This window comes from Camellia sinensis, chromosome 6 (genome assembly GCF_055761805.1).
Source record: "Camellia sinensis isolate YWXY chromosome 6, ASM5576180v1, whole genome shotgun sequence".
NCBI classification, from domain to species: Eukaryota; Viridiplantae; Streptophyta; class Magnoliopsida; order Ericales; family Theaceae; genus Camellia; species Camellia sinensis.
This window is the reverse complement of record NC_138966.1, coordinates 115,983,656-116,055,744: the sequence shown is the minus strand read 5'-3', so window position 1 is coordinate 116,055,744 and position 72,089 is coordinate 115,983,656. Positions and strand designations below refer to the sequence as shown.

At 36.7% G+C, this 72,089-nt stretch overlaps 2 long non-coding RNA genes across 3 annotated transcripts; one reads left to right on the top strand and one right to left on the bottom strand.

Annotated features, from left to right (window-relative positions):
- Positions 1-52,828: 52,828 nt before the first annotated feature.
- Positions 52,829-57,873, top strand: LOC114310259 (uncharacterized). 2 transcript variants are annotated; one of them, XR_003646079.2, is made up of 5 exons: positions 52,829-53,692; positions 55,206-55,328; positions 55,945-56,013; positions 57,156-57,282; positions 57,650-57,873. It is a non-coding gene; the product is annotated as an uncharacterized LOC114310259 (long non-coding RNA). The 2 variants fall into 2 exon arrangements; XR_014332870.1 differs by lacking the exons at positions 57,156-57,282; positions 57,650-57,873 and having other exon boundaries at positions 55,945-57,145.
- A 9,599-nt stretch (positions 57,874-67,472) lies between these two features.
- On the bottom strand, positions 67,473-71,437 carry LOC145792843 (uncharacterized). Its single transcript, XR_014332869.1, has 2 exons — positions 70,885-71,437; positions 67,473-69,067 (listed from the first exon to the last, which is right to left on the bottom strand). It is a non-coding gene; the product is annotated as an uncharacterized LOC145792843 (long non-coding RNA).
- Between the last annotated feature and the right edge of the window lie 652 nt (positions 71,438-72,089).

Genomic DNA, 72,089 nt, shown 5'->3' with positions numbered 1-72,089 from the left:
GATACACTAGTTGGTACATTAATTAATACATATAACACCGCCATTTCTACATATGTCTTTTTAATGAAAACCCATTCTACACCTTTTTTCTCACCTCCGCAAGAAACGTATTTAAGCAACACAAAACACAACACAACACATCAACAAACCCTGAAAATCCTCAACAAACCAACTTTGACTACTCCCATCCAACTCTCTAGCTTCTCCATCTCCATTATTTACCACCTCCTCTATTTTTTTGCACTTATTGTGAAATCCTAACTAGTTCTCTAAAGACTACCTATCTTGTTATATGTATGTATATATATATATATATATTCTCAATTAATGCGTTTTGTTAGATGGTAGTTGATCATGATATTGGTCTCATTAAATTTTGTATGATGCTATCTTAACAATTAGAGGAATGCAATTTTCTTGGGACTTGAATTATTAACCATTAGAGTAGACACTTCTATATAAGTGGTTAAATACTTGCAAATATTTTAATTATGGGTTTGTTAACAAGTACTTTAAGACACTTGTTAAGGATCTATTAAATATGGTTAGCTAGAAAAGACAATAAATATGTTTTTTTTGGAGACTAAATTTTAAATTATATATCTTTTGTAATAAAGTTTTTTTTAAACATTTTTTTTAATCATAAAAGTAAATGTATTTATTTTTAAATAACATTTCGTGTGTTTTTTTTTTAAATTTTAAATACCTTTTATTTTCAATCATAATTAAATTATATGGTGTAAGAAAAATAAAGGGCATACATTTTTCGCATTTTTAAAAAAAAATTATATGCCCTTTATTTTTATAACAAATATAAAAAATTATATGACCTTTATTTTATTTTATTTTTAATTTTTAGATTCATTTTTCTTACACCAAATGATTGAAAATAGAGGGCATTAAATTTTATTTTTTAAAATCCACAAAATGTTATTTAAAAATAAATGCATTTACTTTTATGATTAAAAAATATTTTAAAAAAACTCTATTACAAAAAGTATATAATTTTAAAATAGAAGTAATTAGAAAAAATGATAGTTTAATTTTTAACAAAAACATATTTATTGTCTTTCCTCTTTTCTATGATAGTGGAGGTGGCTAACTATATTTAATGCATCCTTAACAAGTGCCTAACAAAATTAAGTAGAGGGTGACATTCAAATTCATAGGGTTCGTTTGACATGAAACGGGTTGAGTTTATTTTAGTCACAAAAAGATAAAATAGGCTAAAAAGTTAATAAGCCAAAATATCACATCAAAATCAAAATCATTTCATTTTTTCTCTCACAAAAGTCAAAAAAACTAAAAAATTCATCTCAAATGAGACTTTTTAGCCTCAAGCTAAAATAGTCAAAAATTCAACAAATCAAAGAATCAATCCATATACCAAACAAAGGCATCATATTATTGGGGATGTTGGTTAAAATTCAATGGTGATAGTTTATTTTAATTTGAGAGTTTGTGTCAAATAATTTGGAGCAGCTTCTACTTACAATTTATTAGGTAAAAATAATTTAAATAAGGTAATTATCTAAAAATTGGCAGAGAAAAACTTTTAACTTATATTTTCTAATTATGAACTTTTAACTTAAAATAAGATATAATAAACAGAGCCAGCCATATTAAATTATTAACCATTAATTCTTCTAAAAACTTAAATTATTACAGAGAACGGTAACTTTATTATCAATTGGTTCATTGGTTTTTTATATTCGTCGTCATCAATCTGTTTTCTCTTTTTCATAAAAAAAAATTAAAAATCTTACTAACAAGGGTCACAAAAACAAATGAATAAATAAATAAATAAAATTAAAGAATATGATATACTATTTATTAATTTTAAAAAAAAATTCCTTTACATATTTTCTTTTCATATTAATCGCAATATTAATTAGTGACAAGGGCAATTATTACTATTTCACCTATAATATATATATATATTCCTACAAAATTTTATACATAATTTATGACAAAAATAATGTAACATTAATATTTTTAAAAATCTAAAAAATAAACATCTTAATGAGTTTTTTTTTTTTTTTTTTTTTTTTTTTTTTTTTTGCTTTAAAGTAAAAAAATGCAAATTTGTCACATTATTCTTTATTATTAGTTTTAATAATTTTTTTTACAATATTACTCAAAAATAAATGCAAGAACAAATCACTAGGATTTACGAATCTAATGTTGTTTGATGTAACTTATTTTGAATTAAAACTGATAATCTAAAAATAAAAGTCAAAAATATCCCTCAACTAGCTTTTGAAAATCAATTTTTTTCAATTTATTTAATTTTTTTAACTTAATAAACTAACATAAATCATACCAAATAGTCTAATATAAATTTCTAAAACAAAAAACTACAATCGAATCACATAAACTGGACCAAACAGCCCCTCTAGTACATATCACAGCAGTAGTAGTCTAAAACTAAAATGGTAATAATCAATGTTTTAGGCAACCAATAAAACGATGACGTGTTATCCTTCACAATGCATCATGTATGAAGTGAAGTAACCCTTAAGAATGTATGTGTGACTTGGACTTTTCTTGCTTTGTTTCATTCTTAATAAAAACTAAACCTATTTAATCCCACTATTAAAATATAAATACATATATATCATGTTTCTATAATAGGTCAAGCATAGTTAGTTGGATATTTTGTTTTTTGTTTATAGAACTTTCATTTTCACCATACAAGGACTTTTCATTCTCCATTGGACCTATCAATCTCAAAAAAATAAGTGCCACAAGACAACGACAGTTTAGCTAACTTGATGGGTTTACTCAAAAAAAAGGCACATTATCATTCTTTGACTATCTCCTAATTAGCACTATCAAAAATCATCTAGATACCATGTAATGATTTGATCAAACAAAACTATAGCTAGATTAAACTGCTTAGATGAAAATTTATTTTTAGTGATTCCGACACAAGTTAAGGTGGTGCTTTAACTTCTTTTTTTTTTTATTCAAAAAATAGATGTGTAAATAAGTTACTTTACACATCTCCAAAGGAGCATTGCTTCTTAATACTCACAAACATTTGTCCAAACTAACAAGGCACCTATGTTGAGACCGAAACTAAGGTTCTAAAGTACTTTAGACATTAAAAAGTATGTTTAATCTCAATAATCTGCTATGGGAGAGACTTAAACTTAGGCATTGAACGAGGTAGACAAGCTTCTTATCATTGAGTTTTTTTTGATTGAAATAGTAAAATTTATCATCTTTTTTGTCTTTTTTTTAGAAGAAAATTGGACAAGTGTCCTTGGATAAATACTGTAGAACAATGTTTCAAGATTATGAATAATTTATCCCTCTTGGTCACTTGAGCCCAACTATCTTTATAGAGATCTGGGTTTTGTTCTTAACCTAGCTAGCTAGAAGTCTTAACACTACCTAGTTGTTTTTGCTTTACATTGGGTTGGTTTGGAAAGTGAGTTTATTTTTTGATTTTTTAATTTTTTAGTTATTTTATTTTGGGGTTAAAAAGTCTTGTTTGATAAGGTTTTTTTTTAAAATTTTTTTTGACTTTTTGTGAAAGAAAGAATATAATGATTATAGATTAGATACGATGTTTTGTCTTATTGAGCTTAAAAATTTATTTTGTTTTTTTTTTATTATTTTAATCAAAAAGTCCAAACAACAACTTTCCAAACGAGCTCGTTATCTCTCCAAAAATCAATTGATGTTAAAAACAATTTGATTTTGATTTCAAAATTTTGTGCGATCAGTTAGTTAATATTTCTTGATTTCTTGATGCCACACAAGATATGGATTATTTAGTCTCATACTCCAAATTTTTTTGGGGAATCACTTTTTTGGGCACATCAACCTTCTTCTGATACCACTTATTAAAATTATTCTATCACTTGCTTCTGTAATTTCTCTTAAAATCAATTGATATTACGAAATCTTTTTAAGCTTAGGCAGTCAAGTGGTCAATCTCTTAATTACTTTTTCTATTGACGAGAAACCTCCTTATACCATTTATATAGAGTAAATTCTGAATTTGCATAATACTTGCAAATTACTTTAGGACGTTCAGGTGATAAATTCATTTTTGAATTTTCATTATCCAAAGGTTTCAAGTGCTAAAATATTATGCCCTTTTTTGGTGTAACTATTAAAATAAATTATAAATTATAACTTAACAGATTATAAATTATGACTTTAAGAAACGGTTAATTTGTTTAGTGTAGTCGTTGGATTATAGATTTAGTTGCCGAGTAATATTTGTTAAATAAGCTGTGGAGTAACTTTTTCAATTAATTTTTATTTTTTTTATTCACCACTTGTTTACGTTTTTCATAAATAATAATAATAATATATAGTCCATTTGAGTTTTTTTTTTCTATTTTTAAAAAAATTAAAAATTAAAAAATTAAAGAGTATAATCTTAAATTAACATGTTCACAGCAGAAATTGATAATCAGAAGTAAGAGTGAGCAACTTCTCAGAATCAACTTTTTTAAGTTAAAATAAGTTGTTAGAATCAGAAGTTGTTTGAAATAAGTTTAACTAAACAATCCAAAATAACTTTTCCAAAACTAGAAGGTATGGTATGGGTGTGTTTGATTGGATGGACTGGATATGAGAATTAGAATCCATCAGATTTGAATCCTGAGACTGTGAATCCCCCAGATTATTTGATTGGATTGAATATGTATCTCGTGTTTATTTTCTCATGGGATTACATGTCTGGAAATAACTATTTTTAGTAAATCTAATGTTTGATTGGACGGATTGGATAGGATAAAAGAACAAAACACTATTTTATCATTTTTTAATTGTTTACTAAGTAATAGTAATATTAAACATCTCTTTAATATTTTAATTATTTTTAGCTAGATTAAATAAAAAAATTATTTATTTTATTTTTTACACAATTAAATAAATTTATTTTTAAAAATTAATAAAATAAAATAAATAAAATATCGATAAAAATATATATTATTTTTAATTAAAATTTTAAATAAATTTATTTTAAAATAAAACATCAATAAAAACATCTATAAAAAATTATTTTAAAAAATTAAATAAATAAAACTTCAATAAAAAGTTAAATAAAATTATTTTATTTTTAAATTGAGACATTTAAATTTTATTGAATTTTACTGAATACAATACATAATTAAATAATAGAGGATCAAAATGATTATTTTACCATCTAATCTCAACAGTAAATAATCCCATAAAAATAATCTCACACCCCCAAGAATACAATAGTCGCTTGTAGGAGGGATATAGAATCCGGCCAAACTTTACATCCGACAAACCAAAAAAAAAACAAACACAAAATTAGAGCATCTCCAATGGTAGTAGGCATTTTACCTATCTAAATATTACTATAAAGTATACATTTTATTTTACCAGTCAACTATTTCATGTTTCTACTTCAACCATACTCTTTATTTTAGCTATTCATCCAAATACTATTAACTTTATAGAATGCCACGTCAGCAACAAAGATGGAGGGAAATAATCTTATTGATTAAATACATTTTGCCTAGCCTTGAAGGCTAGCTACATGTAGCTAGTGAATGTGAGCTAAGCCAAAATGCCTAATCATATGCCTAGTGCATTGGAGTTAAAAAAAAGTAAGTCACACTAAGCATTTTAACTAACAAACATCATATACCTAGTGAGTTGGAGATACTCTCATATAGTTTCAATAAATTACAATCTGCGCCATAAATAATCACTCCCTCGCCTCTCTAATCAAACACACCCTACAAATTGACTCAAAAATTCCAAACAAACACCCCTACGTCTATAAGGATAAACTCCTGCAAATGACCAAAACACCCTGTACATATATATTGTGTTTCTGAAACAAACCCAAACAAAACCGTCGGTCTCTCTTTCTCTCTCTCCATCTCTCTCTCTCTCTCGCTCTCTCATTGTTCTCCTTCCCTCCTCCGCCGGTGATCTTCCTTCACCGTCTCTGCATCTGCCTCCGCCGATCTCCTCCATTCCTCGCCGTCACCACTGTACTCTACACTATCTCCGCCGCTTCATCGCCGAATCTGGTGGGGAATTCAGATGGCTTAACAGAGAGAGACTTCTTTGTCTATCGACGAATCTGCATCGTTCGGTGGCCGTAGCGGTGGTTTCGGTGGCGGTACTGGAGTATGACCCATCGGCTGGAGGAGATCGAATTCAGCACCCGACCCGCCGCCAAAATCGACGAACCTAAAATCATTGTTGAAACACACATCTTTCTAAATTTTGAAACACACATCTTCACATCTCCCTTCATTCTCTCACTATAAAACTCTCTCTCTCTCTCTACGTATATATTTCTATATTGGTGTGTATCTATCTATGACTGCATGTGTGTTGCTTGGTCCAAGGCTATTGGTTTCTGTGTTCAAAAAGAGATGAGATCTGCCCTGGTTAGTATGTCGCTTTTAGAACGTTTGAAGGAGATCTAAGAGTAGGGAAATCTTCTCTCTCTAAGAAGATCAGATCGAGCTCGAGCTCAAAAATGAGAAGCAAATGGAGCTTCTTCTTTTTTTTTTTTTTTCTTTTTTTATTTATAAATTACATTCACTTTTGATCTTGGATTATTATTATTATTTCTAGTTGTTGTTGTCAATGATCATTATTATTGTTGTTGTTGTTGTGATAGATCTGTGGAGAAGTTCTCTATTTTTTTTTAGTTGTTGGATTATTATTATTACTATTGTTGTTGTTGTGGTAGAAAATTTTAAACTGATAGAAAATTTACACACAACAAATTTGGACTGGTAGAAAAAATTTAACAGATAAATATAAATTTAAATATATAATCAAAAAATTTGAACAGATAGATAAAAAATTTGAATAGATAGATATAAATTTGAACAGATAGTCAATGAAAAGTCAAACAGATAAAAAAAGGTCAAGGGATAAAATTGAAAATAAAATATCTTTTAAGATTTCTTACCAAATTATTTCACAAAACGTGAACCTCTCACTGATAAAAAAATATCTATTGAATCTAATACGTTATACACCATTTTGATTACATTTATCATCAATTTTTTCATTACTTTAATCAATTAAAATTAAATATCTTCCGTATTCATCCCAATACTAGGCTATCTATGTCGGTTGCCTTGGAACCCACATGTAGAGACCCACACAACTATTAAATTATTTAGTCTTGTAACAATGAGATTACAAGTATAATTGTCTTGATTATTATGCAATTTCAAACAAAATTCAAACTAGATAAAAAAAATTCCCAATCCATAGCCACCTTGTTACTCTAATGTGACATCAACAACATAACACTATAGCATTCAAATCAAAATGAATTGTGCTTTATGCCGCCTTTCAGTTAAGCAATTCTAGAGGCTTATCTTTCATTTTTTTGACTAATATTTTGATTAGTCTTCATTAGTTGCTTGCTTCATTTCAAGCCTATACTTTACATTTTTCAATAGTAGGGAGTTGGGAACGGTTGTCATATTGTTATACAATAGTAATATTTTATCGAAAAACGTTTGGAAGTTTTAATTGAGCATCCTAACATCTTTCCTCTCTCTATTCTCTCTCTTTCACCTAATTCATAGACACAATTAATCTAGTATTTATTATACGTGATAATTAATTAATTTAAATCACTTGTAAACCAGATTATCCTCAAAGCAATTGTACTTCAACAAAATGTAACTCAAAGCTCATTTGAATGCAAAAATGGTTTTGCAACTTCTCCCACTTTCCTTAAATAATTAGCCTCTTAAAAACATGAAATAAATTAAAAAAATGTATTTATCCACACTTCTATGTTACGATCGTACATAGATTATAAGTGGACTTAGGGTTAGTTTGGCATGTACTAAATAAGCCAAAAAGTCAAAAAGTCACTATCTTATTTAAGTCACATCATCTTATTTAAATCACATCACCTCTCTAACACATCACATCAAACCCAACCCAACCCCAACACAAACCCACCAATAAGTCAAAAAGTGTACTTTTTTAGGATATCCCAAACCAACCCTTAGTCATGTGAATATAAGTCTCTTAAATAATATTTCCTTGCAAGCCAGTTTTAAAAAATAAATTCTACACAGAATTTGGATTATATAATATCAAAGCTGATTACCACGTTTAGTATTAAAAATGCGAAGGGTCTCTTAGGGCTAGTTTGGCATGTACTAAATAAGTCAAAAAGTCAAAAAGTCACTATCTTATTTAAGTCACATCATCTTATTTAAATCACATCACCTCTCTAACACATCACATCAAACCCAACCCAAACCCAACCCAAACCCACCAATAAGTCAAAAAGTGCACTTTTTTAGGACATCCCAAACCAACCCTACTCTCTACTTACAAGTACTATTAAAAACAGTATTGATTGGTACCATTAATTTGGTACCACTAAACCACCACTAATGAGATTAAAAAAAAAAAATTATGGCAACAACAATGATAGAGACCACTAATTTTGGAGCTCTAAAAAGACCACTAATGACATGGCATTCAATAAAAAAAGAAAAAAAATACAACACCAAGACCAAAACATCAAATCATTCATGGCGGGGCCTACTGCCACATCATTAGTGGTAGCACTAATTAGTGCTCCAACTCATTTTCCTTATGGCAATGAGTGGGGCCCACTGTCACATCATTAGTGGCACCACTAATGCTTTGTTTGGCAAGTGACTTTTTAGCCAAAAAGTCAAAATATTATTAAAAAAATCAAAAAGTCAACAACTCATACTAAAAAGTCAAAGATTCCTTTTTTTCTACTTTTTGCACATCTTTTCGTAAAAAGTCAAAAAATTATCCCAAAATACTAATTTTTTAACATCATATTTTAGCCAAAAAATTAAAAAATTATTACAAAAACATATTTTCAAACGAGACTTAATTAGTGGTCTCCAACATTTTTATATTAAAAATGCGAAGGGGTCTCTTAGATTATCTCTACTTACAAGTCCTCACAGTAGCGTTTACCGGTGTATGAGAGGATCAAATATATCAAATTGATATACCCGTTACATATGGTGATTTCTCTAAAACTCACCATGACACACCCAAAAGACTTTTGTACTGTACAATTTTTTTTAACAAGGGCTTCACTTAAACATTATTAGTGCAGAGTGGTGAAGGTAATAATTATTCACCAATTATTTTCCAACCCAAACTTATGTGTGTAAATTTGGCCCGGTCCGGTCTAGTTCGGCCCATTCAGGTCCGGACTCGGGCCAGCTTATGTCGAGTCTCGTGGGTTTTTCCAAATTCAGGTCAGGCCAGAAAATTAAGCCCAGTCTCAGGAGGTATTCGGACTTTGGGCGGGCCAAACCAGTGGGTCTTGGCCTAGGCTCAGAACATTTTTTTTATATTTTTTTCTATATTTTTATCAAAATTTTATTTTTTTCCACCAAAAATGACACTGAGCCTTGGGCAGGGCCGGACCTCAGGCCGGGCTTTGGTTGGGCTTTGAGCTAGCCGATGGACCGGGTCACGAGCCCGACCGAACTTCAAAATGCTGGCCCAGAATCCCGCACTGGGCTCGAGTCAGGCCCATCCAAGTTGCGAACTATTTTTACACTCCTTGTAACTCCACCATTCATGGCCAATGAGATTAAATATATATATATTTATCAATAATCACAGAAAATTTGTGCATTGTAACAAGTGATAACTATATGTGGAATGAGATTCTCTTTAATTCACTGTGCAAAATGGGAGGGGTATTAATAAAAAAATTTAAATTGATTCAATCATTATAGTCATATGATTTTATTATATTTATATTTTTTTTTAAAAAAAAATTGACAATAAATCTAATTTTAAAAATAAATCGTTGTCTCACTAGGATTTGTGTTTTTGAAGTGAAAATAAGGAAATTAACAACTTTTTTTTTTCTTTTCAGGAAAAAATATATATATAATAAAATCATATAATTATAATTACCAAATCAATTTAAAATATTTTTATAAATTAAAAATCTATACATATTCATCACCTATGTTGTCAAAATCTTATAATATGTGATTCGATCTACCATTTGATTTGCAAGTTTTGTAAAATCGATACGAATTTATGGGTGAATCTATTTTAGAAATGAATCTCTAGTGAATCGCATGATTCACGATTCAATTAACTTTTTCAAAAATATTTAAGACTCCCTTTCTCCCCACCCCCTTTGACCCCCTTGTAAACATAAATTTCAGAACATGAAATTTCATGTTTCGGATCATCTACCATGTATATCATCAAGAAATCAAGACAAAATGACATACCTGAATCCATTGATGAACGGTTAAACGGAAGCGTCTGATTGTCAATAAAACCTTTGATATTGACTTTGTTAGAGCCTTCTAATCCTTTCCCTTTGATGCTTTATGTTTCTCCTTGAGAGGATTTAGAAAAACAAAACAGTGTTCTTATTTTTCACCTTAGGAAGGAATATGGACCATAACCTTTTAATGGTTGTAATTGGCTTTCATAACTGAAAGATAATGAAAACCAATAAATTAACCATTATTGGTTTTAAAACTGAAAGGTAATGAAAACCAATAAATTAACCATTATTGGTTTTAAAACTGAAAGGTAATGAAAACCAACTTTAACCAATATGTTTTAATTTCTATTTATGCCCCTCATAGAAATAGAAATTATACAACTAGTATCTACACATTAGGTCTATAACACATATACCCTTAAGCCTATTAACTAAATTGAATCACTTAAATTGTAGGCTTTTTATAAATGATAACACCACATTTAATTATATGGTCCCATTGAGACATTATCTAACAATCTCCCACTGGACCACATATGTATCTTGAAAAATGTGCTTAACTTTAGTGAGCTCAGAAATTTGTTATCATAACTTGAGGGTATCCAAACAATCTTGTCCATTAATTATATTATATAGGATCAAAACGGTCTTCGTTACATCAATCGTAACTCGACCCACCAATGGTCACGTATACAAATATAGCTAAATGACATAGATCAATCATGGATGCGTAGCATGGAAATTACATGTGATGTGATCCATACATGCCTATGTCCAACTGGTCCTACTTAACTTTATTGAGATCAATACTTCACAATACGTAACAGAGCGTAATAAACTGAATACTTCATTTCTACAGAAATTAATCTAATTACATAAATAAAACTCAAGGCTGACATAAAACAGTAATATAAATACAAACTCCCACTAAACCAGAATGTTCTCAAATAGAACAACACCCATATGAGCAGTGTGCTCATGAAAGACCTTGGGTGTTAGTTTCTTCGTAAGTGGATCCGCTATCATGGAGTTTGTCCCAATGTGCTCTATGGAAATCTGTCCACTCTGCACTCTTTCTTTTACAACTAGGAACTTGATATCAATATGCTTTGATTTTGTCGAGCTCCTGTTGTTATTGGAATATAAAACTGCAGACTTATTGTCACAATATATCTTAAGTGGTCTTTCAGTACCTTCCAAAATACGCAACCCAGTGACAAAATTCCGCAGCCATATCCCTTGGTTTGATGCCTCATAACATGCTACAAACTCTGCAGCCATGGTGGATGAAGCTATGAGCGTCTGCTTTGCAGACCTCCAAGAAATTGCTCCGCTAGCTAACAGATAAATATAGCCTGATGTGGATTTCTTACTATCTTGGCATCCAGCAAAATCGGAGTCGGAATATCCAATGACCTCTAACTTATCCGATCTCCTATATGTGAGCATATATTCCTTTGTTCTCTGTAAATATCGCATAACACGCTTGACTGCTTTCCAATGATCCATGCCAGGATTACTTAAATATCTGCCTAACATGCCAACTATAAACGCAATATCCGGACGCGTACATACTTGAGCATACATTAGACTCCCTACAACTGAGGCATAAGGAATCTTCTGCATTTCTTGAATTTCAAGACTGTTCTTCGGGCATTGGCTGAGACTAAACTTGTCTCCCTTAGCAACCGGGGTTTTACCTGATTTACAATTTTGCATGCCAAATCTAATGAGTATTTTTTCGATATAGCTCCTTTGTGATAATCCCAGAATACCCCGAGAACGATCTCGGAGTATTTCGATTCCTAATACAAAGGAAGCATCACCAAGATCTTTCATTTCAAAATTCTTAGATAGAAATCTCTTGGTGTCATGCAATAAGTTTATATCGTTTGTGGCAAGCAATATGCCGTCAACATATAAAACCAAAAATATGTGTTTACTCCCACTGAACTTGTGATACACACATTCATCAACAACATTAGTTTCAAAACCATACGAAGTGAGAACTTGATGAAATTTGAAGTGCCACTGACGAGAAGCTTGTTTGAGTCCATAGATAGATCTAGTCAATTTGCAAACCATATTCTTTGGGTCTCCTGACACAAAGTTTTCTGGCTGCACCATATAAATTGTTTCTTTAATGTCACCATTAAGAAAAGCTGTTTTGACATCCATCTGATGCAACTCAAGATCAAAATATGCAACAAGCGCCATAATTGTCCTAAAAGAATCTTTCAAAGAAACTGGAGAGAAAGTTTCTTTAAAGTCAATTCCTTCTTTTTGAGTAAAGCCTTTGGCTACAAGACGTGCCTTATACCTCTCCACATTACCATTTGAATCCCTTTTGGTTTTAAATATCCATTTACAACCTACGGGCTTCGCACCAACTGGTAATGAGACAAGTTCCCAAACTTTATTGTCTTGCATAGACTTATATTCTTCATTCATGGCTTCTATCCACTTATGAGAGTTGGAACTTTCCATGGCTTGACGAAAGTTGATTGGATCATCTTTCGACATTCCATTTTCTACCTCATGTTCCTGGAGATATACAATATAATCATCTGAAAATGCAAATCTCCTTTCTCTGGTGGATCGCCTTAATGGCACAGATTCTTGAGGTTAAGGTTGTAGAGTTTGTTCCTCAGGAACAATTACCTCATCTTAAATGGGGGTTTGAACTATATTATCTTGAACAACATTGTCTGGTTAAGGATTTGAAAGTGGGATTACTCCTGCTTCCTCCTCAAAGACAATGTCTCTAACTGGATTTCTCCCCCCAAACTCAACATCCTCAAAAAATGTTGCAATTCCCGTCTCAAATATTGACCTATTTGTGGAATTATAAAACTTGTAACCCCGTGATCGTTCGGCATAACCAATAAAGTAGATGCTAATGGTTTTAGAGTCCAATTTTCATTCATGAGGTTTATAAGGCCTCGCCTCAGCAGGACACCCCCACACATGCAAATGTTTTAGACTAGGCTTTCGCCCAACCCAAAGCTCATAAGGTGTTTTTGCAGCTGCTTTAGTTGGCACCCGATTTAAGATATAAGTTGCTGTCTTTAGAGCCTCACCCCAGAGGGACTCTGGTAAAGTAGAATGACTGATCATACTTCTTACCATATCCTTAAGAGTCCGGTTTCGTCTCTCAGATACACCATTCATGCTAGGTGATCCTGGCATGGTGTATTGTGGGACGATTCCACATTCCTCCAGGTATTTTGCAAACGGTCCTAGACGTTGTTCACCTGATCCATCATATCTGCCATAGTATTCACCACCACGGTCAGACCTGACACTTTTAATCCGTTTGTTGAGTTGTAACTCAACTTCGGCCTTAAATCTTTTGAAGACGTCCAAAGACTGTGTTTTCTCATGGATAAGAAATAGATACCCATATCTGGAATAATCATCTATGAATGTGATAAAATATTGTTGACCATTCCAAGATGCCATAGGGAATAGGCCACAAATGTCCGTATGAATTAGTTCTAAGACATCTGTAGTCCTATGGGCACCATATTTCTTTATTTTGGTCTTTTTTCCCTTGATACACTCAACACAGACATCAAAATCTGAAAAATCAAGAGAGTCCAAAATTCCATCAGACACAAGGCGCTCAACTCTAGATTTAGAGATGTGACCTAGGCGTTTGTGCCATAATGAGGTTGAATTTTCCTTAGTTAATTTACGCTTTGTACCTCGTGATTCCACGTGCAAGGTTGCATTATAAGATACAATAGTTTCGAGCAAATATAGATTATCAAACACATTAAGTAAACCAGTACCAATAACATTGGAATTAATAGACATACTAAACTTTATATTTCCAAAAGAACAATAATATCCCAATTTGTCCAATACAGAAACAGAAATTAAATTCCGTCTAAAGGACGGTACAACAAAAGTGTCTAATAAATCCAAATAATAACCAGTTTTCAGTAATAATCTAAAGTGCGCTATTGCCTGCACTTCTATTGACTTGCCATCACCCACAAAGATGTATCTTTCAGCATCAGTTGGCTTTCGGTAGTTCAGGCAACCCTGCATAGAAACACATATGTGAGTAGTAGCACCAGAATCTACCCACCAAGTGTTTCCTGGTACTGAAGCTAAATTTATTTCAGAACAGACCAAAACATGAAATGGACCTTTCTTTATACGCCAGGCGACGTATTTGGCACAATCCTTCTTTCTGTGTCCGGGCTTGCCACAAAAGAAACAACCATCCTGCGTTTTCTGTTTCTTTGGTTCCGGACCCTGAGGAATAGCAACTTCCTTTCCCTTATGCGTTCTTTTGCCCATATGCTTGGAGGTGCTTGCTAGATGAGCACTTTCAGCCCTTTCTTGCTTCAATCTCTCTTCCTCTTGCACACAAAATGAAATGAGCTCATTGAGAGTCCATTTCTCCTTCTGGCAGTTATAACTGACCTTAAATTGGTTAAATTGTGCAGGAAGAGAGATGAGAACTAAATGCACGAGCAAATCATCAGATAGGTCGAGCTTTAGTGCCTTAAGTTTTGAAGCAAGATGAGACATTTCCATGATGTACTCGCGAACATTACCCTTGCCTTTATACTTTATTGAAATCAAGCTTGCTAAAAGCGTGCTTGTTTCAGCCTTATCGTTTTTAGCAAAACGCTTTTGAATTTCTAAAAGAAATTCACCGGCAACGGTAACATCCTCTGTTATTGCACCTCGAAAAACTTCTGGAATCCCACGCTTCATGATCATAAGACTTAGCCTGTTAGAACGATCCCACTTTTCAAAGTACACAGTTTCCTCAGGAGTACTTTATGTAGTGAGAGTATTCGGTTTTGGCATCCTTAATGCCAAGTCTATGTCCATGCAGCCGAGAACAATCAATATGTTCTCTTTCCAGTCCTTAAAGTTTGTTCCATTTAACATTGGAACATTGTTCATGTTGGCAGAGATTGAAGTAGTCGACATTAAAGCTGAATCGAAAAGAAAATAAAAGGAATAAACAATTATACTCACATTAAGTTACCAAACAGATAATCTCTAAATAAATTAATTTAATGACAATATCTCAAGATACCTAGCACAACATTAATACCAAGCCTTTGAGTAGTGATATTAACTGTAAGTGGTATTTTTGTTGTAATGATCAAACATTGACAATAAGTTATGTCAAATAACAAATCTATCTTTTGATGGATTTATTATTCACATTAGGTTTCCTTGACAATTGGCACATGTTTATCACCACAAAATGTGTGTGTAATTCTGCCAAGTCTTAATCATGTCTTTAAATCGATAAATACCCGCATGAGATACACAGACATGAATTTCAAAACATTTCATATAAAACAATCTAGACAAGAGAGATCACTTTTGTGACATCTTGTTTGAATTGACTTATATTTAGAACATTAGAAAATTAAATTTCCGTAGACGTTGTATGAAATTACATTAAATTTAAAGATTTCTAAATTTGTTACCCCGTATATGTTATATAATCTGCAGCAATCCCAATTATATACATATATATATAAATACATGATGTTCACCATTTGAAAAATGAACCGCCCATCCGAATTATGTTCCATTTCCAGAAAACAAAACAGAATTTGCAGCAGAGGGAAAAACAGAAATACAAAAAACAGAATCTGATTCCAAGAAACTAAATAGGATGAATAAAAGCATATCTATTCTGATAATACACATGATATAACCGCTCTGATACCACTTGTAAACATAAATTTCAGAACATAAACCTTACACTTTGGATCATCTGCCATGTATATCATCAAGAAATCAAGACAAAATGACATACCTGAATCCATTGATGAACGGTTAAACGGAAGCGTCTGATTGTCAATAAAACCTTTGATATTGACTTTGTTAGAGCCTTCTAATCCTTTCCCTTTGATGCCTTATGTTTCTCCTTGAGAGGATTTAGAAAAACAAAACAGTGTTCTTATTTTTCACCTTAGGAAGGAATAGGGACCATAACCTTTTAAAGGTTGTAATTGGTTTTCATAATTGAAAGATAATGAAAACCAATAAATTAACCATTATTGGTTTTAAAACTGAAAGGTAATGAAAACCAATAAATTAACCATTATTGGTTTTAAAACTGAAAGGTAATGAAAACCAACTTTAACCAATATGTTTTAATTTCTATTTCTGCCCCTCATAGAAATAGAAATTATACAACTAGTATCTACACATTAGGTCCATAACACATATACCCTTAAGCCTATTAACTAAATTGAATCACTTAAATTGTAGGCTTTTTATAAATGATAACACCACATTTAATTATGTGGTCCCATTGAGACATTATCTAACACCCCTCTCTTTTTTGATTGGCTACTTTTTCTTTTGCTTTTTTTCCCCTCTCCTCCAATCACCACCTGCCACGTGTGTGGGGGTGGTGGTGGGGGTGGTGATTGGAGGGGGTCTCTATCAATGCTCTAACTTTTTACGATTAACGCAATTTTTGAAATTATTATGTCCGACATATTTTCGACTCTTTTTTTCTCTATCTTTTTAGTGAAAATAACATTATACAACTTCTAATAGCGTTTAATACCACAATAACCAACATATATACATGATTTGTTATTATTTTAGTAATTATGAAGTTTTTAATAGGATCCAATCAAATTCAGTCAGACCTAACATATTTTTAACCTTTCTTCTCATTTTTTTTCCTTTAAAAAATCATAATATATCTTCTAAAGATGTTTAAAATTAAAGTTACACTATGAATTATCTATTGCTATTTTATTAAAATGAATATAATTGAATATTACATGTGTGAGGTCAATTATACATTTTAAAATGTTTTAGTCTTTAAATAAAGGGATATTTATCAATATATCTCATCACACAAATAAGTATTCCAATTAGTCTCAAGTTTTTTCTATTGATCTGTTAAGTCCTATTAGTGAAGAATTTCTTTCCGTGTGGTCCTATTTTTTATTTTGATAGTGTTTTGGTAAACAACTAAACTTTTTTTTATTAATATGACAGGTATGATGTGATATGTCAATGTGACACTTCAACAATATGACACTCCAAAAAAAATTAAAAACTCCTTAGTGTACTTTTCTTAAATGTGACAATGTAGCGGGTATAATGTGACACTTCAAATTTTTACTCCAAAAAAATAAAAACTCCTTAGTGTACTTTTCCTAAATGTGACAACGTGGTTGATATAATGTGACACTTCAAAAAAAAATAAAAACTCCTTAATGTACTTTTATCAAATGTGACAACGTGACAGATATAATGCGACACTCTAAAAAAAATTAAAAATTTCTTAGTGTATTTTTTCTAAACGTGACATGTGATACTCCAACGTGACAGATATGATGTGACACTCTAAAAAAATTAAAAACTCTTTAGTATACTTTTTTCAAATGTGACACTTTAATATGAAGGGTATGATGTGACACTAAAAAACTCTTTAATGTATTTTTTTCAAATGTGACACTCCAATATGGCGGACAAATAAGTCGTTACACATCCAAAAGAACTAAATGGATAACAAGAAAAAATATGGAACTATATGGATTATAAGTCTAAAATATGGGAATTATTGGTCAATCTCCCTAAAATAAAAGATTCTAAATAATTCTTTCTTATTATTTGCTCACTGTTATTTAGAAAAATATGTATGGTTATTGTCCAAATATCATTATCGTTGTTAATTATTGCTACTTTAGAATTAATGGTTGTTAAGAAATATCTAAAAAAGAAAAAAGGTAAGATGGTGATCTTATGAATCTTTGTTAACTTCTTACATATTAAAGTACGTGATTATTGTTCAAAATAACATTTTCATTTATATAAGTCTAAATATTTCATATTCATCAAATATATTTAACATCTAAATATGTAGACAAATGTTTTTAAGTAATTAAAAAAAGTGGCCGAATCTTTACGATTCATAATTCAATTTAATTCGTGATTTACAAGACTATTTTAATTCACGATATGAATTTCGATTTGGCAATTATATTCATCACCAGAATAAAATCCGTCATAGGCTGACATGCCTAAATTAAATGAACTTTTGCTTTTATATTTAAGTGGATTTTGAGAACTCCATGATCACGATCCATTTTTGGGCTGGGCTTCATGAAGTTTGTCATTTGTCCTTCATTGTTTCTTTTAGACCAAGGCTCGTAAAGTTCGCTAAGCCCAATCCTGACAATTCCAAACACAATGGGCCGTTTGGACCTATTGAGTGCCAAGCACCTGAGCCCATTTATTGTTGGGCTCATGGGTAACTTTTTCGTTTTTCTTTTTATGAGAATTCAAAAGTTGTGTTGTTGTCTGTCCTCAGCCTTTGAACGTCCATGTTAGGCTTTCATTTAGTTCTCTCTTTATTATGTGAACAAGCCCAACCCACACATAGATACACAGCACAAATGGGACTCAAATTTATGCACCAAGAAGCTCAATGGTCTGAACCAAATGCGACTAGTTGATTGGTCAAAACTCTTATGTTTAGTTAAGAAAGATATAAGAGAGTGAATATGTAGTCAAGAAAAATATAAGAGTGTGAATATTTTCACTTGCATACAAGTCTAATTAATCAGATGTTTGTTTAGAATTTCTCTCTATCGGTTTTAGAGTTTCTTTTGCCTTACTACTTGTATTTGATATTCATTGTGAAATTGGGCTTTATTAGGATACAATACATTGAAAAATAAAAACAAAAGGGTAAATTATACTTTTTGTAACCTTACATTTTTGTACCAAATCTCACTTTGACCCCTATATATGAAATCATGATAGTCAACCTCATGCATTTCTAGTCAAATCCCACTTTGGTCTCTGCATATGAAATTGTGACAATCAACCTCCTATATTTTTGGTAAAATCTCATTTTGGTCCATACTCAAGTGTCAATGTCCTTTTTCTGTTACTCAGTTGTTTCAATTTTTAACAGAATCTAATCATATGATAAGAATGTGACTACAACATGAGAGTAAGAAAGAAAAATCATCTACACTTTCCACCAATACACACTTTATCCCAAAATTTACATCAAATAATGATTGTATTAGGTTAAAACAAAACAAAGATTGTGAACAATTAAAAAGATGAACTAGAATTTGCATAAATTGGAATCACATACGAAACTCTATTTTTCACAGTAAGACAGTCTTCTATCTATTCATCTTTCTTTCTCTTTGATTTCTTTGTTGCGTTTTTTTTTTTTTTTTTATTTCAAAAGCTCTACTTTCTTACATTTTCATCTTAATTTTTACCATACAAACATATATATATAGATATATATTATATTATATAACTTTCATGTGCTTATCACGTAGGACAAAGTGTATTGCTGGGAAAAATGGATGATCGTTCTCTCTTACCATCATTTCATAGTCACATTTTTGTTACATGATTAGATTTTGTTAAAGATTTAAAAATGAAATAATAGAAGAGGGACATTGACACTTGTGTAAGAATCAGAATGGGATTTGAGTAAAAATGTCAGGGGTTAATTGTCACGATTTCAAATGTAAAGACCAAAGTGGGATTTAACCAAAAATACGTAGGATTGACTGTTATAATTTTATATGTACAAGTCAAAACGAGATTTGATATAAAATGTAGGGATGTAAAGTATAATTTATCCAAAACAAAAATAAAAAATAATCTAGTCTATACTAGCCAAATTGGGCTAGACTAGTTGTTCAGAACTTTTACATCTCATTGGAAGCTGAAGAATTCATTTCTAATCACATGTAATACTCCTTCCCTGAGTTATGACCTTCAATGTGCCAGAAGAAAATTTGATCCCTCCGTCTTCCCTGTTATATCATTGGATGATATTATACAAACAAAAAATCTATACATACAAATTTTATACATAATGATGTATGTTATTAATATATATTTTTATTTGTCAATCAATTATTTACATATAAAGATAATTATATTTAGATAATCATAATCTAACGACTATAGAAGTCCAATATCCAGCCCAACAAAGAACCTCATAATTAGAAAGAAATAAATAATACAACAAAAAATCTTATAATAAGAGAGAAATATTATAATTTTATAATTTATAAGAATTAATGCTTTGAACTTTTAAATTGAAGTGTATAAGAATGATCAACTGAACTAATCCAGTTGGATCATTTATATTCACTGATCACAAGTCCAAAAACGTATCACTATAAGGAGACATGCATAATTGCAAAAGAAAAATATTATGCAAACAAACAAATAAATTTTAAAAATATTTCTTATTAATTGATATGTCATGCAATAATGAAATTTTAAAAATTAAAACATGATCCATTTCAATGGTATGATAGGTGCTATATTAGTAAGTAAAAAAAATTTACAAAATTTATTAATTTATAAAACATTACCGTTAAATTGAGCCCCAACATTAGAGATTGTAATTAAAGGCCAAAATAGGAGACAAATTACTTACAAAAATATTGCATAAAATTAAAAGACACAAAGTAGTTGGGAATTTATTAAATTGTAGTCCACACAGTACCTATCGGACAATCTTCAAAGTATTCAAAGAATTAAAGGAAAGAGAGAGACTGTTTGATTACAAAAATCAAACTAGTATAAGAATAAATAAATAAAAACAGATTTTTATTTTGTTACAAAAACAAAATCAAAATCTAGAATAAGAAAAATAATTAAATAGAAAAGTAATCAAGGCACTTATCTTACTATTTTCTCGAATAATTTTTTGATCAAATCAAGTGTTTAACACTGTGTCCTTAAGACAGATTCGTCCTCTCCACGATACTTTCAGATTGTGGACGTCTATCTCTCAAGATAAAATGATCAACAGTGAATAGTAATAGCACTACAAACTATTCACATAACGAATACAATTTGTGTTTACACTCTTTATCACAAAAAAAAAAAAAAGAATGCATCAAAATACAGAGAGCAATAACAGATTTTTGGACGAAATTTTTTTTTTTGAAAAACCAAACGATGGACTTGTCTATTTATAGGTGCAAAGGTGGTTATTCGGTTTGAATCCAACAAGTAGCAGATCTGTTTGAATAGGTACAATACATGTTCGGCACTGTTTGAATTTTGAACAGATAACTGAATCACTGAATCTGTTCGGTTTAGAGAGAGACTGTTTGATTACAAAAATCAAGCTAGTATAAAAATAAATAAATAAAAACAGGTTTTTATTTTGTTACAAAAACAAAATCAAAATCTAGAATAAGAAAAATAATTAAATAGAAAAGTAATCAAGGCACTTACCTTATTATTTTCTCGAATAATTTTTTGATTAAGTCCAGTGTTTAACACTGTATCCTTAAGACAGATTCGCCCTCATCACGGTGCTTTCAGATTGTGGACGTCTATCTCCCAGGATAAAATGATCAACAATGAATAGTAATAGCACTACAAACTTTTCACATAACGAATACACTTTGTGTTTACATTCTTAATCACAGAAAAAAATAATAATAATGTAACAAAACACAGAGAGCAATAGTAGATTTTTGGACGAATTTTTTTTTCAGCAATGATTCATCCCACTAAAAACATCACCACTAATAGCACTAATGCATTAAAAAAGTAAAAAAAAAAAAAAATACAACTCCAAGACCAAAACATCACATCATTAATGGCGGGACCCACTGCCACCTAATTAGTGGGAGCACTAATTATTGCTCTCAAGCATTTTTCTTTTTTTTTTTTTGAAAAACCAAATGGTGGACTTGTCTATTTATAGGTGCAAAGGTGGCTGTTCAGTTTGAATCCAACAAGCAGCAAATCTGTTTGAATAGGTACAATAGCTATTCAGCACTGTTTGAATTTTGAACAGATAACCGAATCACTGAATCTGTTCGGTTTATATTGGACAAATATGGACCTGTTTGGGTGTAGAAATAATCTGGACACCATTTTGGAATTATTTTCAAAATTTAATTCAAAAAAGTTAAGAATTTAATTTTAGAAAAATAAAAATCCAAAATGTTTTTTGCCCAAAAAGATAAGCATTGGACTGGACAAGCCCAACCCAATCTCACACCACGTACGCGCGCCCAAGCCCAGCCCAACCAGCCCGCCTGACCCACCAGATGGCGGCGTGTACGTGTGTGTTTATTTTGGGTCCAATGGGTCTAACCCACTTTTCCTATAACCTCACTCTTCCACAAAACTTGGATACACCTTGGGGCCCTCCCAAAGTTGCAAACCCATGCCTTATAAATCCACAACAGTTTGCCCACCAAACCAATGTGGGACAAACCTCTAATTCAAACCTCTAAGGAAACTTCACCAATATACCATTTCCATAGAGCTCACTTTGGCTTCCATTTCCCATTAACAATAATAGTTTTGAGCAACCAAATATATTACGTGAATCACAACGTGACATAAAACGCATTACCACTTAGACTCTCCAATTTTGGCGCATGGGTCCCACCAAAAAATTAGACCAAAGTTGAGGAAAAATCTAATTTTTCCAAAACTATTTCTAATAATCCCCCACATGAATGGAATTTGATGACAACGGAAATGTAACAATATGCAGAATTTATCAAAAGAATATAAATCAAAAATATCTTACATCAAGTTAGGTAGCTTTCGGCCTTGAACCTTCTTTAGTGATAACCTATCGGACTTACTAATTAACCAATGGACGTGATGTCTTGAATTGTTTAGTCGTTTGTATAAGCTAAGACAATAGATTTCACACAAAATATCTTCTGACACATCGTGGTTCTTACGGTTGTGTTCATTTTGGCCTTAAACACTACTGGTTGTTCATGAGTGCTTCTAGAGAATTTAGCCTCTTCATTCTCATAGAACCGGCCCCAGTTCAACACTCATATAGGTGATTCTTACTGTGAGTATCTCTTATACTCGTTTGATTTTTATGTCTAAATCAAGATATAAGTAATCATTAAAAAGAAAGCTTATCCTTAAACCCCTACATACAACACATGTTGCAGATATCACTCTCACCATAGGAATGGGTAGGGACTTTTAATCCCTTGGTGATTTCTGGCAAGCCACACATAACGTAGTTATCCATTTGAACTTAGTTCTTAGGATCTCCAGTTATCTAAGTAGGGTTACCATTATGATGACTCTTATGTAATAGGCTTTAATCTCATCCCCTTCGATGAACTATACACTTGTTGTTTAGTCAAACGTTTTGTTAACGGATCCGCAATATTCTCTTTAGATTTTATATAATCTATTGAGATTATTCCAATTTGAGAGCAATTGCCTTACGGTATTATATCGACGATGAATATGTCGTGACTTACCATTACACATATGAGTCTGTGCCCTGCCTATTGTAGAGTGACTATCACAATGAATGCAGATAGCTGGCACAGGTTTTGGCCACATTGGAATGTTTTCTAAGAAGTGGCGAAAACATTCTACTTCTTCTCCTACTTTGTCTAAAGCAATGAACTCAGATTCCATTGTGGATTGTGCGATGCATGTTTGTTTCGTGGATTTCCAAAAAACAATAACGTCTCCCAGAGTAAAGACATATTCACTAGTGGATTTTGAATATTTAGTATCTGATAGCCAATTGGCATCACAATAACCTTCTAGTACTGCTGGATATCGAGTAAAGTTCAAACCATGATCATGGGTAACCCTTAGATATCTAAGCACCCGAATGATCGCTTTCCAATGGTCTTCTCCGGGGTTACTAGTGTACCTACTCAATTTACTAACATCATAAACTATATCATGACGAGTGCAATTCATTAGGTACATTAGGCTTCCAATGATTTAGGAGTATTTTAGCTGAGACATCGCATCGCCTTTATTTTTTGATAAATAAAGACTGATGTCTACAAGTGTTCTTGTTACATTCATATCATCCTTGATATATTTATCAAGAATTTTTTCAATATAATTAAATTTAGATAATGCATATCTATAAGATGTTTTAGTAATTTTCATTCCTAATATTACATCTGCGACCCCCATATTTTTCATATCAATCTTTTATTCAGCATTTGCTTAATTGATTTGATCATGTTTTAACTGCTTCCAATAATAAGCATGTCATCCACATAAAGACAAACAATGACATAACCTTTGTCAGTGTTTTTAACATAGACGCACTTGTCACATTCGTTTATCTTAAACTCATTAGTATGCATGGCATGATCAAATTTTTCATGCCATTGCTTAGGTGCTTGTTTTAATCCATAAAGAGATTTTACAGGCCGACAAACTTTCTTTTCTTGCCCTGGCACCACAACTCCTTCGGGTTGCTCCATATAAATTTTTTTATTTAGATCACCGTTTAAGAAAGTTATCGTGACATCCATTTGATGTATCTCTAGATTATACAACGCTGCTATAGCAATAAGCATTCAGATGGATGTTATTCTTGTCACAGGGGAATATATGTCAAAATAGTCCAGATCTTCCTTTTGTCTGTAACCTTTTACCACAAGTCTTGTTTTATACTTGTCTATTGAACCATCTGTTTTCATTTTTCTCTTGAATATCAATTTATATCCAAGAGGTTTAGAACCGGGTGGAAGATCCACCAATTCCCAAGTATGATTTTCCATAATGGATTCAACTTCATTATTAACAGCCTCTTTCCACAAAGGTGCTTCAGGGCCTGTCATTGCTTCCTTAAAGCTTTGAGGTTCATTTTCTAATAGATATGTCAGAAAATCTAGACCAAAGTGAAAAATCTAGAAATCCCCTAGATGTTGATTTGTGATTATGTATCAATTTTAAGCAGTATATAACAATCCCAATCAAACAATCAAGACAAATCGACACAACGATTTAACGTGAAAAAATCACAATTGGACACCTCCAATTGTGATAAAAAAAAAACCACAGGCAACAGCCACAAAACAATCCGCTAAAAAGATATAAAGGAATTACACAGGTATACTCTCAATTACCTAGCGAATCCACGCCCGAATTGAACCAACCTCTATGTGCCTCTTCCAACCCCGTCTTCACCTCGGAATTGTCTTGACGATGAGCCACTCCGGAATCCACCAAAGCTTCAAGCTCGAATTCTTCAGAATCCACCGAAGAATAACTTTCTCTTTTATGTAGAACAAACAAATAATCCTTTGATGTATACTCTTTAAACCATGAGTTGAATACTCAATCAAAACATCAAAGAAAACTAGCAAAATATCCCAAGATATAAACCCTAGAACCCAAGAAGAAGATCTGGAGGAGTAATCCTAGATTTGGACTGAAATACGTATTTATAGAAAACTGTCCCGCGATCTCCGCTCGAGCGTCGGATTGGCCGCTCGGGAGGACCTACGCTCGAGGGCGTAAAGTTCCGCTCGAGCGGAAAAAAACAACATCCAGTATTTTTGCAGGCGAATAAACTTCTGGAACTCAGCATTCTTCACTCGAGCGGGGGAATGTCCACTCGAGCGGACAGGTAATTTGGAATGCATTTTTGCATTTTGCTTCGGGGGTGCTACCCCTCGACCCCGCCATGGCGCTGCCCCGGACCCGTCAAGGGGCGCTGCCCCCTGAACCTCCGCAAGCTGACCGGGTAGCTCGATCCCCGTCATAATCAGCGAAGTGGTGTAGACGTCCCCGAACGCCCCGGGAGGATGAGTCCCGTTCTGTTCATTTGGGCTCACTACAGTTCGGACTCTCAAATTGTCACGGTTCTAAATCTGAACCAAAGAGTCCAAATCCGGCAAATCGTTTTGAGAAAACAGATTTTGAAAGAAGTGCCAAACATGGACTGCTTTGCCAGATATAGAGTCGCCACCTAAATATTTTATTTTGGAAAAATTTAGGAAACCCTGACTCGTTTGCCTAAGGCCACGTGTCCGTCATCACCAAAGTTGCCTCGGCTCGGGAACTTGGGTACGATTGGGGAAGGTCACTTCGTGAGCACCCCCGCTCGCTCGATCAAAGATCGGCCTCTACTAACCATGATATCTATTTTTGGAAACATTATGCGTTCTTATTCTGGTTATTAGCCTAGATTTACTATGTGATGCGCACAGCATACAAGTATAGACTGGGTCGCCTGAATTGGAACAAAACATTTCATGCTTGTTTATTTTGAAAATGGTTTGATGGTGCTACCCGCAAGTAGGCTAAGACATGGATTTGTCACCCTCGGGTGGGCTTAGAAAACATGATTTTGCCACTATCTAGTGGGCTTAAAACTCACAGTCAACGAATTGTTCCAATTCAAATAACCCAACCTTCACCCACAGGCATTCAAGCAGTTATATCATATAAGCACTTAGCCTCATGGTAAGCATGCTATCATGGCAGTCACTCACACGCATGCAAGGATGCTAAAGCATAAACACTTACCAAGTACTCCAAACCAAAACAAAAGCTATGTTAGAAATCCATGCATGATCCTAAATATACAGAAATGCCTAATGCAATACATGCAAAATGCAACTAAGATAGGCTCGGCTATTCTGAAGATGGCATATGAAATGCTACAGCTAACATGTATTTAACTTGAAATTAAAAATATAATGCAGTTAATATGATGCGCCGAGCCCGGTGCATGCAATACAGATGAATGAATGTAAACATGCTATCATACTGTATGCTAATTGAAACATACCCTAATCTAACCATCATAAGCTGGTAAATAAAAGGGAGAAAGACGCGGGGTTGGAAGACATACATCACACACATGCACACTTATTACAATATTGCCCTCGCGCAGAGGGTCCGAATAAATAATATACAGTCCGAATAAATAGTACAGTCCGAATGAATAATTACAGTCCAAATAAGTTCAAAATCCTAATTAATTAACAAATTAACTAGGAAAGCGGAAAAATTAGCATGCAAGCTACGGACCGCCTCGGCTCTGTTCCGAATGATGAATGATGCATGCTCGGGTTGCCTTCGTTAGGAAATTCCTTGCGATGCCCCGGTTTGCCTCTGTTTGCAATTGTTCTCGGGATGCGTGCCAAGCTCCGGAAGGCTGCTGATTTCTGATTTGCTGCAATGGAGAGCAACAAAGGGGCATGGCAAAGCATTTTCACATATGTATGCATGACTACTCTTCAAGGAGTGTAGTCCTCGATCCTCGTGGCACCAATCACGCATCTCGATGCATGATGGCCGAGAAGTCGAATTGTATGACTCAATATGAAATGAATGCACATATGGACACAACAAGGCTTAGACTCAATCATGGATAATCCGGAGTGTCGGTGACCGGGAATTCAGACACGTTCCGTCACTCGGAGTACGAAACGTCCCTCGTTTCCCGTGCTTGGGCTACCTCCTATCCCAAGCACAATGCAACATGCATGACATACATAAATGCAATCCTAACATGCAACCTAACATATGCAATGCTATGAAATGGCACACACAATGCACGACGTAACGAAGCATACACAATGCTCTAACATACAACCTTGCATACGCAATGCTATGAAATGAAATGGCATACACAATGCATAATGGACTTACACTAACATGAGTGGACCTCAGCCACACTCACATCAGTAGCCATTAGATGAAAATGAGACTCTCGAAATACGTGCACGCATGCACGCAAACCGAGGACCAAGCCTAAGGCATCAAATGCCACTCTACCCAAAGCATGGAAAGGCATGGAACATGATATGCAAACATGCAAATTTCAGCGCTGAAATATGATACAAAACAGCTCCGAAACATGGAAACATGGCACCCGATGCATGGAATGAACCCCAAAATTCGAAACTAGGCACATAGAATGACTTACAGCTATACAAAGAATGCATTATTTGATCATGAAGCATGAGGAAAGATGCAAGACAGTCCCAAAACATGCATATTTCCAGTTTATAACAAGCCTAAAAAATGGACACAAATAGGGCTAATCTATCATGCAAAAATGGCCCTAAAGGAGAGATTAAACACAAGGGACAGCAGTTGACTCCAAATGGAAAAGATCCCTTCAACAAAGTTTAAAAGGGGCTCAAAACAAGGCACTTTATAGTTTACATCAAGCCGCGAAAATAATCACAAATAAGGCCAAACTATCATACAAGAAAAGGCCTAAAAGAGGGGTAAATAGACAAGTGGTAGCTTCTGTTCTCTAACAGAGGAGAGCCCTTCAACAAAGTTGAAAAGGGGCTTAAAACAAGATATTTCACAGTTTATGGCAAAGTCCAAAACAGCTCACAAATAAGCCTAAAATACTATGCAAAAATTGGCCTAAAAGAGAGATAAAGAGACAAGTGATAGTAGAAGACCTCAAAAAGTGGAGAGCCCTCCAACAATGTTGAAGAGAGGCTCAAAAAAAGTTATTTTACAGTTTATGACCAAGTCTAAAACAACTCACAAATAAGCCTAAAATACTATGCAAAAATTGGCCTAAAAGAGAGATGAAGAGGCAAGTGGTAGTAGGAGACCTCAAACAGCAGGAGATCCTTGATCAAACATGAAAAGGGGCTCAAAATATGACTATTTACAGCTTGGGAACCCAAAAAATCTTGCAAGTATGGCTTAGATAGCATACAAAACAAGACAAGAAAGAGGGAAAACGGGACTCACCCTTGTAGAGCCAAGCTTCAACAACTTTTGGGCCAAGTTTGGGAGCTCTTCACCTTTGGAAAGCAGCCTCAAGTTGCTGGAATGGAGTGTAGATTGATAGGCTAGGAGTTGATGTAGAAATGGCCAAGAACCAAGGTATTTTGAAGCTTGGAGGAGAGGGATAGAGAGAGATGTGTATACCAAGCTCAAAACAATTTTTCTAACCCTCTCAAATGCAGCTGGAAGTGCTGGTTTTATAGAGGAAAAGATGGGGGGAAAAAGAGGGGGAAAACCAATTTGAATTGGAGCAAAAAAAAAGGGGGGGAAACCAATTTGAAATTGAGCAAAAAAAAAAAGGGGAAAACCAATTTGAAATGGACCAAAACAAAAGGGAAAATTTTGGACATAGGGCCTGGTGGAATACAGCTGGAGGGAAGACATCTGTCAATTTTGGGCTTTCTGGGCATAAGTGGCCGGCCTACCACCTTTTATGGTCGGCCTGCTACTTTTCAGGACAAAAATGGATCTTCCGGAAAGAAAGGTGGCCGGCCGGTGATTGGGAAGTCCAATGGTGGCCGGAAGGTGTCCAAATTGAAGCCCTGGAAGTTATCTTTCCAATGGCGCAAACCTTGCATTAAAATTCCTCCTGTGCAAAAAGTTATGCCTATTTTGGTGAAGCCGCGCAGTGTTTTCCTCCTTCCCGGATTCATGCGGGATCACTTTTGACCCAAAAAAAGCTGATTTTTCAGAAAAATTGTTGGCCTCCCACTCTCCTACAACCTTTCTAACAACGAAAATAAGGTCTCCACCAAAAATGAACCCAAACCGATGTAAAACGAAGGTTCAGGGGCCAAAACACGCGGTCCGGGGGCCCGAAAACTGACTATTAAGCACCGTAAGTGGCGTTTGACCACGAAGTTGGTTTCTCGGACTCTAGTGTCCCTCAAAATGGAGGAAATAAGATGTATGCCAAAAATTGGAGCAAACGAAGGTGGTTAAGCGGTCCCGAACTGAGGCACACGGCCGACGGCTCCGAAAAACTAGAAACCGGGCTCCAAACGAAAAAAAAATGGCCTACGACCGCGAAACGTAGCCTACGGCCACTGAGAGATGGTCTACGAGATCTCTCCCTCCCTTCAGGAAAAGAAAACAGAGAAAACAGAGCCTGGTTCGCAAACCAAGGCAAGGCACGAAAGAGTCCGGAAGTCCGGAGGCAAGGCTTGCAGCCGAGACTCTGAAACTTCTGAACAAGTGCAATATGCAATATCACCAAACATTCAATCAGTGACGTCTGAATCTTAAGGTCGGTCAAAAATGGGGTGTCTACATTTGCCCCTCTTTGACAGAACTCGAAAGTCAAGAAGTGACGGGAGTGAATGTCAAAGCCCAGAGACGACCCATTTTTGACAAGGCCGAAGACTTGAACAAACAGACAAAGTACAGACAAATAAATGGTTGCGCCCGCAGGTTGCCTACGTATCCCTTTGCAAGGAATCAAACCACCGTAGTTCAGGGGCAGGATAAAATGATATGCGGGAAGATTTTGATGATTGGACTTATACGCTACACGAAGCTGGTTTGAAGATTGGACTTATACGCTACGCGAAGCCGGTTTAAAAAAATTGACGATTTATGCAATGCACTGTAATGTAGTGGCTAAAATGCCATGTAATAGTTAAGAGGTGAAGGTACTTTATAGGGGCAATTAGCAATGACTTACCTCATGTCGCTGGGGATCTTTCGCTTCTTCTTGGTTGAACTGTAGGGACTACTTTTCTCCCTGACTATGGTCGCAGCTTTCCCTATTCTCTAACAGGGTGACAGACTAGGTTGATTCGGTATCCAGAATTGAGGCGCATAAATATGCTATCTCAATCTATGGGGCTGCCATACAGATTTCAAGCTGAGGATATACCCCTGGGTATTTAAACCAGACTTTAGTCTCGGAAATCCCGAACCTTTGCGTTCTAGGCAAGAGCCATTCGAACTCTAGTTTCCACCGTCTCAGTTGATCTCCTAGGAACTCACTGCTAACACAAGCAGGTGGCTATACCAGACCACTGGAAGTCGTTCGGGCACGACAAACACCAAAGGAATTGCACCTTTAGATGATTTAAGGTCTCCTAGACCAGCGAAGGTGCCCAAGATAATGCGATGAAATGCAAGTAAAATACAAGTATGATGTGCAAAACAGCGCGAATGATGATGCAGGATTTAAGGTCTCCTGGATCAGGTGAGTGTACAAGACAGTGCGAATAAATGCAAGTGCGATGCGCAAAACAGTGCGAGTGATGATGCTGGATTTAAGGTCTCCTTAGACCGAAGGATTTAAGGTCTCCTGGACCAGGTGAGTGCACAAGACAGTGCGAATAAATGCAAGTGCGATGCGCAAAACAGTGCGAGTGATGATGTAGGATTTAAGGTCTCCTAGACCAGGTGAGTGCACAAGACAGCGCGAATAAATGCAAGTGCGATGCGCAAAACAGTGCGAGTGATGATGTAGGATTTAAGGTCTCCTTAGACCGGAGGATTTAAGGTCTCCTGGACCAGGTGAGTGCACAAGACAGTGCGAGCTAAAGGTGCACAAAACAGTGCGAGTAGAGTAAATGCACAAAACAGTGCGATGCTAAAGGTGAGGTGCGCAAGATAGCGCGATAAAATGCATGCACAATGCAAGTAATGGTCACAGCGCAAGATAGCGCGATGCAATACACTAACAAGTGCAGGTGAGGTGCGCAAGATAGCGCGAATGATACAATGCACAAAATAGTGCGATACGCTAAACAGCGCGATTGATTTGAAATGCACAAGATAGTGCGATGTGATATCAAAGCACAAAATAGCGCGATGAATGCAATGCATAAGACAGTGCGATGGAGGTGCGCAAAATAGCTCGAATGATAAACTGCACAAAACAGTGCGATTGTGGTGCGCAAAATAGCGCGAGTGATAAACTGCACAGAACAGTGCGACGGAGGTGCGCAAAATAGCGCGAATGATAAACTGCACAAAATAGTGCAATTGAGGTGCGCAAAATAGCGCGAATAATTAGAAATGCAGAAAACAGTGTGATACGCTAAACAACACGAGTGATTAGAAATGCACAAAACAGTGCGATACGCTAAACAGCGCGAGTGATTAGAAATGCACAAAACAGTGCGATACGCTAAACAGCGCGATACACTAAACAGCGTGAGTGATTTGAAATGCACAAGATAGTCCGAGTGAGATACGACCATAAGATGCACAAGACAGTGCTAGTGAGATACAAAGTACAAGTGCACAAGACAGTGCGAGCGAGATAAAATGCACAAGAAAGTGCGATAAAATGCATCTTCTGTGCAAGTATGGGGGCATTTTCCATGCAAAAGATACGAGCATTTTCTATGCAAGTATGGAAGCACATTCTATGCAATATTGAAAGCAAGCATATTCTATGCATGAAACAAGCAAAGCATATTCTATGCATGTAACAACCCTCATACTGTTTACCGATTAATGACTGATTGATTACCGAAAAACATCGGTTATCGTTAAACTGAATTGATTATGACTGATAACTGAACTGATTAAAAATACTGAACTGACTGACTGAAAACTGGAACTGAATTGACTGAGTGTGTATGTTAATTTGTATTCTATCTGTTGATTGTTATTTGATCTGTTCGTATTTTAGTGTTTAAACTGCTAATTGAAGGCCTTATCGGCGGCCGAATCTGGAATTGATTAATGTTTTATGATCCTTAGAATTAATGTGATTTTATGGTATATTTATCTGAAAACTGATTAGGTACGATTAAATTAGATTAACTATTGATAAAATGCAGAGTTGACTTAATTACACAAATGCCACTCTAGTGGCCCACTACTTGGACCCTCTTGAGACTTGATTTCACTTAAGCACACATTTTGTTCAGCCTTTTTCCTTCTCATTGCCGTCCATAGAGAGAGAGAAACTAGAGGAGTGGAGTTCATCTCAATTTTGCTTGTAAATTGCTTGGTAATTGAAGGTATTGGAACATAGGTCGCAAATTTAGCTTCCTCACCTTGTAACTAAAGCTCTAGGTAAGGATTTCATCTTCTCATTCTTGTGTTTGAACTAATTCTTGCATGGTCCATGTTAAATTGTAGAGCTAAGTCATGTTTTAGTTCATACATGTTGATATAGAGCATAATTCATGCATGCATGTTTGAATTGTAGATGTTTGAGTTGTTTTCATGGCAAAAGGTTACATGCATGTTCATAATTATGTTTAAGTCCATGATTTCACCATGTTTTGAAAAGAATTGGCTCCTTAGAGCATCAAATTGGAGCTTCAAAATGATTTGAATTCATGCATGATTGCATGTCCTCCATGTTTATGTTATTGGTTTGAAATTGAGTGTGAATTAAACACCCTTGGGCTTTGATTTCTCAAATTGAGCTTTGAACCATGTTATTCTATGTGTTTATAAATGTTTTCCAGAAAATGGGCCCAAGAGGATTGGTTTTGATGCATTTAAACTTGGTTTTGGCTTGGAGGTGCAATCTGGGTTTTCCAGATTTTGCACTTCCGCTCGAGCGGGGGAAAGTAACGCTCGAGCGTGAAATCCGAGCATCCAGCATCTCTCTGCACCGTTTTACAGTCCGCTTGAGCGGAGGATTGGGCGCTCGAGCGGAGTCATGTCTCAAGCTTGAGCGGGCGTCGAGCGGGCGTCGAGCGGAGATTTCACCCATCCAGTACTTTTACAGTACGCTCGAGCGGGAAAGTTTACGCTCGAGCGTGTACCTTTGTTGCATGTCCGCTCGAGCGGGGAAACATGCGCTCGAGCGGGAATCTGTTTTTCTGAAAATTCCGAGACTGTTTTCTGATCACATCTTTGCATCCTCATCCCATTCTAGGCATTCTTAGACCTAGTTTAAGGCATCTTATTGAGGATATAGATGTAGAACACACCGAGGCAAATTAGGGATTAAGTTGTTATCTTTTCCAACTGTGTAGCTTAGTGTGTGTTCAACCTGTGAACTGTGTAGGGTTGGCGACTGGGGAGACACGCTCTAGCACACTGTAGCCCAAACTCTGTGAGTAACAATTGTGTAAAGATATGTTCAAATGATTATCTTCTGAATACTGAACTGAACTGTTTACTGAACCGATATTGTTTACTGAATGAATGTATGTCCTATCTTCTGAACTGTATTGTGGCATCCTTGGCACCTACTGTTTACTGTTACTGTTACAGAGATCTCTGTCGGTTCCCTCGTGGGACCACTACTGTTTACTGATTGATGGCCATCATTACTGTTCGGTCTTTAAGACCTACTGTTTACTGCTATGCTAATGGATGTACCACATATGACTGAATAATTGTTCTGACTGAAAGACTGAAGTATTGTTTAATGAACTGATTTCATTACTGTAAGGACATTTCATTCATAACCCCTTTACGCATTATGTTATTCACTGGGCTTTAGCTCACTGTTTATATATATATGTAGGTGCTCAGCCGCCAGATCGGAGCTAGGAGCGTGGGTTAGACTCCAGTTTTATCAAGCCAGCCTTTGTGCCTCACTGAGAGGTTCCGAGTTGCCATGCTATGGTTTTGGGGTGTCTTGTTTTTCCCCCGTCTGTCTCCATACTGTTTGGATTACTGTATAGACTGTTAACTGCTAACCGTACTGTTATCAAGGGATTAGGTCCCTGTACTGTGTGACTGTAAATTGTATATAGACTGTACTGTTGGTATATGTGAATGCATGAAAAATCTTTTTGGCATACAGACTGACACAGCTCAATGGACATTATTCATTTACTGTATTGGCTTCCGCCAAGCCCTGTACTCTGTTTTACTGTACTACTGTTCTGCAAGCCTTCGGTAATCTCGGATTACTGGCCGGTTACGGTGCTAAACCCATAGGGCCGGGTTTGGGTCGTGACAATGCAGAATCGAAAGCAAGCATATTCTATGCATGAATCATAACGATGCGCGGCACGCATGCAACAACAGTGTATATGAAAGTTCACATTCTACGCAATAGAGGAGCATCAAATATGTACTCTGGTGCCTCCGATTTGCCTCTTAGAGGGCTTCGCAACTCACTCAGCTCAAAAAGGGCACACCATGTTCATATTGGCGAGAGATAACATCTGCATGTGACACCCTCAGGTGCTGCTTGGACCGCCATTCTGACTTGAAGCAGGCTTACACTTGGGGTCGAGATACACTCATACTCCAGAGAAACAGCGAGGCCTGAGAAGGTGCACCTAGAATGCAATCTCGGATTTTGCTAAAGTTGAAACATGCTAAGATGCTCCAAATTTTCCCTCTTTTCTTTTGCTTTGCAGTCTGGAACCTAAATAGCTTCAGATAGGTCCTTGTTTTACTATTTTGACATGACCTGGGTTGAACCCTGCGGCTTTATGAAAGAACTGATCCTTTTTTGCACAAATGTGGAGAACGACACGGCACTCTGAGCACAAAACGATTTTTGAAATTGAAATGAGAAAAAGGGTTCTCAATCGGGTATTGAGCCTACAACTGACCATAGCCAAAATGACTCAACAATGGAAAACAAAGGTAGAACGACCTAAACACAACTCAACAAAGGAAAAACAAGGTAAAATGACCTAAACACATTTGTTGACACTCAAATGACTTAAAACAAGAAACGAGACAAACAAAACGCACAAACACAACACTCAGCTGTGTTACAAAGGTGAGAGACCTCTTGGTGCACGAGGAGCCAGTTTCTCCTGGTATTGTTTCCCACCCTTTCTCATTTGTGATTCTCATATCACTCGGCCCTCAAGCTCTGTTTTTCTGAAAAAGCCCTTTCCTCACTTTTTCTCTCAGCGCACACCTCTCTATTCTTCAATCTCTCATTTTAAATCCCTCCTCTGGGTGGTTGATGGATAAACAGAAAGTTGTGGGTTCTTGCTCCTAGCATTCTGCTAGATTCTTCTTCTTCTGTACGCGGCTAGTAAGTTTCTCCCACAGAGGGGCTGTGCTACAAGTGGGTGTGTAGCAAATCTGCAACTGACATCAGTTGATGATGCTTTGCTGGGGAGTTTGGACGTGATCAGATCTGTCTAGATGAGGGAGTGAAATATCTTGATCCATTCCAGTTCGTGCTTCGCACTTGGCTTGATACCTCGTTGCTCGGAGGGTGAGAGAGCTTTCAGCCCTTTTGCTGTTACCTTCAGTTGTGCCCTTTTCTAGCAGGTAGAGTGCCCTTCTTGGCAAGTATTGTGGCAATAGGGAAAAGACAGAACACCTGACTCAACTGTGCCCCTAGTTCATCATTTCGACCATTTTTTTGTTTTTGGCTTTCTACTAAGACAATTTTGACCAAAATGAGAGTTCGATTAACATGCTTGTTCAATTTTCTGATTTAAAATCATGCAAGTCAGGTTATGAGCACTGAAATTTTTTCTTTTTTTGGGTCCAATAAATGGTCCAGTTTTGAAAAAATAGAATAATTTTTGAGAGAAAATTAGTCAACCTCATTAAAAATTCTCAAAAATTATTTTTGCAAACGGCCACTGCTCAACGAGCACGGAACCCGCTCTTGAGATGCACAACTTCAGATCCGAAGGAAAATTGCCCCGTGCTTGAAGAGAGCTTCCTGGCAACGGAAAGTTGCCCCTTGTTTGAACGGCACCGCAACAGTTGCCCCTTGTTTGGATAGCACCGCGGCGCATTGTAGTCAGTCCTCAGAGTGACGAACACAACCAAATTTTCGGATTCAGAGAAAGCAAAGATGATCAAAACCATTACCTGGACACAGTGTTTTACGGCTAGACTTCAGAATGAAGTTACCCACGTATCCTAAAGATGGAAATCAAGCCTCACGTAGTTCGGGGTTAAGGTACACTTGGGTATTAACCTCTTCTTTTGCGGTCTAACTTTTGCCAAGGTCGCCCTTTGTGGGTTTTCAACCTTGCGAGCTATATTCTTCAATTATTTTCTTCTTTTTTCCATCTTTTTCTTCTTCTTTTTTTCATTTTTTGCATTTTCTTCATTTTTTTTTTTTTTTGCATTTTTCTCTTTTGTTCATTTTTTTTCTCTTTTTCTCGCTCTAACTTTTGCCTGGGTCGCCCTTCCGGGTTTTCGGCCTAGCGAGCCTCTCAAGGGTAAAAGTGTAGCTTGGTCCATGTCAAATGGTTCTGAGATCTCAAATTCGTCTAAATCCAGGAGAGTGGCTACTGTTCGCTCACGGTGCAGGAATCCATCCCATGGGGGCTAAATTTGCCCCTAGTGTTGTGGATAGGAACTCAGTTGTTCTTCAGCAATACTTTCTTCTTTCTTCTCTTCTGGGATTTGGCATTCTTGCCAGTCTTCATTGATTTGCAGGCTGATCCATCTTCGGCTCTCCGAGCACATCTGACATTTTTCTGCCCCTAGGTCGAGGGCTGCTTCGAATTTGGCCAAACATGCCTCACATTACAGTTGACCTTTGAACATTCTGAGTTAAGGTTCAAGGTCGAAAAGCGAAGGGGGATCGAGTCTCAAGGCTGAGAGCGATCCTAAGCTGCACAATCTCAAGAGCGATTTCACACAGGTCTTCGCAGGACTGCGCAAAACACATTTTTTTTTTTTGAAATCTTTTAAGAAAGCGACTAATCGCTCGCGCGGAAGACAATGTAGAACCAATCTGGATCAAGCTAGTATCCTTCTCAGTACTCACGTTAACAAACATGATTTCATTCATTAAGGGCTTAGCATGCCTCTCTTTTCCTCAATTGATCAAATTTTTGCAAATCCCGAGGAATTCTTTCCTCTTTGTTTCCATCACAGTGTTCAAAAGGTTTTGAAAAACTTAGGTCAATGCAATGAGTTCGAGGCACAGAAGAGCAGGTGGAAAGCATTGCCATTTCATTCAGAACTTCTGGCACAATTGGCACAAGGCAGAAGCGAACACAAGAATGCGAAAATCACTGCTGTTCATTCAAATCTGTTGGCATTACTGGCTCCAAAGCAAAAACAGACTCAAAATAAAACGAAAAGACAAACACAAAACAAAAAAGTGATGTCCGAGGTAACACCCCCGAAATCACCCGACTCCAACAAAACAGGACTAACTCGATACAACAAGACAGACCCAAAACAAAAAGTCTGACTCTATACAAAACAACAAGACGAACTCAATGCCCAAGTTAGAAAGCACAAAAACTGGTGTTTGCGTATTGCTCAGAACAGTGCGCGCCATTCCTACGTTTGGAGTTTAATCGAGTGCCACCCGCAACTGGTTCATCCCCCGATCACATGATCACATTATCCCCTAAGTTCACCGATCCAGTGCCGATAGACTTTGCAGAGCTTGGCGCGGCAATGACCCCGTTGTCAAATAAATCCTGTACTTCATAGCGAAGACGGGAGCAGTTGTCGATAGTATGGCCAGTTTGCTGATGGAAGGCACAGTACTGGGCAGCATCATGCGTAGCCAGAAAAGGATTTGGGAGAGGCCGAGGCTCAAGAGGTTTGAGATGGCCTTGTCCAACAAGGACTTAGAGAGCTTTGGACAAAGGCATATAGAGGGCATGGAAGACCCTCTGACCTCGGGGTTGGTACTTCAAGGTTTGTGGATTTTTGCGAGTAAAAGGATTGGCAGGTGCTGGCCTGGTTTGTTGATCTCTTCTGAGTGCAGGATTATAGCTGAAAGGAACGTTTCTGATACAACGACCCTTCTCTTGGCTTGGCCCTTGATTCAAACTGCCCCCAACTTGAGTGGCGAAAATGTCATCCACAATTTTTGCAACAACTGCGAGCACTTGCTCTTTGTTCAGTCCCTTGGCTTTCAAAGCCTCAACAGCCAACAGAAGATGTTCATGGGGATCCATGTCCGCCCCTATCTTGTTCTTTCCACTCGCCTCCACTTTGCCAAGGGATTGGCATTCCTCAAATACAGCCCGTTCCAAGACTGGGGAGCCTTTTGACATGAACTCCCTGGTATGTGATGTGGTTGATGACGGAGCCAATGTCCTGGAGGCCAAATCTGTCACAGTTCTCTGAAGATCTTCGATCATTCTCTTCAGCTCAGAAGTAGTGGGTTCACGGGTTTGAGATGATTGAGGTTCAAGTGCACCCATCATGCATAAGTCCATGCTTTCTGGGATAAACACCTCAGGCTTGGGTAGATGGGCTGGGGTGATGTATATGCTGGGGTCATAGGTGGATGGCAGTATATGGATAAGATTGAGGTAGGCAGGAGATGTTTGGTCATTGGGGTCTGAAGGTAGAGCTATCGTCCGATTGTCGATGAGATTTTGGACCTCATGACGAAGGCGGTAGCAACGGTCAGTGCCATGACCGCGCTGCTGATGGTACACACAGTACTTGGAGGGGTTATGTCTGGCTGGGAGTGGGTCAGGCAAAGGTTAAGGATCGAGGGGTTTGAGATGCCCTCTTTCCATCAGGACTTTTAGTGCGCTAGTCAAGCTCATATAGAGAGGGGTGAAAGTTCTACCCTGAGCTCGGGCTGGGCCGACGGTTTGTAGGCTTGGTTTGGCAAAAGGGTTGGTTGTGGTGACTGTATTGATTTCAGTGGGTTTGGGAATAGTTCTACTTCTAGCATTGGTACTCCTTGAAATCATCCTCCTTGTCGATTCCCTTGTTCTGGGAATGACCCCACTGTTGAACGCATTCTCGACCTGAACCCCCAGTTCATGTAGACTTTTGAAAGTGAATAGTGGAGCGACTATCAACTTTTGCAACATATCAGGCTCGAGGTTTCGCACAATCATCTGCACTTGATCCCTCTCAGAAGGGCGACGATTTGTCATTTGTGCTGCCTTTGTTCTCCACCTCGCAACGAATTCCACAAAAGGCTCTGTTGGTTTCTGGCAGGTTGCTTCAAGCTCTTGGATGGTCATTTCAACTTGGGTATTGTAAGAATACTGATCAACAAAGGCCTCAGCCAATTCTTCCCAGTTTTGCTTCACTGTATTCTCCAACTTAGCGTACCAAGTGGCTGCTACACCCGACAGGGTTCTCCCATACAGAGAGAGTTTCTGTGGCTTAGTCAGACCCATCGGCTTTAGGACATCCAAGAAAAGTCAGATATGTACCATTGGATCCCCAGACCCGTCGAAACGGTCAATATATGGCATTTTGAATCTGTCTGGGAGCCGTACGGCAGACTCGGTGTACCCATCCTCGATGTCGGGAATGGAGTTAAGGCCCTGTGCCTTTTTGAACTGCTTCTCAAGGTTCGCAATTTTCACTGCGGTTAGATTGAGGTCATTAGCATCAAGGGGATAAAGTCTCTCATTAGGCTGCACCAAGGGTCTGAAAACTCGGGCTTGAGCTAACCCTTCTCGAGGATCTGGACCCTGCAAATCTTCAGCTGGCGGAAGTGGGTCAAAGTTCGGCTAGGGTCCCAAAGCTGGATGTGAAGCAGACGCCCCAGATGGGCGCTACGTTTCAATACTGGTCTCAACCTACATGGCAGTTCCCTGATTTAGCACTGCTATCACAGCCACAAATTCTTCCGAACCCTGTGCCATCACGGTCTGCTGAGTCTGAACAAAGGTGATGTGACTGGCGACTGACGAATCAGATGAATCGGTGAGCCCTGACTGGCTTTTCTTTGCCTTGCCTCAGCGAAAGAACACTGGTTGCCCTTGAATTGAATTTCTGACTTAACAAAGTCTATTAGCACTAGTCCAATGTACCCGGGGGATAGCGAAGCCTTTTGAAGCTATAGTTCTAGGACTATCTAGCAAAAGAGAAAACATGCAGCATCTCAGCCTGATTTCATCAAAACAGATATGAGCATAACAGGATGACTGTGCCCTCTACTGAATTCTGCCCCAAAATTCGACCTGTAAACTGTTACCCTTTGGTAAACTGAATCCCAAAATACTGAATTGGTGCCCGCAGGCCTGATCACCAGACTTGTAAATTGATACATGCATTCCTGTAGAGACGCACTCTAAAAGCACATAACAGATAAGTGAGAGCCAAAACACCCCTATGTTGGGGTAGGGTTTGCCTATCCTATTTTGTCAGGAGCTAGGATTTCACTACGCACGCAGCGGTTTCAAACAACCTATATCGGGTAATCAACCTGTCCTAGTTTGGAATGGTCACTATGGATCCGAATATGCACTAGGTCGAATGGTCAAAAAGGTGCCCCGGTAAAACCGGGGTTTGTGTTCCCATACTGGCAGAACCCATAATCGGTCAGCCTTATGGTCATGCCTTGACAAGACAAGCCTCCGGCAAACCGTTCAGGAATAGCAGATGGCAAACACAGTGTCCTAGGCGCACCAATGCACATACAATGCAAAAAAACACACAAGTGTAGTCAAAACAAGATATCATGAGTTCGAGTCAAGTTCTCTAATTCCCCAGCGGAGTCGCCAGAAACTGTAGACGTCTCTGAACGCCCCGGGAGGATGAGTCCCGTTCTGTTCATTTGGGCTCACTACAGTTCAGACTCTCAAATTGTCACGGTTCTAAATCTGAACCAAAGAGTCCAAATCCGGCAAATCGTTTTGAGAAAACAGATTTTGAAAGAAGTGCCAAACATGGACTGCTTTGCCAGATACAGAGTCGCCACCTAAATATTTTATTTTGGAGAAATTTAGGAAACCCTAACTCGTTTGCCTAAGGCCACGTGTCCGTCATCACCAAAGTTGCCTCGGCTCGGGAACTTGGGTACGATTGGGGAAGGTCACTTCGTGAGCACCCCCACTCGCCCGATCAAAGATCAGCCTCTACTAACCATGATATCTATTTTTGGAAACATTATGCGTTCTTATTCTGGTTATTAGCCTAGATTTACTATGTGATGCGCACAGCATACAAGTATAGACTGGGTCGCTTGAATTGGAACAAAACATTTCATGCTTGTTTATTTTGAAAATGGTTTGATGGTGCTACTCGCAAGTAGACTAAGACGTGGATTTGCCACCCTTGGGTGGGCTTAGAAAACATGATTTTGCCACTATCTAGTGGGCTTAAAACTCATAGTCAACGAATTGTTCCAATTCAAATAACCCAACCTTCACCCACAGGCATTCAGATAGTTATATCATATAAGCACTTAGCCTCATGGTAAGCATGCTATCATGGCAGTCACTCACACGCATGCAAGGATGCTAAAGCATAAACACTTACCGAGTACTCCAAACCAAAACAAAAGCTATGTTAAAAATCCATACATGATCCTAAATATACAGAAATGCCTAATGTAACACATGCAAAATGCAACTAAGATAGGCTCAGCTATTCTAAAGATGGCATATGAAATGCTACAGCTAACATGTATTCAACTTGGAATTGAAAATACAATGCAGTTAGTATGATGCGCCGAGCCCGGTGCATGCAATACAGATGAATGAATGCAAACATGCTATCATACTGTATGCTAATTGAAACATGCCCTAATCTAACCATCATAAGCTGGTAAATAAAAGGGAGAAAGATGCGGGGTTGGAAGACATACATCACACACACGCACACTTATTACAATATTGCCCTCGCGCAGAGGGTCCGAATAAATAATATACAGTCCGAATAAATAGTACAGTTCGAATGAATAATTACAGTCCAAATAAGTTCAAAATCCTAATTAATTAACAAATTAACTAGGAAAGCGGAAAAATTAGCATGCAAGCTACGGACCGCCTCGGCTCTGTTCCGAATGATGAATGATGCATGCTCGGGTTGCCTTCGTGAGGAAATTCCTTGCGATGCCCCGGTTTGCCTCTGTTTGCAATTGTTCTCGGGATGCGTGCCAAGCTCCGAAAGGCTGTTTATTTCTGATTTGCTGCAATAGAGAGCAACAAAGGGGCATGGCAAAGCATTTTCACATATGTATGCATAACTACTCTTCAAGGAGTGTAGTCCTCGATCCTCGTGGCACCAATCACGCATCTCGATGCATGATGGCCGAGAAGTCGAATTGCATGACTCAATATGAAATGAATGCACATATGGACACAACAAGGCCTAGACTCCATCATGGATAATCCGGAGTGTCGGCGACCGGGAATTGAGACACATTCCGTCACTCGGAGTACGAAACGTCCCTCGTTTCCCGTGCTTGGGCTAACTCTTATCCCAAGCACAATGCAACATGCATGACATGCATGAATGCAATCCTAACATGCAACCTAGCATACGCAATGCTGTGAAATGGCACACACAATGCACGATGTAACGAGGCATACACAATGCTTTAACATACAACCTTGCATACGCAATGCTATGAAATGAAATGGCATACACAATGCATAATGGACTTACACTAACATGAGTGGACCTCAGCCACACTCACATCAGTAGCCATTAGATAAAAATGAGACTCTCGAAATACGTGCACACATGCACGCAAACCGAGGACCAAGCCTAAGGCATCAAATGCCACTCTACCCAAAGCATGGCAAGGCATGGAACATGATATGCAAACATACGAATTTTAGCGCTGAAATATGATACAAAATAGCCCCGAAACATGGAAACATGGCACCCGATGCATGGAATGAACCCCGAAATTCGAAACTAGGCACATGGAATGACTTACAGCTATACAAAGCATGCATTATTTGATTATGAAGCATGAGGACAGATGCAATACAGTCCCAAAACATGCATATTTCCAGTTTATAACAAGCCTAAAAAATGAACACAAATAGGGCTAATCTATCATGCAAAAATGGCCCTAAATGAGAGATTAAACACAAGGGACAGCAGCTGACCCCAAATGGCAAAGATCCCTTCAACAAAGTTCAAGAGGGACTCAAAACAAGGCACTGTACAGTTTACATCAAGCCACGAAAATAATCACAAATAAGGCCAAACTATCATGCAAGAAAAGGCCTAAAAGAGGGGTAAAGAGACAAGTGGTAGCTTCTGTTCTCAAACAGAGGAGAGCTCTTCAACAAAGTTGAAAAGGGGCTTAAAACAAGATATTTCACAGTTTATAGAAAAGTCCAAAACAGCTCACAAATAAGAGTAAAATACTATGCAAAAATTGGCCTAAAAGAGAGATAAAGAGGCAAGTGATAGTAGAAGACCTCAAACAGAGGAGAGCCCTTCAACAATGTTGAAGAGAGGCTCAAAAAAAGTTATTTTACAGTTTATAACCAAGTCCAAAACAACTCACAAATAAGCCTAAAATACTATGCAAAAATTGGCCTAAAAGAGAGATAAAGAGGCAAGTGGTAGTAGGAGACCTCAAACAGTAGGAGGTCCTTGATCAAACATGAAAAGGGGCTCAAAATATGACTATTTACAGTTTGGGTCGGAGCCCAAAAAAGCTTCCAAGTATGGCTTAGATAGCATGCAAAACAAGACAAGAAAGAAGGAAAAAGGGACTCACCCTTGTAGAGCCAAGCTTCAACAACTTTTGGCCCAAGTTTGGGAGCTCTTCACCTCTGGAAAGCAGCCTCAAGTTGCTGGAATGGAGTGTAGATTGATAGGCTAGGAGTTGATGTAGAAATGGCCAAGAACCAAGGTATTTTGAAGCTTGGATGAGAGGGATAGAGAGAGATGTGTATACCAAGCTCAAAACAATTTTTCTAACCCTCTCAAATGCAGCTGGAAGTGCTGGTTTTATAGAGGAAAAGAGGGGAGGGGGAAAAGAGGGAGAAAACCAATTTGAATTGGAGCAAAAAAAAAGGGGGGGGGGAAACCAATTTGAAATGAAGCAAAAAAAAAAGGGGAAAACCAATTTGAAATGGACCAAAACAAGAGGGAAAATTTTGGACATAGGGCCTGGTGGAATACAGCTGGAGGGAAGACATCTGTCAATTTTGGGCTTTCTGGGCATAAGTGGCCAGCCTACCACCTTTTATGGTCGGCCTGCTACTTTTCAGGACAAAAATGGATCTGCCGGAAAGAAAGGTGGCCGGCCGGTGATTGGGAAGTCCAATGGTGGCCATCCAGGTGTCCAAATTGAATCCTCGGAAGTTATCTTTCCAATGATGCAAACCTTGCATTAAAATTCCTCCTGTGAAAAAAGTTATGCCTGTTTTGGTGAAGCCGCGCAGATTCGGTCCAACCGGAGTGATGCCCTACTTCAATCAACCATATCTCCCTCGTTCGGAATTGGATTTAGGAGATTCTTGAGTGCAAAATGAAGCCCCGGAAGTCTTCTTTCCACCGGTGGTGGCCTCATAGCTTGATTCCAAGTATGAAAATGAATAAGCCCGATTCGGCGAGGGTTGCTCGACTCTTTCTTAACAGTTCATGCCCATTTTTTCCCCCAACTGGGTTTCTTCCCTCCTCTCTTATTTTCTTCACCTTCAGACCCCTAAGTAAGGTGTTTTGAAAGATTTTTCAAAGATTTCATCTCTCTTTCATTCATTTCTGCTTTGTCCTTGCTTGGTTTACCGAAAAGCGCAACATTTAACAAAATGCGAGCGTTGGAACATCGTAGAAACTTTATTTCAAAAACATTTTGAAAGAGAGAGTTTTAAGGTCTAAAATCTTTTGATCAAGATTGTTTTGGTCAAAAAAAAGGGGTATGAAGTTGAGTTTTGACTCTTTCCTTGCCGAAGAAACTGAACCTTTCCCCTACACACCTTTCTCTGCCATGTAAACCATCAGTCGCGTCCAAGTCTTAAGGGCGGTCAAAAATGGGGTGTCTACAAGTGGCAATCTTGAAAGAATTAACATCACAAACTTCTCTGCAAGACACAATTCGGGTTGGATTCGTATCTAAACACTCATAGCCTCATTGAAATAAAAAGTGCGAAAACAAATACAACTTAAAGGAGTTATGTCAAACGGGGTTGCCAAGAATAAAAACCTAACACAAAGGATTTTGATGTTCTTACTCTCTTACTCCATCTTGGTTCATCATCTGTTAAATCATGTTGGTCAAGACCATTACTAGTCTCTTGTGTTTGATTGTCATTAGTCTCTTAACTTTGTATACAATCATAAGTTATTTTATGTGAACTTAATTCCTGTCCTTTCTTGTATGGAAAAACATGTTCAAAAAACACAGCATTCTTTGACTCTATAATAGTGTTCACATTTATATCAGGTATTTCTGATTTATAAGTCAGAAACCGATATGCAATATTATTCTGAGTATAACTAATAAACACACAATCCACTATTTTTGGTCCTATGTTAGTCTTTTTTGAAACAGGAACTTCTACCTTTGCTAAACACCCCCACACTTTTAAGTATTTATAGGAAGATGGTCGACCTTTCCACAACTCATAAGGAATGTTGTTGGTTTTCTTGTGAGGTATTCTGTTAAGAACATAATTAGCAGACAAAATTGCTTCCCCCACAAGTTCTGCGGTAAACCTAAACTTAGTAACATGGCATTCATCATTCTTTAAGGGTTCTATTCTTTCTTTCAGCAATTTCATTTTGTTGTGGAGAATAGGGTGCTGTAGTTTGGTGAATAATGCCATGTTGTGCACAAAATTCATTTAAAGGTGCATCATATTCACTACTCCCATCACTTCTAACCATTTTAATGGTTTTACTAAGTTAATTTTCAACTTCAGTTTTGTAGAGTTTAAACATTTTCAAGGCTTCATCTTTATTTCTAAATAAATATACATAACAATATCTTGTGCAATCATTGATAAATGTTATGAAATACTTTTTTCCTCCTCTAGTTTGAACAAATTTAAGATCACATACATCAGCATGAATTAATTTTAGAGGTTCAATTTTTCTTTCAACCGATTTAAATGGAGCCGTAGTTAGTTTTACTTCTACACAAATCTCACATTTGTGTTTAGGATCAATTTCAAACTTTGGTATATAATCTAAACCAATTAGTCTACACAAAACATCAAAATTTACATGTTCTAATCTACCATGCCATAAATCTGACTAAAAAATATAAGCAAAAGATGTGTTATTCTTATTAATAAAAAGTTTGATACAACAGTCATTACATTCAACTTTAATAGACCATCACTCATATATCCCTTACCAACATACATACCACTCTTTGTTAATACAAATTTATCAGACTCAAATACAAGCCTAAAACTATTTTTACTTAACAAAAAACCAGAAACTAAATTCTTTCAAATGTCTAGTACATGCAGCACGTTGTTGAGGGTAAGTTCCTTCCCCGACGTCATCTTCAAGATCACCTTTCCTTGTCCAGCCACAATAGAAGTAGAAGAATTTTTCATGAAAAGTTGTTCACCATTTGCAGCCTTATTATAAGCAGTGAATATCTTCTTGTCCGCACAAATGTGTTGAGTTGCCCTACTGCCAACCCCCATTTCTTGGGATTTCCAACCAAATTAGCCTCAGACACCACAGCAGAGAGATTGATGTCATTTACCCCGTCAGAGATGTAATCTAACTCTGTCACATTGACTTGATTGGTGGTCTTCTTGCTTGTACTTCAGCGATCCTTCTTAAGACAGCGGCAATCAGAGGCTTAATGTCCAGTCTTGCCACAATTATAGCATTTTCCTTTGAACTTCTTATTGCCATTATTGTCGCTTTGTTTAGGACCATCTCTAGCAAAATTCCTCTTTTTGTTATATGGTTTGGGCACATGTTCAACCACAATATCCTTGGACTCAATGGGATTCTTATCATTCCTCTTTTCATCCTTATGGTTATCTTCCTCAATTCTTAGTCTGACAATAAGTTCATCCATGGTCATCTTTTTGCGTTTATGTTTTAAATAATTTTTGAAATCTTTCCAAGCCAATGGTAATTTTTCCACTAACGCAGCGATTTGGAAAGACTCACTCAAAGACATACCTTCAGCATGAATATCATTCAAAATTAATTGAAAACTTTGAACTTGAGAAATTACCGTATGGGAGTCTACCATAACAAAGTCTAGAAATTTACCGACAACAAATTTCTTTGTGCCGGCATCCTCTGTCTTGTATTTTTTCTCCAAAGAATCCCACAATTCTTTTGCTGTTTTCAGAGGGCTATAAACATTATACAGCATGTTGTCAACGCTATTGAGAATGTAGTTTCTGCACAAAAAATCAGAATGTCTCCAGGCGTCTACAGGGGCAACAACTTGCGGATCACTTTTATCATCTTTCAGTACTAGAGCCTCTTCACGGAGAAACTGGGCCAAATTTAGAGTTGTAAGATAGAACAACATTTTTTGCTACCATCTCTTAAACTCGGTGTCATTAAATTTTCTCAATTTTTGTCCATGATTTATTGGAACTTGAACGTGGTTCTGAATAGAGACCAGGGTCGTTGTAACAATTGGAGTACTACTTTTAGTTGTAGTAACCATAATATTTGATTACAAAAATCAAAAAAACCAAAACACAAATTGGTTTTCTAGTTACTAAAATCAGAAAATAAATTATAACACAAAATAATTTTACTTTTCTAGTTACTAAAACCAAAAAAATAAAATACTACATAATAATTTTCTGTAACACTATTATACAAATTAATATTCTGAAATTGTTAATGACAAACAATATATTACTATTATTTCTCAGAGAAAATAAACGATATATTACTACTATTTATCAAACAGTACATAACTACTATTTGTATTTTCCAACTAGAATATTACTTTGTAAAAGTACAGAAAAATTAACACAATGAAGACACAGAAAATAATTTTGTCTTAAAATTGTTGGACAATCTTCAAAGTATTCAAAAAATTAAAGGAAAGAGAGAAACTGTTTGATTACAAAAATCATACTAGTATAAAAATAAATAAATAAAAATAGATTTTTATTTTGTTACAAAAACAAAATCAAAATCTGGAACAAGAAAAATAATCAAGGCACTTACCTTATTTTTTTTAAAATTAACAGAAAAGCATTGGGCCGGTGTAGACACCTAATTTTGACCGACCCTAAGACTCGGGCGCTTTCTTTTGATTACCCGATGACGACAAGTAGAATGTATTTCTCACAGAATCCTCAGTAAGAGAGATAAAATTTGAACTTTAATTCCAACCTTCACCATTATGGCCAAACTCTTTTAAAATACTAAATATTTCATTAGTTTAGTATTTTTATAATTTTGCATAATTTTAAGTGTTTGTTTATATTTTTGTTGTTTTTATATAAATTGGTATAAATTATATATTTTTTATATATAAAATAAAATAATATTATATGTTTAGTATTTTATGTATAGTTATAGTATTATATTATAAGGATGAAGCGAGGCAACTGATGATAAAGTCAGGCAATGAAACTATGTACAAATGAAGTCGATTGTAATCTTCGCGGCCAGCCTGCTGCTGGAGAAGAAAGAAGAAAAAGATCCCTCTCTCTCTCTCTCTCTCTCTCTCTCTCTCTCTTTTAATTTTCTGTTTTCTTGTTGCTTGCTGTAGACACCCCATTTTGACCGGTCATAAGATTTGGGCGCTTTCTTTTGATTACCTGATGAAAAATAATAAAAAATTATTTTGATGTCGGTCAGCCCTCGACTGCCGACATCTAAATCTCAGCATAACATATATATGGTATATTAAATATAATCTTTATATAATATCTATATTATTATATTATATGCCTATAGCTTTTTATATTATTATATTTATATTATTGTATTATATTTTGTTGCCTATATAAAGCCAAAGAGGGAGAGGCTCAGGAAAAAAAAAAAAAAAAAGAACATAAGAATGCATCAAGAGAGTTAGAGAGAAAAGAGAGTAAAAGATTGTCTACATTTTCAATTTTGAGCCAACACTTCCAAATTTTCATAGCTACAAAAATTCCTCATTTCCATACTCAAATTCAAATGGAACCTCAGTTTGATATACAAGTGCTTTGGAGGCCTGTGCTGGGATCGATTCCGCTAGATTGCCCTGATTGCTTTGATTTTCCTGGACATTAGCGATGTGGGCAATGGCTCCGAGTGTTGGGATACCCGTAAGAGCTGCATGAACAGGAGGTGCATGAGATGCAGAGGCGGCTGCCAGTTGTGGTTGTGGTTGTTGTTATTGCAGCCTGTTTAAAACCTCGGCCTGACGAACTGTGACTTCGGCCTGTCGAGCAGCGTCTTGCTACATGGTTTCAACTATTTGTTGAAGATGATGAATCAAGTCTTCCATACTGACCGGGGGATACTGTGCCATTGAAATGGGTGAATGATCTCGTACTACACTAGATGTAGAAGACTAAGCTTGACTAGATGCAGGTGAAATGAGAGGTGATTGCTATAGAAACTGGACTGGTGAACTGTGCCTAACTCGTTGGGATTAAAGTTCAAATTCCATCTCTCTTACTGAGGATTCTGTGAAAAACACATTCTACTTGTCATCATCGGGTAATCAAAAGAAAGCACCCAAGTCTTAGGGTCGGTCAAAATAGGGTGTCTACAGTTGCCTCTTTTTGACAAAGCTCGAAGTCATTTCATGACGTGAGTGAATGTCAAAGCCCAAAGACGACCCTTTTGACAAGGTCGGAAGACTTGGGCAAATAAACAAATGTGCAAACAATTGGTTGAACCCGAGGGTTGCCTACGTATCCCTTTGAGGACTCAAACCTGCGTAGTTCAGGGGCAAGATGCAAATGATATGCACGATGCAACTTTGAAAGATGAACTGACAAGCATCGCGAAGCCGACCTATGTGTTCTATTGTGCAACAGAGGCTCTCTAGAAGCAAAACAATGGTTTTTCGGGTGGAAATCGAGCATGCGCGTGAACATTCCTCGCTTCTCGAGGCGGAGTAATTAGTTGTTTACCTACCTTACTTATTTTAATTATACTTGTGTTGTAATTATTGAATTAGCTAAAGTAGTTAATTAGTTATGAGTTAATTTATTTCATTTGGTTTGTAATAGTTAATTAATTAGTTTAGCTTAAATAGTTAGCTAGTTAGTTTATTCATTCGGACTCTCCTTCGTGAGAGAATAATGGGTAATAACCGGAACAAGAACATATAATGCAAAATAAGATTCATATCATGATTAGTAGAGGCCGATCTTTGATCGGGCGAGCGAGGGGGCTCAATTCATGACATTCCCCCTCGTACCTAAGTTCTCAAGCCGAGGCAATCTTGGTGATGACGGACACGTGGCCTTCGGCACAAACCATGGGTTTCCTAAATTTTTCCAAAATAAAACATTTAGGTGGCAACTTTGTATCTAGTAAAGCAGTCTATTTTTGACAATTTGATTCAAAATCAGTTTTTCAAAAGATTCGCCGAATTTGGACTCTTTGGTGTTTATCTATTTCACATTGCACTAGTGGAATTAGATTCAGAACCTCGGGAGTCCGATACTGTAGGGCATATTTCAACTTCTGAAAGGGGGCACGAAAAATTCAAGCTATAGCCGAACAAGCCTAACCCAACATCACACCATGCACCCACGCCCAAGCCTAGCTCACCCAATCGATCGGACGGCTGGCGGCGGGCGTGCGTGTTTATTTTGGGTCCAATGGGTCTAGCTCACTTTTCCCATAACCTCACATTTCCACAAAACTTGGGTACCCCTTGGGACCCTCCCCAAGTTACAACCCATGCCTTATAAACCCACAAAAGTTTGCCCACCAAACCAATGTGGGACAAACCTTTAATTTAAACCTTTAAGGAAACTTCACCAATATACCATTTCCATGGAGTTCATTTTGGTTTCAATTTCTCATTCACCCGATAATGATTTTGAGCAACCAAATATACTACGTGAATCACAACGTGACATAGAACGCGTTACCACTTAGACCATCCAGCTTTGGCGCATAGATCCCACCTAAAAATTAGACCAAAGTTGAGAAAAAATATGATTTTTTTAAAACCATTTTTAACAGTACCCAGAATGAATTTTTAGTCACACAATATACTTTCTATACACTTTCTTACACTACAAGAAAACAGCCCAAATAACACGAAACTTTTTGCGACGGTATAGGTACCATCGCAAAAAATGGTCTTTTGCGACAGCGTTTTCAAACCGTCTCAAAAAATAGTCTTTTGTGACGGTGGTGACCCCGTCGCTAATGAATATATCACAAAAAAAACATAAAACATTTGCGACGCCTGATATACCGTCACAAATTTTTTTTTTTTTAGACGAGAACATTTACTGTCGCAAAGTATTGTTAAAATGGCGTCGTTTTATTTGTTAGGATTCATCATTTGTGACGGTTTAAGTGCACCGTCGCAAAAAATAATGAAATTTTTTCTATCCCGCTCATTTTAAGCCTATTCGCGGTCATGTGTTCCCCTAAAATCCCCAAACCTTTCTGAACCAACCCAAAATCCCCAAAACCATTTTGAAGCAAAATCCCCAAACCCTTGAGCCAAAATTCAACGACGGTGACGGACGACGAAGATGATCGACAACGACGACTAGCAGCGAGTGATGACAGTCATCAACGACGACGACGAGTAGCAGCGAGTGGCGACTGCGACGACGAGCAGCGAGTGACGACTGTATGCCCTCTCTCTCTCTCTCTCTCTAATTACATCCAAAGCCCTATCATTTTTTTTAATATATTGTCGAGATTTGAACTAGGGTTTGGTTCTTCTACTCAATGCTTCGTTGAATGTCAATCCATTTGGGCTTTCTTTTCATATAAAAGCTGATTTAGAGGGAGAAAGTTATGGAAGAAGTTAAGGGGTCTGATATCGAAGCAGAAAAGGATGGTGGAGCTTTGAAGTTCAATGTGAATAGTGATAGTGCTGATCTCAAGCCAGTTTCCCTTCAAGGGTTTGTGTTTTTTGCCTTCATTTTCTTCAATATTGTCTGTTTGGTTACTGGGCAAATTCAGGAAAAGAAAAACAACCTTTTTGTTTATGTTGTCTGCATTTACTTTATTTCTAAATTGCCTCTTTGGTTGCCTAGAAAATTGGTCAAAGAAAATAGAACGTTAAAAAGTTGCATTAGCCTATTGGTTCCAAAGCCATTTAATATTTTGAACAAGGAAATTTTAGCTTATTTTCTTTGATGACAAAAGGAAAAGGAATAAAACTTTTCTTAATCTATAAAAAAATAGCTTATACTCAGTTGAAAAGTGGAACAAAGTAAAATCAACCCTTTTTTGACTTCCTCCCCCCCCCCCCTTTTTGGATTCATTATTTAAATATAAGGTATTAAATTCTTGTAGTTTGTATTAATGGATATCCAGAGTGATAATTTTGTACCATATTTATAGGAGGATAACTGGTCTACAAGACGATCCTCAATGAGACGCTGGACAGAGGAAGAGGTGGGTTGTTTGAATCCTTTTCTTTTTTGTGTTCATTTGGAGATGGAGTCAATCAAATAGTACAATAGCATATATATTGTTTCTTTTATTATGGGAAGATCAAAATTAAAGAAAAAAATGGGAAATTTACAATTCAGTGTAAAAGATCATAAATAATTACAAATACATAGGGCCACAACTTTCTCTGTACAACAAAACCACAGCAAAAGTTGCAAAACCCCCAACTTTTGGTAAATATTTTCCAAATAGTACAACTTTTTGTAGTTTGTTATATTGTTATATGTGTTCTGAATTGATAAGGGAAAATGGAACAAATGAATGACCACATAAGAAAACTTAAGCTCTATTTAAATTGGTTTCAAGAAGTTGAAGAAGGCAGGCCATATCAAGGAAAAGGAAAAGGAAAAGTTATGTAATACATTAGAATCTGCCGAGAGAAAATGCACAAAAATAGGTAAATTTTGCACCTTAAGTTTTTACAAAACTCTAATGAGAAATTAATCTTCTAATGTACTTCATGTTCTTTCAGAGATGGCTATGAAAAAAAATGGAGGTGGACGGGACTCCACCTTGACCAGCATTTGAAATATGTTTGGTAAAAGTAATTCAAGGATAATTTTGCTTGGAGTTAGAAATGCTATTTTTTTTAAACCTTATTTTCCATGTTTTATCATGATTATCGTCACAAATGTGAAAAGATGTTTTAGAGATTGGTCAAAACTAATGAAGTTCTTTTTTGTCCATAATATGCATGCAGATATCTGGTACCTGCTGATTTGACTGTTGGGCAGTTTGTCTATGTGGTCCAGAAGAGGATAAAGCTTGGTGCTGAGAAGGCCATCTTCATCTTTGTCAAGAACATTTTTCCACCCACTGGTGAGAAATTTTTTACTGTTAATGTATATCTTCACTGTCATAGGCTTCTGAATTTTGTGATTGTATGCCAACATTGATTTACTTACTAGCGTTGAACCAGTTGCATACAGGATAAAGTAGATACTATAATAAAAGTTTTATGAAAATGAATTGCCTATTGTATATGTTTTAAACTTCATATTAATTAATAACTTGATTTAAAATAAATTATTATGTCCTGCATAACATTAAATGTAAAAGGTGATTACAATAAAAATCCATTACCCAAAATGCGGAAAAAAAATGAAGTTTTAATATGAACATTTTAAAGTACTTGTGTTCGTTTGTGTATTTGCCATGCCACAACTGCCATGATGTCTGCAATTTATGAGGAAAACAAGGATGAAGATGGCTTCCTGTACATGACCTACAGTGGTGAGAACACATTTGGATCAATTTGAATGCATTCGAGCTAATTTATGTATATAAGAATTTCATGGAAACTTGCTGAAATATGTAAATTCTCAAGTCCTTTTTATCTTGCTCTTTTGAGACAATTTAAACCCTTTTCTAATTTGGATCTTTGAGCACTTGTGATTTGAAGTAGTAAATATTTTTATCGTTTGCTTTAGATGGACCTGAATAAACTGGAATGCTTGTGAGGTTTGTGTTAGCACGATACATTTTGTCTTGTATTCCTGGCATATGCTTCACAGAGACCTATGTTACCAGAAATTTTTCACTCTTTTCAAAATCAACACATTTGTTGTGTCTGACTAATGATTTTTCATAATTTTCCTAAGTTATTATCATTTTTTAGGTCATGTTAAAAGATAGCCCTATAATTGAATAGGCATACACCACTAACATTGTCTTTTGGAAAGAATAATTATGCATTCCAGAAACTTAGGCATACACCACCCAAAATCACCAGACGGCGTCGGTTTAGCACGAAACTTGGCACACACGACCGCCTAGATACGAGAGACTTGTGGGAAAAGACAGGACTCAAAAACTTCATTGTTTTTGTTAAGGAATCAAAACTTCATTGTTTTAAGGGATGAAAACGATATTGATATCAGACAGGGGATTTATCTTACCTTGTTGGACTAGATCTGGAACTGGAACATTTGAGTGAAGTCAAACATCAGGTTTATCGTCCTTCACATCGTTACAGAAAGTAACAGCCTCCAGCATAAGTATACGCATGTGCACGCACACACAGAATCAGTGAGATAGAGATCTCGTAGTTGTGATTTTAGTTGCTTGTGATGATTTCGGTTTGAATTAAATATGCTTTTACTTTTGAATTTTGTGATGAGGAGTCCCTAATTTAATTCACCAGCTTGATGGAATAAGAAAAACAAAAAGGGGCCTTGACAATTTTGTTTTCGTTTTCTCAGTTAAATTATTACTTTTAGAATCTCCAAATGCATGTCTTGACTTTATATTACATTTCCTTTTGAAGTCAACTATTATTTATTTATTTATTGATTATTATTATATTTATTTATTTTTTATTTTTTGGGAACAGGATGAATGGACTGGTGAGCAGAAACTACAGTATAATGATGTTCCCAAAGATATTGAACCTGAAGAAATTCTTTCAATAGGAAACTATGTTGTATCAATAACATGGCCAGATGGATTTACCCAGGTATTGGACCTATTTTATTTCGCTAAATAACTGCAATCTTCAAGCATTATTCATTAGACAAACACACAATAAGATTTCAACCAAGTGACAAAGTGTTTGGTTATAGAAACTTCTTTACTTGTTTGCACACACAATATTGTAGTGAAAAATATTATGTAGTACCCATTTGTAATCATAAAATCATTATTCATCTATTTTGACATGAATTCTACAAAGCATCTATCCCACATTCATATATATGATGCAAACTAAAAACATTTCCACAGCATGACTTAAGAAAGAAATGTTTGTCTTGTCAATTATAATAGCATGATTTAAGAAAGAGATCTAACAATGTCACGGCAAATCAAAAAGAGTTTTAAACTTTATTTTAAGAACATATAAACTGATTCATAGACCAATCAGATTGCAGCACATAATTAAAAAAATAAATCAAAAAAATAAAAAAAAAATGAGAAAAAAGGATTGAGCTTTGTAGTGGAAATAACCTCACTACATTTTGCAATTATATATATATATATATATATATATTATAGACTATAGATTATAGATGCCAAATTCTAATCTCTACAAGACTTGAATTATGTGCTCTTCTCATTATCTGGTTTCTTTGCAGATTGCCCCTTATGATCAGTTGCAAACGATAGAGCGCTTAGTTGATGTTCCTCAACCTACTCCTGCCTAGGTAAAAATTCCACCTAATGCTATAAAGAAACAAATTTGAAGTTGTAATGAGAGAGTTTGCTCCTCACCCTTAAGCTAGGTTTTCGAGTCGAGTTCTAGCCAAGACCATGTAACATGGTATAAGAGATGTAGTACCAGGGATGACAATTGAAAAGCCCAACCCATACTTCTCCTTAAAATCCAAGTATTAAGGAGAGGGAAATTGAAGCCTTATAACTAGCATAGATGGGACAACTCCAAGTGATATGGGACACATTCCAACATACCCTCTTGGACTGTAACATACAATAGTCAGACAAACAGCAAACCAGTCACATGCCCAACCAATCTTTGATACCAAATTGAAAAGTCAACTCTATACTTCCCTTCAAAATCTAGGTGTTAAAGAGAGGGAAACTGGAGTTTTATTATCAGCACAAATGGGGCAACTCTAACCATCCCTGGTCTACACGTTACTGGGCGTGATGACCTCTCACCACTCTCACCGAGAGAAAGTACATATTCTACCATACCCAAGATCGTGTCATGTTACCCTCACCTCAAGGGTCCAAAGATATATTTTCTACCATACCTAATATCATGTCATGTCACCTTCACTTCAAGGGGTCTACCCAAGATCGTTGAGGTCCAAAGATATATTTTTAAAGTTTGTTCATTAATTTTACTTTGCGGGATATATGAGTGAAGTTCTAATCATATTTTTCTTTTCTTGCAAGCATAATTAAATAAAAATTGGATGGTGATTATATTTTGAACATTCTTAATACATACCAAATGCGCACTAAAAAGATCATTCAGTGTCTTTAATTTTTCCTTTTATGTTGATTTTTGGAAGTGGTGTAATTCATCATTCGGCTATATTTACTTATCTGCCAAAAAAAAAATATGATAAATTGTAATTCTAATACATTTATGTAACTTTTACCTCCCCCCCCCCCTTCCCCTCTTCCCTATTTTGTCAATATTTGGAGGTTTTGTTTATGTTTGGATGAATAAAACACAGTTACTGATTATAGATCTACATAGTAATAGCTTGTTATGTAACTATTCTGTTATTCCAATTTCAGTGATTTTTTGGGTGCACAGTAGAGCTAGTTAGCATCGAGTGATGCTAAACATGCAGTGTTTTTTTTTTCTCCTCAGGTTAATAGGTACACTGTTATCATACATGGAAAACCCTAGGAACTATCTGCTACAGATTGACACATGATAGGGCTTGTTGGGTGCAGCTTATTGGAGTTTGTTATACCTTTTTATTTTGAAAATATGGGTGAGAATTACTGCATGCAACTTTTTAAAAATTACAAAGAAATTAGTTTAAATAAGATTTGAAAAAAATTATTATTAGAAAGTTACAGAAATGATGTTTTTAATTTCTGTTTACTAATTATTAATTTTTAACTTATTAAAAGCTATACCAAACAAAGTGTGCTCAAGAATATTAAAGTTTTTTATTAGTTAAATTATTTTATTTATTTATTTATTTATGTTAAGGAATTTGCAAGATAAGATATTTTGGACGTTCTTAGATATTATCTTTGTAATTATATAGTAGTTAATTTTTTTATATTTTTTTGTAATTAAAATATTAACACATAATTATATTGTCATTAATTATTTTTATTTTTTGTTTTCAGATATTTCCCAAGTAGCAGTTTACTTCTTTTGGAATACAGATGTGTGAAGATTGCGATTTACTTTTGTTTTTTGTTATCCACGGAAAAATCATGAGGGAAACTTTTGTTTTTGGTTTACGTTATTTTAAATTGTGAACAACATTATGTATTTAAACATTGTGTATGTATTATGCAATATTGTGTAGTGGGATAATTTTGCTAATGTGTTGTAATGAATGAATGCAAGAATATTTGTATTATGGATGAATTGTTATTTTTGTACTGGATTTTTTATATTATTATGTAATTATTGGTTTCTTTTTCAATTATTTTTCATTTAATACAGGTAATTTTCATATTTTTAATAATTTTACAGCAGTTTTTTTTTTTTTTTTTTTTTTGAGACGACACCACATTGCCGTCGCAAATGATAGTGGCAGATTGAGACAAAAGCTTTTTGCGACGGTACTCTTTGTCGTCGCAAATAATCTTTTAGCGACAACACATCGTGCTATCTCAAATATTTTTTTAGTGACGGCATTTTTTGCTGTCGCAAATAACACCTTTAGTGACGGCAACATAGTGTCATCTCAAAAAATCTCAGATTTTTTCGTATTAATGGCGACGGAAAAATGCCGTCGCAAAAATGCAACTTTGCCGTCGCAAAAAAAGGCGACGGCAACGTGCCGTCGCTAAAACCCTTTTGCGACCCCTTTTGTTGCGACCCCCCACTTGTCGTCGCTAAAAGTCATCTGTCGTCGCAAAAAACCTTTTGAGACTGTATTTTGAGTATTTGCAACGGCATTTTGCCATCGCAAAAAGTCAAATTTTTAATAGTGTCATATTCTATATTGCTTCACAAAATAAGAGAGCATGACTAAACAATGCAATGGCCCAACAAATTAAACTTGTCTTTATGAATGAAAAAAAAAAAAAAGCTTTATGTTGAGTGATAGATCTTTCTTTCTCTGTTTGTTAGGTAAACTCCGATTCCAGTGGACTAAAATTGTACTAAAAGGAAATCAATAAAGAACCCATTTAACTTTCTACCTGGCTGGACCATAACCAAGCATCAGAGATCCATAAGGTTATGAATTTTACCTACTTATCCATGAAATTTATAGTTTAATAAACAAAATATTAAATATGTTTTTGTTTATTTTTTAATAAAAATAAAATAAAAAAATATATTTGGTACACGTTTTTTATTTTTTAAAATTTGTTTTGAAAATAAGTGAGAGGGGTGCCTCCAAGTGATTGTTGATGGAGGTGATGATCAAATGTTACAAGCGGCTGGATCTGGAAGAGACTTGCTGAAGATAGTTACTCGAAAATAGTTTGTAAAATATATTGATGTATATTATTGATGGATTGAATATGTTACAAGATTGTTGTATATATTTCTATGTTTACAAGAGAATTAGGTCTCTCTCTTTATAGAGAGCAGAAGGATACAATGGAGTACGAAGCCATAAGGTAATATATTACAATAATATCAAAGTGGAATCTAAAGCTGAAAGTGGTAGTGGGTGTTGGCTTTACAGCTCCTAATGCACTGTGATGTACATTTACAGCTACTAAGGCATTATATGAAAGTATATTATATGTTAACAGCCCCCCGCAAACTCAAGGAGGGTAGGAACTAACCAACTTGAGTTTGGAGAGAGTAACAAAACAGAAAAATAAACTGATAAATAAAACAGGATAGGAGACACGGTATGGTCGTGTCAGACCGTTGTAGAAGACAGTTTATGGGGTCATGTCGGACCGTTGTAGCAGGACAGTTTACGGGGTCATGTCGGACCGTTGTAGAAGACAGTTTACGGGGTCATGTCGGACCGATGTAGCAGCTGACCGGAATCAATGTCGGGACAGTTTAAGGGGTCATGTCGGACCGTTGTAGAAGCTGACCGGAATCAATGTCGGGACAGTTTATGGGGTCATGTCGGACCGTTGTAGAAGCTGACCGGAATCAATGTCGGGACAGTTTATGGGGTCATGTCGGACCGTTGTAGAAGACAGTTTACGGGGTCATGTCGGACCGATGTAGAATCTTGTGGTGGTGCACCAAGGGGGCGACTTAGGGAGTGCGCCATGGGGTGGCTTGGGTGGTTCGCAGGGTGTGTAACCGTGCTCACCATGATATATGTATAACCCCCCCTCAAACTCAAATAGGTGTGAAGATAGAAACCTATTTGAGGTTGAAACAAAGGGATTGATAACGCTGACCGGTGTAGAAGACACTGTATGAGTGTGTAGATAGGCTGCCCAAAAGATATACATGGATGTAGATATCGAGCCCTCAAAAGTCGTGCCCTCAAAAGGTGTGCCAAATCTGTCAAAAGGCGTGCCATCAAAAGGCGTGCCCAAATGCATCAAAAGGCGTGCCATCAAAAGGCGTGCCAGGTTGTCGGCGAGTCAGAGGCGCGCGATGCGCGTGGCTGCTTGGGCTATATAACCAAGACGAAGGCAGAGGCTGAGGCAGAGACTGAGACAAAAAAAAAAAACTGAGAGAAACATCTGAAAAACTCTTCGTGTTCTGAGAGATTCGTGTTCTGAGAGAGAAACTCGGTAATATTCTGTAACACTCTGTTGCCCAGAAAATGGCCTCTGCGTCCCGCCCTCTGCTTACTCTCTTTCCCGACCTCAACGAGTCCACAAGAGAGATAACGGGTGCGGTGGCCCCTGAACCTCAACCAGGCGCCCCAGGGTTTGCTCCGTTGAACTTTTCGATGCGGTCTGTGGAGCAAAGAATGGCAGTGCAGTCGGATGTGGAAGCCAATCAGTATACATTGAAGTCATGTGTGGAAACCATGACTGCGGTGACAAACCTGTCGAACCGGCTGCAGAGTAGGGCAAATGAGGTGCAGCAGTTAAACTCCCAGCTGGCTCTGCTCCAACGCATGTATAAGGATGCGCGAGCAGAGATAAGCGTGCTAAGGGCAGAAAACAAGGAGCTGAAGCGGAAGGCCACCGTGATGTTCCGATTTGGAGGGCCGCCATATGCTGCAGTGGAGGAGCAGGGAGTAGTGATCATGCCCAGTGGAGTGGGAAACACGGAGGCAGCACCGTCAAGGGCCGCGCAGGACGAAGGCAAGAAGAAGAGACCGGCTACCGAGTAGAGAAGAAAAATCCCGCTTGTGGGTGTGGTTGTTTTGTTTGTGTGGCTTTTTTTTTTTTTTTTTTTGTTTTTTTTTTGATGTAAAATTGTGAACGGGGGGAACCCCGACATGAATAAAAGGAGTGTGGCGTGCAAGTTCGTCGTCTGCCTGTTTTTGTTTTTGTTTTTTTTTTTTTTTTTTTAATAATAAAAATAATAATAATAATAAGAGGGGACAAGCCCATATGGGTGGCTTGGAAACTATATGTTGGGTTTGATCAAAACCGTAGGCGTGAAAGGGAGAGAGAGAGAAGAGGATGAAGGTCTGTGTAATATAATAAAATAAACATAAATATATAAATATAGAGATATATTAAAATAAGAGAAAGTGGAGTGGGTGATGATTAAAAAAAAAAAAAATGTGGGCATCAGAAATCCCGTGGGTGTGTGTGTGAGTGTGGGTCACATGGGTGAGTGGACAAGACACTGTTATAGGGTTCAACAACAGAGGTTGAGATCTGGGGAGAAAGGATATTCGAATGAAAGACCTTCCAAGGCTTATCAGAAAAACACATCCAAACGGTGGTGGCTGACGATGGCTGTGACGGTGATGGATATATATAGAGAACGGCGATGGTGGTGCTGGTTGACGACGGTGGCAGACGGACCGGCGGAGGTGGACCAAGATTGCCGTAACGGCAGTGTCTGGGAGGGGCACAGGCACTGCCAACAGAGTTTACCAACAGATTTCATCACATCGGGTCTAAACCCCATTGTTGCCGGTGAGCTCATCAAATAGAAGAGGAGAGAGACGAGATCGCTGATGATGTGGAGGACGGCTGCCTGTTTTTGTTTCTAAACCCCATTTGGTTTTTTTTTTTTTTTTTTTTTTTTTTTTTTTTTTGAGAGAGCTGTGGATGCGAATCGGAAGCATAGCCGGGAGCACATGAAGCTTGTGTATAGTTGGCAGTGATGAATGTGAAGAAATTGAGACAGTCATCGACGACGAGATCGACATCGGGGAGGAAGGCTGTGAGGCCGTTGGACTGGCCATGGCCTTCGAGATCGAGGGCGAAGCAGGCGAGATCGACATCGGGGAGGAAGATGGGGGTGGACTGGAATGTCCAGCTGATGTCGTTGCCGGAGCCGTGGACCATCAGGATGAGCCATGATCGAGTGAAGAGGGTGAGGTGTAGAAGGATGCGCAAGTTAAGGCTTTGCCGTATATGGACTTTGTTTTTGGAAATGAGACAGAGGCAAGAACCTTTTCAAAAGTTCATGGCTAGGAGACAGAGAATGTCGAGGAGATAGCTTTGAAAATTTCCAAATGGCCAAAGGCATCTGGAACACAAGAGGATTACTGTGATTACTCAAGGTGCAGATCCAGTCGTTGTTGCTGACGATGGGAAGATTGAATTGGTTGAGATCCGGCGGGCGGTCAAGGCAAGGTTGCCGTCCGCCGGAAGGCGAAGAACACCAAGATCTTTAACCTTGCTCTGATACCATGTAAAATATATTGATGTATATTATTGATGGATTGAATATGTTACAAGATTGTTGTATATATTTCTATGTTTACAAGAGAATTAGGTCTCTCTCTTTATAGAGAGCAGAAGGATACAATGGAGTACGAAGCCATAAGGTAATATATTACAATAATATCAAAGTGGAATCTAAAGCTGAAAGTGGTAGTGGGTGTTGGCTTTACAGCTCCTAATGCACTGTGATGTACATTTACAGCTACTAAGGCATTATATGAAAGTATATTATATGTTAACATAGTTATTGGTAGTCGACAATGGGAGGTGATGAAAAAATGTAAGAGGAACTCGCCCGCAATGGTAGTTGGAGGTGGTCTCCAAAATCTAAGAGGGTCACCAACGATGGTGACCAGAGGTGGTAGACTATGGACAAAGGTAACATCCACAAATAATAATGCGAGTGACTACCAACAAAGACTTCGAACCTATAGTGAAAATATATATATATATATATATATATATATATTTTTAATTTAGTAAAATTTGTAACTTGATTACACTATCTTAAAAATAAAAATAAATACTAAATAATTTTTTATTTTAAATGTAGAAAATAAATAAATAACTCTAAACATAATCAGTAGCAAACTTATTCATAAATTATTTCCGTTATTATAAACACAATAATAGTAGTGATGTGAGATATGCGCCACGGATAGGTCTGTTACACACTTATCGTGGAGAACAACTCTTTTTTTTCTTTTCTTTTCTTTTCTTTTCTTTTTTTAACCAAGAAAAAAAGAAAAAAAATGATGTTTTGAATGTCATCACAACATTTATGAGCCCAAATTTCAAGATAACTAGTTACCAATTTGATTTGATCCAACTCATATAAATGGACCGGTGTGTGTCAATTTCCGACCACACTGTCAACTCAGTATGCAGCTGGAGAGCACTGGCAGAATAGACTAAGCCCGAGCGACCTGCAACAGAAAAAAGAGATCTCGGCGGTGGCTCGTCCACCCGGAGGCACTCCGACGATCAAGTCAGTTATCTCTCAAAGATATCAGAAGTGCTCAACTCACTATTCATACAAATTGCATACTTTAGACCCGTGGGGGTGCATCTCTTTTATAGCAAACTCAATCCTAGTCCCAATAGAAGTCTAACTCTAATGGACTTAGGATTACTGCTAATCTTGGACTCCCAGTAGAATTAAGATAAATTTAATCCAAACTGAAGTCTCCTTCCATTCTAGGACTCTTGTCCCTTATCCGCTTATCTCGGATTCTGGTATTGCCACAAAATACCTCGGCAATGCCCCAAATATCTCGGCAAACATGATCTGCCCACGTAGTACCTCGGCTAACAACATTGACCACATGGACTACCTAAAAACTATGTCCGCACAGGACCCATTACTAAAACACCAGTGGGACGAATCAACCACCCCAGCAAAACATCAACAATTATATCATATATATGTGTTAATAAGAAATCAGATCAATAATTTAATAGCTAATGATGCGCAAAAAAATCCAAGACATCCAACGTAGGCAACTAAATATATTCCATTAATTTAACACTATATTTAGACTTTTAACTTTAATAAAAATATGAGTAATCAAATAATTTTTTTGTTTGACAAATTCATATTCATTTTTCGCTCATTTTTTTAATCCAATCAAATAATTTTCTTTTATTATCTTTTTTTTTCCTGAAGAATTTTAAATTCAAACATAACTTTCAATTATACAGAAGAATTTGTTATTAGATATAGAAAAACTCAATTATTAAAGGGCATTCGGTTCATAAATCCAAATCTTAATTTTGTTTGGCCAAAGGTCCAAGCATTGGAATACTTGGTTCAAAAGGACAAGCTTAAATAAAATAACCAAAGAGAAATGGCTGGTAGCTCGAAACCTCGAGGGTCGAAAATGGCTCGAAATCAAAACGTCGCCGTTTTGATTCGATTTTTTTTTTTTCTCTTTTATCTGTAAAACGCAAGAAGAAACGCAAGAAGAAAGGGAGAAAGAGAAGGGAAGGAGGGAGAAAGAGAGAGAGGAGAGAAGAAAAAGAGAGAAAGGGAGAAAGGGCGGAGCTGATCTGATCTTCCTTCCTCTTCCACGATCTGATCTTCCTCTTCCACTCTGCCCTCGCCATCACCGGCGACTGCCACACCGGCAGATCTGAAATTTTTTTTAAAAAAAATTGTTGATGAAGATGTGTTCATGAAGATCCAGATCTGAAGGTAGGAAGATCAGATATTTTTTTTGATCGGCCATATCTGTTTTCTCGGCATTTTTTTTTCTTCTTCTTCTGCCTTTTCTTCTTCCTCTTCATCAGAAAAACGCAGAAAAATTGTGTGTGTGGGTGATTTTGCTGCTGCTGCTGCTGCTGCTGTGTGTGTGGGGGGGGTTTGGGTTTGATTTGTGTGGGTGATTTTCCAGATTTGTGATGATGTTGATGAAGATGTTCATAATCTGAAAATTTGTGATGATATATTGATGAAGATGAAAAAAATTTGGGTCTTTGTGGACTTCTTCAGAAAAATGCGAACAAAGGAAATAAAGAAAAAAAAAAAAAAAATAGAAGAAGACACCAAAACGAGCCACAGTCAGGCCACAAAGTTTCGAGCTACGAACCGGAACTGAATAACCAAAATACCCTTCATATATATCATATACATTCTCTCTTTTCCTCTACAAACCCTAATGCTGTGTTTGGTTGGGAAATTTGAGGAGGGATTTAAATTTGAGGAGGTGATGTGACTTAAATAAGATGATGTGACTTAAATAGGATAGTGACTTTTTTGACTTTTTTAAAGTACCCCAAACAAGGCCTTAAAAAGAAAAATGGAAAAGGTATGTAAAATGTAAATAAAATATACTTACGGTTCACCTAATTTCACACACTTTTTCCCTTTCCCTTTCCAAATCATTCCCCAAATCTCACAACCAAAGATAACGCAACTCTCACTCTCTTTCTCCATCGCTGATCCTTCGCCTCTCTCTCTAACCTCCCTTTTACTTTCTCTGCCCTCTTCGGCGAGCCCAGCCACCACACTTTCACCGCTGCCACAACCACCGTCTTTCTCATGTCAACCTACCACCACAGATTTGATTCGTCTGGAACGAAGTCCTTGGAGCTTGAGCGAGATTCCACAAACTTGGACCCTTCTGTGTCACCGTCGGAGTCGCAGCCGGTGCAGATTTATTAGACGTGGTTTGGCTTTTGAATAAAGGGGCTTTCTCGATCATCGCTCAAATCTACGAAATCTAATTGATTTCTCAACGATCGGTGGTGTATATATTCTGTGTGTGTGTGTGTGTGTGTGTGTGTGTTCGCGCTGAACTCTCTTCAAGAAGACCAAACCTTCGATTTGTATATACAAGTTGTCTCTTCAACAATTTGTATATACAGTCTCTCTCTCTCTCTCTCTCCTCTTCATCTTCTTTATCTCAGATTTGCCGTCACTGATCTACCGTTGTGGTGGTGGTGATGATGGGGTTGGGAGATGAAGAAATCTCTCAGATTGATAACATATATCTGAGTTGTTTGTTAGCCTTCACTAGATATGGATGATAATATATGATTTTTTTTTCTCTCTTTATTTGTTGTTGTGTTGTTGTTATTAGATGTGGATAATAATCTTCTTCTTTTTTTCTTTTTACTCTTTTTTTTTTTTTTTTTTGTTATTGTTGTTGTTAATGATGATGATCATGGAGATGTAGATGAAGAAACATATTGCAACAAATTGAAGAAAAAAAAATGACAAATAGGACAGATCTATTTTGAATAGATCTGTTCAAATTTGAACAAATAAGGGCTAGGTATTTCAACAGATAGGAAAAAAATGAACATGTAATAAAAATTGGATAGATATTTGAACAAATAAGGGGAAAAATTGAATAGGGAAAAAAATTTGGACAGATAATAATGAACACATATTTCAACAGATAAAAATAAAGAGAAACTCATAGAATTTGAACAGATGGAGAGAGAAACCCATAGAATTTAAACAAATAAGGAAAAAATTTAACAGATAGATATAAATTTGAACAGATAGAAATTTGAACATATAGTCAAAAAAAGTCAACAGATAAAATAAGGGACAAAATTGACAACAAGATATCCTTCAAAACAAACAAAGGGATTTCTTACCAAATTATTTCACAATTGGTAGATTTCTTATCAATAAAAAAAATATTTATTGGAACTAATGCCTTATATCCTCGTTAACTTGGACTTTCCAACAATTTTCTCATTATTAAATGGTTTTTTTTTTTTTTTTTTTTTTTTGGAGCAAAGTACTGGGAGACTTATATTATCTTTGTTTGTTCAGTAAAGTGCCGACCATTGTTGTTTATCTTTCTTCTATTTTTCTTCTTCAATAACAATTTGTTGATAAATTAATGACTCATTCATCATCATCATCACCTTCTTCTTCTTCTTCTTTTTTAAAAAAAAAAATTTACTTATTTATCTTATATCAGTTTGTATTATGAAATTCAATTAAATTAATCAAATTTTTTGAAGTTAATTTTTATTTAACTTGTAAAAAACCCGTTCAAAATTGACTTGTTAATTTTTTAAGTTCAGTTGATATGTAATTCAATAAACTTATATGCCCTATACAAAAATCAAACTAGACATTGTGAACTTGAAGTCAAATTTAAATAAAACATGCAATATAAATGTAAATTTAAGACCTCGTTTGGGAATATACTATTTTAGTAACTTTTTGGTTTTTTAACTAAAATATGAAGCAAAAAAAATTAATCTGTTTGGAATGACTTTTTGATTTTTTACGAAAAGATGTGCAAAAAATAGAGAGAAAAGAAAATTTTTGATATTTTTGTATGATTTGTTGGCTTTTTAATTTTTTTAGTGATTTTTAGACTTTACTAAAATATTTACTTGCCAAACGAGGCCTAAATATAAATATAAGCCACATTTGGACTTAATTTTGTGTGTGTGTGTGTGTGTGTGTGTGTGTGTGTGTGTGTGAGATAGATAGAAAGTCCAAGCAAATAGCAAAAATCAAACAAAAACAAAGAAGCAACCTCTTACAGAAGGTCCTCCAGCCAAACAGGAGGGCTAGCATTCCGTCTGATGCGCCCAGCCCCATTAATTGCAAAACTAGGCATTCTGTGTGTCGCCATGTTCACACCCCTACGAACAAATTCAAACTTGTACAAGCCAAGCCCACCCCTAACACTTAGGCTTCGTTTGGAGATTAAACATTTTAGTTAAAAAGTCGTTATAAGTTGTCAGATCACTCTCTTTATTTTTTTGCACATTTTTTCATAAAAAGTTAAAAAATTACTAAAATAGTATATTTCCAAACGTGGCCTTAGAATGTCCTCCACCACAATGGCAACAATACTGTCTATCGCGTCTGTCCCATTGAGCATACCCACTACCAACCCAGAATCGCCCTTCACAATCACATTATTAAAACCCATTTCCTTGGCCAACAAGACAGCTGCACGAGCAGCCAAAGCGTCCATCAGTAATGCCGAGCTTGCATCAGCAATGTAGATTGCCCACTCTGCAACAAAGAGGCCATTCTTATCCGAACAAATGATACCCAACCCTTCCTTATTGCACTTCTTCCGCCAAGTACCATCAAAATTAATTTTCACCCATCTAGGCGAGGAACGAAGCCATGAATCCACTACCACAGTTTGAGATGAATTTTCCGTAGCAGGAATCAACGCAGCAGCAAATCTTATATGCAACGAAAAAAAACTCCAAAGCTAAGTTAACCACCACATAACTGACTTTCAAAGGGTCAAAAACCCGCCCTTCGAACACCAAAGCATTCCCCCCCTTCCAAACATGCCACAACAGTGAAACCGCTGACGCCCAACACCAATCTTGATCATCCCTCCTTTCAAATTGCTCGCTTAAATTCGCCCATCAATCCAAGAACGAAGTGTGTCGTACTTGAGCCATATTACCACGAAAAGGGGACAAATACTACACCTGCGCCGCAACAGAACATTTCACTAAATGATGCAGCACAGTTTTGCAATGTTTCGTACAGAGGTTACAAGGTCCACCACTTCCAATTCGTCGTCTCTGTGGCATCTCCATCACTAGCAACACATCATGACAACATTTCCAAATGAAACGTCTAACCTTCCCTAGCTAGCACTGCAATCTTCCATAAACCTCGTCATAAAAACCCATCACTATCCCCTTTGCTACTCAATCCCTTGCCCCTCTATGCTAATATTGCTTCCCTGAAAAGATCCATAGCCACTTGATAGCTCGAAGACACGTTTTAAGAGCCAGACCCACTGAAATGCAATATCCATCTATCCAATGCACCAGTCAATGAGAACCGCAAAGCTAACACACATTCAGCATCCCTCTTCCACAAAAAATTGACAAATAATATCCTCTTTCCACTGTCCAACATCCACATCAATCAACAAATCGACCGTATGAGATTCTAAAGGAGCTTCATGACTCTGCGGTTTGAATGACCAACGCTTCCGGAATCCAAAGATTCACAAGCGTGTGAATAAAGTGGCCAGACCCAACAGACTTCCTCACCCCAGCTCGCAAGATTTTAGCATCCGCCAAAATACTCTGCCAAACCCAAGACGGATTTGACCCAAGTTGCGCATCTAAAAATCCCGTCGATCGAAAATATCTGCTCTTAAGAACTCAAGCCATTAACCCAGACGGCTGTGTCAAAATTCTCCACCCTTGCTTTGCTAACATAGCTCAATTACACGCACTCATATTTTTAAAGGCGAGTCCACCCCTATGCTTCTCCAAAGAGTTTGTCCCAGCTAACCCAATGCATTTTGCATGCATCATCTTGTTGTCCCCACCAAAAATCTACCATCAAACCATCCAACTTCTTACATAGAGCATCAGGAAACTTAAAGCATGCCGTAACATAAGTAAGCAACGCAGCAACAAAATAAGTGAAAACAAAATGTCATAAAGAACATATAAAACTTCATAAACCTATAACTTTGAGACAATTATTAACAAGAAGAACCATTTGCATTGCCCCAGCAATAAGCTACAGGCAGCTAAAAAAGTTGCAAAGAAAGCATTTTGAAGTAAAAAAAACATGCTTTTAAGATGAATGATTCGGATTAACCAAACGGATCCTTTAGTGAAGCGAATCCACCTCCTATCTAGAAATGGCTACTAAACATGTCATTAAGATTTTTACATTTTATTGTTATCGCCCCCTTCTAAATCCATCTTGATCAGCACCATTAGGTTTATATATTATGTAGAACGAGCATTATAACCCCGTTAACAATTAGAAATAATATCCCGACCTAACAAAAAGGTCTATTTTAAACCCTAATAAATGTGATTCTGAAAAATATATATATGCATATCGGTAAGTTTTTTCAAATTGTATGGAAAAAAAAATCATTATTCCAATTACCGCAACTATTGTGCTACGGCCTTTACACCTCACAACCACCGTCGACCATGGCTTCATCTTGCTGTTGAAGATGGCTACAGTACTAGATCGACATTGTAAATGGCCAAATCTAAACAATGATGATTTGAAGTAGTTAGTGCTCTAATTGAGCGAGCCCTGGATCGTAAATAATGAGCGTAGCTTAATTTAGTTGATCTCACACTGAATTATAAAATATATATATGTGTGTGTATATGTGAGTGGCTCTTTATAGAGACTTAGCCCAATGGCTACCCCTGTAGATACCAGAAAATGTTACGACTTTAATACGAGATGCGAGTTTCACTCAGGAGAAACAGGACATACGATAGACAAATGTTATAACTTGAGGCATAAAATTCAAGATCTGATCGATCAGGAACTGTTGGAGTTCGAAATAGGGGAGGACAAACCTAATGTGATTTAACATCGTCCCCTTTCCTGTGGGAGTAGCAATAACATAGGATCGTTAATCAATAAAATCAGTAACAAGAAACTAGGATTTTATCCTTCTAAGCTCATTACACTCCTAGGGAGAATGAAGTGAACAACTAAGGTTCAAGGATGAAGAGGATTTCCTAGAAATTGCCGTAATAACCTCGCTTGAGACCAAGAGTCAAAAGAAAAGAGACTAGGACTCAACAAGTGACATCTGATGTAGAACAGTTGAAAGAACAAGTGAAGGAGATAAGATGCCTCGTGGAAACCCTGGTCAAGACACAGAAACTCCCATGCAACTAAAAAGAACAATCCAGTAAGCTATCAGAACAAGGCAACGGATTCCAAGATAGCTATCCTCTTGACTACAATAGCTTCACTAATTATGTCAACTCCCAAATGTCGACAATAGGCATGGCGAGGTCATGGCAAGACCAAAAATCCCTATTCGGGACGAGAATCAATCCAAAGAAGCTCTTTGGATAAAGGAAAGTCAAGTCAAAACAAATACATTCTTTCAGTGATCTTACAGAATTCATCAACGATATGCTGTTAGGGCTAAGAAGAGATGGGAACAACGAAAGTTCAACCTATAGCCCATATCATGGCTACAATTGAAATTACATATTCCGTCCTCAATCCCAAATTGGATTCCAAGGAAACATGACCTAAATGCCAGATACAATAATCACATGAGGGCCTCAGACACCCGACCAAATGTTACATTCACCTAGAAAGCAAGTGACAAATCAAGATGAAAAAGAAGTACAAGCTATCATAATTGGGCAACCTTCCAGAGGGGATTTCTCTAAGATTTGGCCGATCCATACAGCTCGCCAACAAGTCCAACTAAGGCAACCAATACAACCAATACAATTGCAAGTCCAATCCAGGGCAACTGCTCAAGTTCAATCCACCGCCGTGAAGAGAAGAGCACATCGAAAGTTTGACCCATTACCAGTCCTTCCATCAAGCCTATACCACTTAGACCGATACCAAATCCACCACCCAAGAATTTCATCCCAAACGTACGTTGTAAATATCACATGAGTGGAGAAACATAAGTTTATATAGCCCAATAGGCAACCATCTAAGATAAAGGCATTGCTTGGCTTAATTGGCTCTGTTTGCACTGTGCTAAAGCGTTACAAAAGTGCACGATTTCCTCTTCTAGGCTTGTTTGGGGCATGGGCTTTATCTGTAGTATAGAATTAGGTGTTGTCCCTACTAGACCGACTTAGCGAAATCGCTCCGAAACACCTTGTCCAGTCAAGTTACTTAGCCAAAATACCCTTCGAGTTTCTCTCATATCTTTATCTCCTCTCTTCTCATTTGGACCGCCGATTCTCCAGTTTACAAAGCGTGTTTGTTAGCTCGCCTAGACCCAATTAATTAGAGGTGGATTGCCATCCAATACAACTGGATGGCACATCGGTTTTGATTTGGATTTCTATTCCTCATCCTTGTCATCATTTTCATCTGTCTTCTTGGAAGCAATATTCGGATGTAAATTTGGAATTTAGTGGGGGTTAACATCCAAAATAGAGTCGCTGTCACGCCCCAAATTTTAATTACTCGAAAATATTATCAAAAGTCTGTAATTTAGGTTTTTTTTTTTTTTTTAATTAAAGATATCTATTACTCTTGAGTAATAGAAACATAATAATATATGTTCTCTCTCATGATGAATACAACAAACAATAATAATACATGTCAAGCTTCCACTACGGAGTTACAAATAAATAAATACAAACATCCATGTTCAATAAGATTACACATGAGAGATACATGAACTTCTTAACTCTCCAACCAATCAATCCGAATTCTCTTCCTGTAAGAAAAATGAAACAACGAGAAGTGAGCACAATTGCTCAGTAGAAATCTCATAATTCTAAAACAATAACCATTCTATAGATAGAAATGATCATGCATACAAGGTGATACCATATAGTACGGTAACATTTTGTAATTTCAAAATATCATACGTAGCGTATC